Below are 71,129 nucleotides of genomic sequence, written 5' to 3'. Positions count from 1 at the left end.
TGGAACTGCATCATCAGGAAAACAGAAATAACGAACCCCAGGTACACGTATTTTTTAAAAGAAATAAGTAACTTTCTACGTAGTTTCTTTGTGTAATTTTTTTTGTTTAGTTTCGTTTCTTTGTAATACTTTTCTTCAGATGCTTAATTTTCTTAAGAAAAAACAACTCACTATGTAGAGAAACGGTAAAATAAGAGCATGGAGTATGTTGATATATTATACATTATATATTAAACATTTTCAAGTTTTGTTCTGGCTGTAGTATAATTAAGTCAGGTTGTATTGTTGCTATGGGCTATTTGTTTGGTAGATCTATCCTTTCCTCAGAGCAACTTGTGCAGAATTTGCTGGAACGTTAATTTTATAGCAGGACACTTAGTGAAAGAGTGCCACGGGCAACAGTACAACCATAAGAGAGCTGAACCCTCAAGCTTCTGGCTTCTGAGCCAAGTTCACTCACCATTAAAATAATTTCTATTCGCAGTGCATGAAATTTCACTCATGGGAGGATGTCAAGAATATGATTAATTCCAACGGAAGCCACCACAACCAGGTAAAAAATGTGTTCAGTAATGTTCACTGTTTTGTGGCCATCTTGTCTTTTTTTTGTGGTTTCTTTTTTTGTCTTTGGGAATGCACCTAAAATTCCAGCACAGGCCTATGTGTGGTGACTGCCGTCTCGTCTGTCTTGAGCAATGCGACAAGCTCTAAAAGTGGGAGTCGAGGCGGGCTGTGAGCCTGTCGCTTCAGGCATCCGTACGATTACCATTTTCCTTACGTGATGAAAATATTGTCACAGATTATGCATTGTGACATTAAGTTTTCCATTCTAAGTCAAGATTTTTTGTTGCAGTGGCCCTCCGAACCTTACTGGTTTACAGTAAGTGCGCTACAGTACGTGTGCTGTGTTCCAACCAGTGAAACAAAGCCATTTTTGTACCAACTAAAAAAGAAAGGATATGTAATATGAAAGGAGTCACGCCCATCCGTTCGCAGTGCAAGCAACGACACGTCTCTTTTGGGGTGCGATACAGTCGGCCATTTTATGAATCCTTAAAAATGTGCAAGGATTTGGCATTCCTCGATATCCTCCAGTGTCTGACTGAAGGGACGGGCATCTGACTGAGTTCTTGCATTTCATCATTATTTGCTCATGCTCTGTTTTCAAACCGCTTCTCTTTCAACTTTGGGTGTGGCTGCTAGGACCTCTTGTGTAATTTGTGTTGCTCTAGGTGTCACGTCAGATAGAGCAGATGTCTGCATTTCCTGTTTTGCCAGCAGCTTTGACTGTTAAATCTGCAGGCAATTTTTTGGGCACCCTTTTTCAGCCGAGTGGTGAAGGGGCCAAAAATGAGCAGGTCTCTCTTATGCTGCTGATGTTTTTCACAGGTTTTGAGAGATACAAAATCGTAAAATCCCCACTTAAGTCCGAGTCCACAACAGCCCATAGAAACCAGGCTTCCCATTGAAATCTATTAGAAAAGTGTCCACCCTCCTTTACAGTAGCTGCTACTGTGTAACTCAAACAGGCAAGACAATCTGTAAAACCTCAGGATTAAAACCTTATGTTCCCTTCTTGAACTTAAAACTAGTGATGTTAGATTCAGAAGTGATGTATCAAAACAGCTTTGACATTTTCAAGCAGGAGTGAATCAAGTAGTGGAGACAGGGGTTGGTTGGCACAGGGGCTGGTTGGCACACAGCTATTTTCTGGTCCTGTGATTGCCACAGACTCAAATGTCACATCAAAGTGGTTGTTTTCTTGAACTGCAGTTATGTATTGTGTCAAAACAGTAGTCTCCAACCCTGGTCCTAGAGAGCTACAGGGTCTGCTGGTTTTCATAGTGACTCTGCACTTCATGAATCAATTAGAGCAGTTGATTACACAGTTAACTCAACTCACCTGGTGTCTTGGGTCTCAATTGGGTGCTGATTAATGTGAAAACAAAAACCAGCAGACGCTGTAGCTCTCTAGGACCAGGGTTGGAGACCACTGTGTTAAAACATCTGGAAAATTCACTACTCTGTGACAAACATTTCAGTTTTGTAGTAGCAAAAGTAAAATAAATGCCCTTCACACTAAATGTATCAGAAAACTGTGTTAGATTGAAATATTGGAAATGTATTACTTCCAGTTAGCAGAAATAAGAATCAGTTACATTTTTACATGAGATTTGAATGTCTGTGAGTTAGCTGGGTAGCATCATATCAAAGATGGGTCCCACTGTGGGAGGGTTCAGTTGACACACTGATGTCTGAAGTCAAAAATGACTGCTACGTGAATGTTCCTTTTCGTCCCAAAATTGACAAGCAGAAACAGCTCTCAAAAAAGAAAGAAAAAAAGCACTTTCAACATCCATATCCCACCTTATATGGTACAATAAAACCATAAAGAGGAGTTGCAAAAAAAAAAAAAATTATATTGAAATGTCTGGGAATGTGTATGGCAAGTGAAAGTTCACTGTAGAATGGAACTATTTCAACCTTATTGAGCAAAACAAGGTCCAATGCCCCCAACAACTGCCATATTGCAATTGCGCTACTTCGGTGTTAAGGTACCGGAGGTCTGTACACAAAATGGCAGAATACCGCTCCTAGTGCTGCTGTAGGACCTCAACATTTTCAGTAGGCATTGTGGGTAAAGCAGTGTAAACTATTACAAAGCACCTAATTTCAGCATATTCTTAATAGGTTACTATTCTGCAATTCCCTTAATTGCTGATAAAGCAAAACTTTTTTTGCTGCATCAAATATTCAGTGACTCACGAGACACTATCTGCCATCCCTACTTAAAATGGAACTCAAGTTCACAAAGTAAGGATTTGTAAAATCAACCAAAAAGGTAGTTATCAAAAAAGCAAACAAACCCAGAAACCAGTTCCATAAGCTCACGCACCAGCCATGTTATACACCAGCCTGTTTTTCAGAGCTCAAGAGCCACGCCCTTATATAGGCCCTTAACTAGGCAGTTAGCTGCAGCTGCGTGATTGGCATTTGGCTGCAGCTGTGTGATTGGCAGTTAGCCGCGGCTGTGTGATCGTCAGTTAGTCACACTGTGTCTGAGGGAGGCTGGCACTGTGCTGAAGAGGCAGTGTCGCTTATCCAGTATGTAACCAGCCTATGCAGGGTTGGTTATTTTGACAAATATTTAAATCAATGTGTCAGTTGTAACCACATGGAGATACTGTTACCTTTTACAATTTCAATAATATAAGAAAAAGGTGGAAAAAATTATTTTGGTGTCTATGACTGTGTGTGTGTCTGTGTGTGCGTGCGTGTGTGTGTGTGAATCTGTGTGTGTGCATGAGTCTATGTGTGCGTGTGTGTGTGTGTGCATGCGTGTGTGCGTGTGTGCAAGAGTGAAGACTTTAAAATAAACATGAAATTTTCTGAAGTCTCACCAGATAACTGTCTGTCTCGTCTGAAGAGTGGCGGCAGAGTGGTGTCTTCTGTGTGTCCCGATGACTGGATTCTGGGGCTGCACCAAGCCCTGCTCATCCTGCTGATCCTGGGGAAGTGGGTGCTGCCACTAGGGGGCGGCATCACCAGGGACGAGCTCTCCCAGCTTCTGCTCATCTTCGTCGGCACAGCAGCGGACATCCTGGAGTTCAGCACCGAGACGCTCTCGGACGTCAAGTGAGTCACTTCCTCTGCAGAAAGAGAGGAACTCACATTTTAGCCTAATTTAACCTGGGCAGAGAAATCTTCCTCTCTTAAATGTCACAGTGGGATATTCCTGTGCCGTGCACCTCAGCTGGTGCCGCACTGCTTGCACAGTAGCCAAGTGTTCAAGACTCACATACTCCACCCATCACTGAGGTCTAGAAAAGCACTGGAGTACGGCAGGGTGTGAGGTGTAGTGTACAACAGAAGCAGATGTGTGCCACGCCTGGCGCCCACCCTGTGTTTTTTCACCTTTTATTTCCTATATTCATTTGAGTAGGTAATCTATGGACGTTATTCTTGGAAGCCAGCGATCACCTTTAATTGCTTAACCGTGGTCAGCTGGGATCATGCTTTTTAAAAAGGCTGCGAGTTCTACCAGCGGGAGCTCTCCCTTCTCATTTCCACCAGCTTGCCTTTTTGACTCACCTGCATAGTAGCTTGCTAGCTTGTCAATTTGCCAACTCACTGCACTGCACATTCTGGCATTCCCAGCCAGTTCTTTGTTGGTAACTTTCTGTTTTTGCGTAATAAATTCTTGTTATTCCTTCACTCGGTTGTCGCGTGATTTCATGTGTCGGACCTACGATCCGGTTCGTCACATGTGTCACTGAGGTCTAGCCAAAGTCATAGAGCAAGGCAGGAAGTGAAGTACGGCAGGGTGTGAGGTAAAGCAGGATGTGAGCTATGGCAGGGTGTGAGGTATTGTGCAATAGAAGCAGATGTGTGGGGGTGTAGCCCTAGAGTCTTCATCACTTTATGTAAGGTGCCCCCTCTTATTCTTATAATATAGAAGCATAGGTATATTATTTTTGTTTGTAATATTTATATAATAAACATAATATTACATTTTTACATTACAGGCATTTAGCAGACGCTCTTATCCAGAGCGACTTACACAACTTTTTACATAGCATTTTACATTGTATCCATTTATACAGCTGGATATATACTGAAGCAATGCAGGTTAAGTACCTTGCTCAAGGGTACAACGGCAGTGTCCTTACCCGGGAATCGAACCTGCGACCTTTCGGTTACAAGCACAGTTCCTTACCCACTGTGCCACACTCCGTCCTCCGATAATATTCTCATCATAATTGTCATTATTGTGCCATTTCACAATAAGTGAAAGTCTTCACAGGACTAATTAAAACAAAGTAAGAAAATAGACGTTACATCAAGGCAATAATGATACAAGTGGAAAACCATCGGGCAAGACCAGTGCACAGTTCCCATCACAAGAAAACGAAAAACAAAAACTCCTGAAGGGCCCTCCTGCAGCCACTCTTACAGTGGGAATGCAGCAATGCAGGCTAAGTACCCTTGCTCAAGGGTACAACGGCAGTGTCTTAGCCAGGAATCGAACCTGTAACCTTCCGGTTACAGGGCCAGTTCCTTACCCATTACACTACACTGTCGCCCTCCCCGTCTGCCTGCTGTCCTGTTGAATAGAACGCTGAACCTCAGCCGCCTTCGTTTGACGTGTCACGCGTCACATGGGCGCAGCGTGACGCGGTTTAACCAAGAGCGCCATGACCCTGACTGACCCCCCTCTGCTGCTTGCGCCCCTCGCAGGGAGAACAGCCCTGAGCTGGTGTACATCATCCTCGCAGTCTGGTCATGGAGCATGCTGCAGTTCCCTCCTCACCTGGCAGGTGAGTCTGACATTCCATGTGTCAAAAATCGATTTCATCTGCCCTTCTTCTACTTCTTCTGCTTCTTCCTTCGTCTCTTCCCTTGTAAGTTCTCAGTGCTGGTTATTAATGCATTAATGAAAATATACTTATACTGTTTAAACTCACGTGTTCCTCATTACACGTGTTTTAAATTCAGTTATTCATCTTTACAGCCTTCAAAAATGTTATGTAATTTCTAAACACTAGGAGAGTCAACCATATTCATATCTTCACAGAATGTCAAATATAGACATATCTTATGGAGATAAACATAGATAACTCATATCTTCACTAGGAGAGTCAAATATATTGAGAAAATAAATTATTTGTAGTGTGCGTTTTTGTTTTAAGTCAGTGTTCTAGAACTCATTGCTTCCAATCACCAGCAGTGATTGTTACATCATCGCTAGAATGTTCAGTTTAGAACACTCTGACGGGCTGTTTGTGACCTCGCGGAGGGTTTGAACTCCGGTGTGTGCGTGTGCTCCTCAGTGGTGAGCCCAGATGAGGACGCTGGGGACGCCAGCGACTCGCTGCTCTCCAGGCGCAGCACGGACATTTGGGTCATCATGGAGAGCCTCTTCATCCAGGACGGGCCCTTCCTCGTGGTGCGGCTCCTGGTCCTCATCCACTACCAGCTCTTCCACCTGATGCTCCTCTTCTTCACCTTCAAGAACTTCCTGGTGGTCATACTGAATTTGTACCGGCTGGCTGTTATATGCTACGATTACAGGAAGGGATCCAAAAATTATAGTTATTAGCTTGGTCCCACACTCTCCATCGCAAATTAAATTTGAAACCCATACCACAGATCAGACTTTCAAATGAAAGTAACTTATTAAGGCTCCTCCCTGTTTCCCTCACAGTATAGACCTGATACCTACTTTCATGAACAAGGTTGACCAATTAAAAATAAAAAAGGTGAAATCATCTAAATGATTTCTGCATGATAAATAATTCTAAGTGATAATGATGTTTCTTGAGTCCTTGTAGATGCAACAATTTGCAAAAGTTTTGAGTAGAAAAAAAAAGATTGTTAGTTGAATCAACTCATTTTTAATGATTCTTTAGGTTGGTATGTCAATGAATATCAACATGAATATTTAAGTGGATTCAAGATAAAAGACAAATCATCCGAAAATGTGCTGTAAATCGACAATTCCTGGGGATAGCCACACTGAAAAAATGAACTTATACCAGGGACACTCAAATCTGCTCCCCAAGGTCAGTAGTACTACTGGTTTTTTCTCTTCTGTGTGATATTGCATTATAGGCATTTAGCAGACGCTCTTATCCAGAGTGACGTGCACAACCTTTTGCACAGCATTTACATTGCATCCATTTGTACAGCTGGATGTATACTGAAGCAATGCAGGTTAAGTAGTGCCTAGCTCAAGGGTACAACGGCAGTGTCCTACTCGAGAACCAAACCCAGTATAATGGGTAAGGCCAGTTCCTCCTCCCTGGGGGGCATGTTTGACTAACCCCAGCTTACACACACATTTATCCAAGCTTTTGGGATCTGCTTCGGTGGTTTTTTTTTTGTTTTGTTGTGATACTGTGTTAACCACCCAAACCTCATACTTGCCTAATCGTCCAAGTACTTGAAAGAGTTTGAATAACACTGTATACGTACGTGTGTAACTGAAGTGGAAGTTTTATTTCCCTGGAGTGGTGTCACACGCTGTACATTCAGCTGCTGCACGAGCAGTGTGTTGAGTCGTGACGCACATATTTTGCCAGATGGGGGCGCTCTATACTGCTTAGTAGTGAATGTTTTTATATGTGAAATCCTGCACTGCTGACCGCAAAGAGGATTGTTTCTATGTAAGTGTCGAATGGGCGTAAGATTCTTATTTTGTCTATGGGCTGATGCAACGCTGTAACTGTTGCTATTGCCGTTGCCACTGCAGTAATACTGTAATGGGTGTTAAAATGTCATTTAATACCCTGTGGATCTAACAGCTTTGCTAAAATCTCTAACATCTCTGCTGTTGTGCTTTACCGCTTTGTAATTTTACATACTGAATATATTCTGCTCGAGTAAATCACTAAGTAAGCAACTGTTAGCATTTTTAGGGTGATAAACATTTTTTTGTGCTGTGCTGTTAATATGACAGTTTGTTGCTTTACAATAAAACTATGGAAATGTCTAATTCTGTCTTGTAAATTATATTTCATTTCTGCTGATGAACGACTGTACAGAGGCTAAACCCTCTGGTTGTGAGACGGCTTGGTTGAAGGCAGTGGTTCTCAAGCCTTTGAACGATATGAACCATACGTTCCAGCCAGAATGTCATTTGGACCATTGGACACCCCTGATTTAGATGGATTATTAGGCTGGTTTAAGAATGGTTCTCTCATTTCATTGAGGAACTGAATAAAAATGTCAGCATACGGAGGTTTGCATGTGCGCCTGGCCTTTTGTGTTCGTAGGACATTATCTTTCTGCCCTGCGTCTCACCTGCAGACTGCAGCCTGTTGAAGGAGCACCCGGTGATTATTTTTATTTGGGCAGTGCTCAGATTCATAGGAAGAAAGATGTCAGGCTTCGCACCAGAACAGCAGATCAGTTTGCAAGACAAACCTGGAAGAAGAGAATAATCTGCAGGAGGTGGCTGTCACTAGGGGCTTTTTTTTTTTTTTGAAAGAGGAGAAAATAATCGCTGGGAAGATAGTTAAACTAGCTTTTAAAAAAAAAATCAAGGCTCCCTGGTGTAATTGTTAGAGCAGAAGTGTCTGCATATACAGGCTGTCAGAACTCTCCTTTCTAATCACTGTACCTGTATTCAGAGGCTTTCTGAATGCCAGTGTTTGTATCGATTCAACTGCCTCGACCATAACAGAACTTAAATTTGATTCACAGGTTCTCCTCAGACACCCTATCGCAGAGCCACCTGCAGCACCAGTTCCAGCACAAAACCCCTAACAGCTGCATTCTTCGAACTTTGAGGGAAAAGGTCATTAAAAAAAATCTATTAATATGGCTTTGCACAGGTGTTAATTGAACCATACAGAGAGAACACGCCTGTGTGCTGCAGGTTAGCCAATGGAACAGACCGTGCTAATTGCACATTTCCCTTATTGGGACTATCGTAGTTTCACATTGCTCTTGCGCATTGTCGCCCCCTGCTGGTGGTATATCTGTGCTCATTGAGAATCTGGCCTTAGTTTTTTTTTTTTTTTTTTTGCTTCTTCCTCTCTTTGAGCTCCGTAATGCAAATTGATGCAATAACAGTGAAATTGAACTGACCTGAAATTTGGACAAGAACTGACTGGCGACCTGTTATAAATGGTAGACCTGTGCCTTACTGTGACATGGGGCTTTGACAAAATTCAGGTCACAGGATGTGGACATGTTTGCAATGAACCATTCTTACTTCATAATGCCACAGTGACTCACGGAATACTCACTGGTTACACATTTAGGCCACTTTTGTTTTAGAGACTTTGATACAAGGTAGAATGCAGTTTTTTTTCCATCTGGAATTCTCTGCAAAATACTGCTTTTTTTCCTTCTACAGAGCAATTACGTGATGATGGAGGGGTTTGAACCAACTTAGACAGCTGCAGGGTTTAAACAATTAGAGCATACTTTACAGAGAGCTGGATGAAAACTTGGATGTACAAGGTTTTTCATGAATATTGAACACTAAAGATTTGTAAGGCGAGTACCCACTTGGCATTGCTGTACATTGCACAGTATGTTTGATTTAATGACTTCTGAGTCCTCGGGACAGTGTTATCTACGGCTTTATTAAACCTTGATTCTCTGGTGTATTAAAACTTGAATTTCCCTGCCTATGAATCGCAGATGAATTCATCCAAGTTCATCCATGAAATTATGGTAATTAGAGAGGTGCCCTTATTAAAGTAACCCTCGTTTGAGAACAAATTCTTTTCCCCGTTATTTTATACTTGGACGAGTGAAGAATAGCCCGCACTGTGTGAATGTTAACTGTGAGAAATTGCTATTGATCGCTTATGTTCTGGGTGTGTAATGGCTGGAGTACAATAACCCTCGAGGGACACTTGACAAGCCTCCGCTTCTCTCTGGAGAAGATGCCGTGTGATGCGCTACTACTGCAGTTTTTTTGTTTTGTGTAGTCAACTGTGAAAACATGTGAGAAAACAAACCTCTCCTACCATTCAGCTCCTCACCGCAACACAACTTCTGAATTGTTAGGGTTGAGAGCGGGACTCACAAACTGCCAAAGTTTCCTGTGGAACTCCAAACTCATCAGGCTTCGCTCTGGAACTCCTGAAACGTCAAGGCGTGCTGTACATCTCCTGTGCTGCCATGCCCCTGAGGAGAAAGGGATTTGAGTGAAAGAAGAGGAGAGAAAACGGAACGGAGGAGGATGACTGGTGTGGGAGGGATACAAGTTGATAAAAAGAGTAGTTTCTGTAGCGCTGAAACTTTCACATTCACTCTCAACACACAGGCATGCATACACATACACACATTGTCACGCCCACTCTGTGCAATCACACAGATGCACACAGTCACACAATCTATCACACACCTTCACAAAAGCCACCCTTCCTCTGGCCAACATGCATGTGCACTCACACACACAAGTCCACTGGGAATACACTGCACATCTGCACAGAGACAAATACCTCTTTTAAAATTCTTGTTATAAAAATTCCCTACGCAGATTTGTGAGTGTGTGTGTGTGCGTGTGCTAGCACAGAGGGTAAAAGTTTTAATTTCATTCCAAAGAACCTCTTGAAATTTGGGGCATGCTTTATAATGAATGAGAACCACAAACTCTTCCCACAGAAATAGATCAAAGAAAGAGTGAGCAGGCAGTGTCAGAAATATAGCAGGATCACTGAGAAATTAATCCAGAGCCCTTCACGACAGAGCCGCCCAATTAAAGAGACAGCGCTCATATCTCAGTGCGTTGCATCTTTTCATTGCCTAGTGAATATGTGGAGTGCATTAACCACTGATTCTGCTCGTTTAAAGAAAAAAAAAAACTTCAACCTAAAATCCATATTAATGTGACAGTAAATAGATCTGTTCACTGATAATATATTTCTCTCCACTGAAATATAAGCAGGTAGATATGGTTGTTGGATACGGGAGAAGACATCAGTGTATTGTTCCTCGTTTATAAATGCAATACACTGTGATTGAACGCAATACTGTGTGACACCTTTCTGGGATAGTCACTGTATCCTGTGGTGAAGGAGCAAGATAAACTCAAGCGAAAGGGTTGGTAGTTAACTTTTTAGTGGCCCCTTTCAGGAAACCAGACAAAAATTCACAATACGAGAGCAGAACACAACTGGCGATGCGCGCAATGTGAAATAATAAAAAGGAACCAGAAGGGCACAACAAAGCACTCCTGTAGCAGCCAACCAACAAAACCGCTCTCCTCTTAGGGGCGGGAGCAGGGCCTTTTATGGAGTGATTTGGCAAAGGGCAACAGCTGTCCCGTCCGGTCGTGGGGCCAGCGCTGTCCATGGTCCTGCAGCACTCCTACAGCTGATACCCTGGCTGTGAGTGGGGCTGGTGCTGTCCATGGTCCTGCAGCTCTTCCAGGTTCACTGAAACACCTGAGGTGCTGAAGGGACAAACCAACAGAAGGGAGGAGGGAGGGGGGAGGGGCAGGAGCCTATCCCAACGTGCATTGGGTGAGAGGCAGGAATACATCCTGGACAGGTCACCAATCACTCATACCAACAGCTAATTTAGAGACTCCAGTGAGCCTAACCTAGATGTCTTTGGAGTGTGGAAGGAAACCAGAGTACCCAGAGGAAACCCACGAGAACTCCATTCGAACTCGGGACCTTACTGTGATAGTCCTACCCCACTGCACCACCACACCGCCCGCCTCTACACGTGTCCACATAATTATCCCTTACAGCCCCCCTGGGCTGCCACTGCCAAGTAGAACATAGCACTTGGTTGGCCTACCTGGTTAGTTAAAGGGGGGAAAAAGATCATTGTTCTCCGCAGAAAAAACAAAATGATTGGTCCAAATACATGTGTCCATGAGAGCATTTTATAGAGCTGCCATTTTGTTTTTTTTTTGTTTGCCTTGCTTTCCCGTCACTAGGGAAACCCACAACCTCAGTCACACTGAATATCAGCCCCACGTCAGATCGTGTCACAGCTCGGGCACTCAAAAAATATTCTCATTTGGTCTCCGGTTCCTTCCAGTTGAGGCCAGAACGTAAATCACTAGAAATGAAAACGACATCGGTCATGGATTACATCCCGTTTTGGAAAAAAAACACAAGAGTACAGCGCTGACTAAGATCAAGACAGAGAAGGAATTCATCTGTCAGCACCACCAGCTGTCAATCGCCTCCTTCAAAGACTTTCAACCCTCCTGTGAGGGAGGGAGTAACAGTGATTTTCAACCTTTCAAGCTTCCTGGCTCCTTCCATTGTATAAGCTTTTCAGATTATTTGCTTAGCAGACTGGAAGCAAATGAGAAGGCATTGGCCTTGTCAATCAGTCCTGTTAGAAGAGGAGGATCTCAAATGCTCAAGAATGTCTTCTGAAAGGGAGAAGTTTGAGGTCATTTTTCCAATTGATGCAATAAGAAGAAAGCAGGCCTTTATTTTGTAATGTGCAGCATGTAAACTTGAACTAAATTAGTTACGTAAGATCTGGACATATTTCTTGGATATTTGGTTTGACATGTGGTCTACCCATGCACATATTCCTTTCCAATGTCAATTTTAGATTCAGGAGCCAAAATCTAAAACTTCATAATCAAGTTTATATACTCATTTTCTGTATCATTTAAAAAGCTTGCTTATACATTATAAAACATGCAAAATGCACAAAGCAGGAAGTGAAAAGCACATCATAAGGTCACGTAAGGTAAGAAAAATGAGAATTTGAGTAATGAGCAAGAGCAGCATTCTAACTAATGAGGGCAAAATTGGCCTTTTGGGAAGAATTCCTACTTTAAAATTCAGTTTGTGTGACATGGTTTGCACTGATTTTGCTGAAAAGTAAAGTATAGCTATATGAATTATTGTACATTAATAATAAATTGAACTACAGTGAGACATTGCGGTTAAAGATCAAGGCCTATTACAAAGATTTAAAGCACAATTCCAGTGTGGCATCAATCAATAATGTGTGAGAAACTATGCAAAATACCCCATTAAAATAAAATAAAAATAAGATCTTCTGAGGGAATTAGTAATGAATCCTTTTAGATCAAACAGATGCTTGCAATTGTATAAGACAGTCATATCTGTGACAAACTCTCGGAGCAAACTCTAGCTAATGCAGTTCCTAAGTAGATATGTCTTTCTTTGGACCAAACCATTCTAAATAATTCAAGATGCCTGAAAGCTCCTATTGCAAAGAAATTCCAAAGAAACAGGTAACAATGCTCCATTACTTCTCATGTCGTTATCATAATTGTACTTAAACAGAACCAAAAGGTAAGTGACTAGAACCACAGTGTGTGGAGAGTCAAATGCAAACAAATAGTGGCTAGATTAAACAGAAACCCAAACATAACTTAACACTCACATTCCCTAAAGTGATTACTTAACACTCATGGGATTCCATTATCAAAGTAACTAATTTCAGTAGAGCCATTCCACACCCAATGAAAACATGTGAAGAATTTTAACAGAGACGGGAATTTCAGTTCTTGAATTTGAGCTGCGCAAATTCAACCAGTCTCCAGCTGAATTTATAAATTTCAGCACTGGACAGATTGTCCTGTTAGTAAGATACTTTCAAATGGCCACTTGGCTGCCTTTTGAAGAAAATCTATAAAGCCAAATAGGAAAAAGTGAACAAGATCTGCGCTGTCTCTCTAATCTCTGGGGTGGATTAGTCCAAATCTCAGGGACAGCTAAGCTATCAAACAAACAAACCTTCAAGCACAACCGCAAGAATGAATTTCAACCGGATTTATGTGGGTTTGGTTTGTTTTTTTAATAACACTAAGATAAAGGGTATTTGAACACACACAATAACAAAACGGACATCTGATGCGTACGAGCATTCATAACCTGTACAGTTTCCACACACGGTCGGCTCTGTATCCTCAGTGCACAGCGTTACACACAGGGCACCTGTCGCTCAGCACAGTAATATCCAAACAGGCTGAGATAAGGCTGTTTCACAGACAGAAAAGAATACAGAGTAAATGTATAGGCCCGTATACATTTACTCTGTATTAAAGGCCCGTTTTAGCAAGGCCTGTTTTAGGCCCGTTTCAGCAAGAGCTGTTCCCACAGCCATAAGAGTTCTGAACAAGCAACCTCCGCTCAAGTGACAGGAAACCCAGTCTGGGGTGTGTAGAACGTTAAGTCATGCCTTTGTCTCCGTTGTGTGACCCCCTGTAAGTAAGTGTTCTTTAAATCCTGTATTTTTTTTTTTCTGTACGTCTTACCTGTTGTGTTATGTAAGCACCTAATGTGAAAAAGAATTTCCTCCTTGAGGACGAGATAAACAATCTATCTATAGTCTAGGTATAACCAACCCCCTAAAGCCGGGAAGGTGGAGACGTGGGGCTCCAACAGAAACGCCAAGTCAAGCCGCTGATTTTTAGTGCGCTTACGCCCCCTTGTTCCACTCTCCGGCGTGACTAATATTATTTTGACAGGGTTCCACGGTTACCTTTTCCTTCTCTCTCAAACTGTAAACAAGAGGCACGTTTTTTTGCGGTAACCACAGGCACCGTAGCGGCATATTGGACAAATCGGCGAGAAGCCAGCGAGGCGAGAGGAAGTGGGGCTCTGGCGCCTTCCTGAAGCTTTAAAGCTGAGGACCCGCTCCGACCCTGCCTGATGGTCCTTTTCTCACCTGTGTCACGGTTGCGGGCCTGCAGGTGGTTCCACAACCCAACCCCCCCCCCCCCCGTTTCCAGGCCAACGCCCAGTACACACACCGCCACCCTTAAAAAGGACTTTCAAATAAAAACTTACCACCGACATCCGACATCAATTCCATTTCACGTCAGCCAGTCCGGGAAATGAATGAGAATTCAGTTCATTGGTTGCAAAAAAAAAAAGTGGCCAATATTGCTATGAGATTTTTCCCCCCCGAAATTAATTAAATGAATTCTGGTTAATCTCCTGGATTGAAATGGATCCGACCCACAACTCCAGGGCTCCTGCCATCTGCTAATCACATAAGCAGTGGTGGCAGGGGTAAGTATCCTCAACTTCAAGGGTAAAGCACAGGCCCCCTTATTCTCGAACAACACCCCCCCCCGCACCCCCCCAAGAAAAAAAAAAAACAAAACTGGGGAAACAGGAAGAACACCTTAATCTTAATTTTGCCATAATTTCAATGATGTAGCAGAGTGCAAGCCAGCCTTTTTTAATCACTAGAATCCCACTTTGAACAAAGGTATGAACTGTGTTAGCCATGGAACGTTAGCGCCATGCTCCACCCAGTTCTATATAGCGAAGCCCAGTACAGTAAGGGACGGAGTTACTGGACTTTACTCCGGAGACCACGCTGCAGACAGCAGAACCATTCAACAGCAGCGTGGGATCATCACAACCGCTCACGTCTGCAAAGGAAACGCACAGAGGTATTCCTGCTTGCAGAGGTACTCCAGAAATGAAACACTGATAGATGGGTACTGGAAAGGACTTGTAGCTTAATGAAGAGGTGTTCATAATAATAATAATAATAATAATAATAATATCCTTGCATTTATATAGCACCTTTCCGACTGCTTTACAGTCAGGGGGAACCCACCTCACCCACCAATGTGTAGCACCCACAGTGACCAGTCTCGCCTGAAACTGCCGGACGTAGACGACACTTCACATCCACACAACTCACTGAAATGTTTCACGCGGTCAATCGGTCTGCCCTGAACACAACGTGGGTTTCAAAGGACAGGAGAAGCCTCCTTTAGAAAAACACTGTGCACCATTTATTAAACATGGACATTGAAATGGCCAGCATCATGCACACGGCTCGGCTGTCTAAATGTAGTGTTAACATTACTGCAACACCCTTTTCCCTGCGGTTTCCTCTTATATTTTTTTATTATCTTTGAATAAAAAACAAAAAAAAAACAAAAACAAAAAATTAAAAAAAAAACATTGACAATTACATAGGACGCTGTTTTCTGCATATTTTCAACAGAATACACAGTGAAGGAATGGCAAATGCTCAGATGTCAAAGTCTATTCATAATAAACAGGACTGCGCAGCCCTGGCATGCAGTTCCCACTGCGCAGACGCCAGGTCATGTGACACAGCCCGCGAGAACAGCACGAGAAGCATTCACAGTAGGGACGGGGGAGGGGAAAGAGGGGGCGGGGCCGGGCACTGGTGGAGAAGGGGAGGGGCTTTGGAGCAGGTGGACAGGAAGCTGAGGAGGAAGAGGAGGAAGATACAGAAAAACAGACGAAAGCACTGGCCTTGGTTTACACAGGAGATGGAGCAGCGTGTTTATCTCTCACCCAGCCTCTCCTGCACCTCCCCACCCATCCCATCTCCTGATTGCTTTACTCTTTTATCCATTGTCTTTTTGACACAGACGGGTATATACATAACAGCTATGGAACCTCTTTCCACTGGGCAACACTGTCAACACCTGGTGGATGTACAGGGGAAAAACAAAGAAAGATTGGTCAGGAGAACGCTAGCTAGAATCGGTGGCATTAAACATGATGCAAATGTTCTATTGCCGTTTGGGGGAAAAAAGGTCTTTCTTTAAGTTCATAATATTCAAGTTTTGTCCTCGTTTGTTTTTTTTTTGTTTAAATTTCCTCTGGTGCAATTTCAGTTTTTTGTAATCTGTACGTGTTGCTCTTCGTCGAAAAGGTCAGTTCTCGGCGTCCGAGTCAGTCGTGTCCGAATATCGGTAATGATCCGGCTCGTTGTCGCTCACGTCCGGGGTGATGGAGGCCGAGGTGCTGGCGTCCGAGTTGGACAGCTCCTCCACCGTTTTCGTGAAGAACAGCTTAACCTGACGGGACAGAAGGGCACATTGTAGAAGCGTAGAGAACAGCAGCGCGACAGCAGGTCAAACTCAAAACGGCACGTCTTACTCCAGTGTTCCTGTCAGGGGTCACACTGGGCCAGTGTGGCAGGCTATGTCAGGGGTCACACTAGGCCAGTGTGGCAGGCTATGTCAGGGGTCACACTGGGCCAGTGTGGCAGGCTATGTCAGGGGTCACACTGGGCCAGTGTGGCAGGCTATGTCAGGGGTCACACTGGGCCAGTGTGGCAGGCTATGTCAGGGGTCACACTAGGCCAGTGTGGCAGGCTATGTCAGGGTCACACTGGGCCAGTGTGGCAGGCTATGTCAGGGGTCACACTGGGCCAGTGTGGCAGGCTATGTCAGGGGTCACACTGGGCCAGTGTGGCAGGCTATGTCAGGGGTCACACTGGGCCAGTGTGGCAGGCTATGTCAGGGGTCACACTGGGCCAGTGTGGCAGGCTATGTCAGGGTCACACTGGGCCAGTGTGGCAGGCTATGTCAGGGGTCACACTGGGCCAGTGTGGCAGGCTATGTCAGGGGTCACACTGGGCCAGTGTGGCAGGCTATGTCAGGGGTCACACTAGGCCAGTGTGGCAGGCTATGTCAGGGGTACACTGGGCCATGTGGCAGGCTATGTCAGGGGTCACACTGGGCCAGTGTGGCAGGCTATGTCAGGGGTCACGCTGGGCCAGTGTGGCAGGGTATGCTAGTCTAAATGTGAAGCACGAACGCCAGTTAAAAAGTAATTTACTATGTCGAGCGCAAGAAAATGTAATGACTTCATACGCTTCTCATTAATCTCAAAAGGAGGAGTGGTCTGTACATTACATTACAGGCATTTAGCAGACGCTCTTATTCAGAGCAACTAAGGCTTTTTTGTTTAGCATTTATACAGCTGGATATATAGTGAAGCAATGCAGGATAAGTACCTAGCTCAGGGGTACAACGGCAGTGTCCTACTGGGGAATCGAACCTGCGACCTTTAGGTTACAAGACATTATACTACACTGCCGCCTGTACAGGAGGGAATCCAGATTCTTTTCTGAACGACGCAGCAAAAGTCTGGACTGGCAGAGAAATTCTGAAACGTGCATTCTGTTAACACTAATATAATGGCTCCATGTGACTGTTTTGGCCTCTGCAGTTATCTGCTAATCTCAGTTTTAAAAGCCACCTACCGCTGAGTGCAAATAACTTTTGAAATATAATACAACACTCTTCATCAGTGGTAACCAACCCTGTTCCCAGAGCTCTACCATCCTGCAGGTTTTTTTCATTTATAATTTGGCACACCTGACTCCACTAATTATCAGATCTCTAGCTGTTGAATGCGGTGGCCTATGTTAGGGTTGCAGTGAAAACCTACAGGATGGTAGATCTCCAGGAACAGGGTTGCTCAGCCCTGCTCTAGCTGTTTAATAAGATGTGGCTTTGTTAGGGTTGGAGTGAAAAACCTACAGGATGGTAGATCTCCAGGAAGAACTGGTTACCACTACTCTACATACTGATACTACAACTGAAGAGCCTTTGAGCAATGCAGAGTGCAAGTGCAGAACTACTGCTGCAATACTCCTTTACAAGGCAGGGGGCGCTGATGCCCAAGATTAATAACCCAGATTTGGATTTTGTGCATAACTGCCAAACAAACAGTATGTGTGTCCACAGCGAGTCTGCACCGTGACACCAAAAGAGTCAGGGGACAAAGGCTTGTGACCAAGCCCGCCGCTTTGGCGAGGTGAACGCGGAGTAAGATTTAAAATGGCGCCCGCGTTCCAGCCCCTCGGGACGGCAGACCCACCTTGAAGTTTGGGGAGAAGTATCTGTTGGCTTTGTCCTTGTTCGCTTTGTCCAGGTCGTTCTTGGTGAGCGACAGGACGAGGTAATCCCTGTCGTCCGCTCGCTCGAGGGGAGGAAGCAGCCCCTCCATCTCCCTCAGCAAGCTCCCGTTCTCCATCCTCTCAAAGTTCTCCTCAGGCCCAGGGATAAAGAAGGTGTTCACCCAGAAGTGGAACATCTTATCCTGACAGAAAAAAATTAACGAGGTGATCTTCGGGAAAAGTTACACCATCACACAATCACAGGAAAAAACAAAAAAATAAAACACTATATTGCCAATACTAAAGTCCTAGTGTTTTAAATATTACATGAGTGCATTTCCATAAATATTTGTTGATTACGTTACTCTTCATCTCTTAAAATGCTATGATTGACATGAGTGACTGGACAGGTTGAAGATGACTCAGCATTCCAAATTGGGAGGAGAAGTTTTTTTTCCCTTTTGTGAAATAGAGGGAAGCAAACAGGTTTGTGAAATATAATAATCAAGTGAAAGCACAAATACTTCCAAAAAAAATTAAAAAATAAAAACTTTAACACACAAACCAAAAATATTTTTTGTTTGACGGTCTTGGTAGAGGCAGGACAAGTGAGATCACAGAACCACTACTTCATAGAAACTACAGGCGCTCTTATTTCAGTTTCATACTCAGGACTTTTCAAAATGAAATAAAATGGTTTGATCTCAAGTTGAACTCAAGAAACCCAAACAGCTCTCAAAAAGGAAAGTGGAGCATACAGTGGAGTCAGCCGTTGTAGCCGAGCCTTACACTGATGTGCGGTTAATTGACACCATTACTCCTGAAATAAACACGCTAGCCATACATTCTCAGCGACATTTCTGAAGCATCACAAAATAGACTTGACAGTGTGGGCTGTTATATTATTTTCTGTTTGCTCACGTAATTGAACTGCATGGAAAAAGCCTGATCCAATGAAAATGTGAAAAAGTAGTGTGACCTCACGCGGCATTTATGAAGCGGAATAGCACTGCTGTCGCACGGTTTGAAATGAAATATGACCGTGTGCACTGTCGATGGACCTCCCCAACTACTGGACTCTTATTTTGACAGCGAGGGGTGATGTGACCTCCTGTAGTGGACTCCCACAATGCTCCACTACACTCCCACCTCATCTCCTGTACCAGCCCTGAGAGCAGAACCTGAGTCACTGGCACCAGAGAGGGGGGAGTCCGCTAGAGGAGCTGATGTCACCCCCTAGGTGTCAGAATAAGAGTCCATTAATGGAGGCAGGTCTGCTGCATGTTTTGGTGGATTTCGGGTAATAGCTGAAGACAGGCTCCTGCTTTTATTTTGAAAACTGCGTATTAATTTGCCATTAATGTGAGACAGAGCAGCTGAAGCAATGCGTGCAGTGTGCATAACTATTGCATACGTGCACTGGCCTTGAAGGAGAGGACTTCAACTAATGTGCTCATCTACTGTACCAAAAAAAATAAATGAATAAAAATACTGTTGTAAAACTTGTGATGGACAACCATGGGCATTAGATGCTTAAGTGTACATTTGCATTAAAAGGATAGCATATGTAATACGGAACTAGCACCAGAAAAAAAATCATGTGCTGCAGTGACTTCTGAACCTTGGGGGGGGGGGGGGTCAAGAAGAGCATAATTAGCCAACTTTAATTAGAATGAATGAGGAAGCAGCCAAGTTAAAGACTGATCTAAATGAGAAGAACTCGATTTAATTTTGGATGTCGATCTAAATGCAGCATGCACAAACAACTGAGCGCAGGTGCTGCTAAAATTCACTCACAACGGACAGAGTTTGGGAATGTCAAGAATCGCTGTTCTCCTGGACCAAGTCCGACAAGGGTCCAGGAGAACGAGGAAAACGATTTTGTGATGAGTGCCAGCAAAATACATTCAGAATTTGCAGATTGGCACAATTCATTTCAAGCCATTTGGGAAAGAAGCACTAAAATGTATTTGGAGCCAGTTAATGCACAGCTGTGGAAAGAATCATGGTTTCACTTGGCAGAGTGTAGGTTGGTTGATAGATCGGTTCTACTTGGAAAAAAGACAGCAGTTTGGTGAGCAAGGACTACATAATCTGCTCCTGCAGCAAACAGCTAGAAGACTGGGTAATATTTAATTATTATTATTCACCTATTAAAATCTATTGTTATTATGCAGATTTTCCACTGGCCAGCTCAATGCCACATCCATGTCCACCCCGTGTGTTAAATATTTTAAACGGGTAAAACAAATCAGCGGTTAGGGTTTTGTGTCAACGCAAAAAAAGGGCCAGGCATAGCTGCTCCGCCTGCACATCGACAAACTGCAGTTACCGTTCCACCCAATAACGCTGGCGAGGCTGTATCGGTGTAATTTCATTGGCTCTTGCAGTCACCATTTAGTGGCAGTGCAAAATATGCAGGATTCACATTTTTGGAAGGGTAAGAGGACTCCTACCGACCAGCCATATTATGATGTCACCTTCTACCGGCAGAACAGTGCATGAGCTTCCTTCAACTGACTCCCACCCCCTGATCACATGACCAGATCACACTGCCACAGCATTTGCTTATAAATGAATAAATACATTTTCTGGATAAATAATTTATCCAAACAATGGAATCTTTGTAATGTAATATATTTTTTAATGTGCCAACCAAAATAAACCAAATGAAAGAAATTAAAATCAAAAAGGTAAATTTCATCAGAATTTCATGCATTTATTTTTTTAAAGTACCTTTTTCATCATTTTGTTTTGCTTGTGAAAGAACTCCACTTTGATGTCCCCGCACACGGGCAGGGGCTGCGGGAACTCGAAGAAGAGGTACTTGTCTTCGCGCCGGGTGTACATGGGGTTGGAGGTGTGGATCTTCACCTTCAGCTGGTACACCACAAACTGCGGATCTGCGCGGGAACAAGAGCGGCCGTTTCGTGACACAGGAAGTAGACTCAAATCTTTTTTTCTTTTTTTTTTTTTACAGTTTGATTTTTTTTAAACCTGTCCTTTCCATTTGTAAAAAGAACAGAAGAGGAAGTGAGAGGAAAAAAAAGAGAGCAGAATGCGAGAAGTGTAGCGAGACCACAAACCGCCAACAGACAAATCAAGTACAGGCTGCCAGCTGCGCCATCCCTTACACTGAAATACAGCACAGCGCACTAAAATACAGCACATCACTACAGCACAGCGCACTGAAATACAGCACACTGAAATACAGCACATCACTACAGCACAGCACACTATACAGTTGATTAAACACGTCCTTTCCAGTAAAAGAACAAAAGAGAAGCAGAGAAAAAAAGCACAGAATACAGAATGTACAGACAGCACACAAACCAACAGACAAATCAAATACAGCGCACAGCTACGCACACATCCCACACTGAAATACAGCACACACAGCCGCACTAAATACAGCACATCACTACAGCACAGCGCACTGAAATACAGCACACTGAAATACAGCACATCACTACAGCACAGCACACTAAAATACAGCACATCACTACAGCACAGCACACTAAAATACAACACAACGCACTAAAATACAGCACACTAAAATACAGCACATTGAAATACAGCACATCACTACAGCACAGCACACTGAAATACAGCACATCACTACAGCACAGCGCACTGAAATACAGCACATCACTACAGCACAGCACACTGAAATGCAGCACATCACTACAGCACAGCACACTGAAATGCAGCACAGACTGTGGACACAGCACACTGAAATGCAGCACAGACTGTGGACACAGCACAATGCTGTGTGGACTGTGGACTACACACTCCCCTGCACAGTACTGAAACCTTAAGTAAGAGGAACGAATATTAAAAGGTACGAAAGGAAACTACCTTTCCTGCAGGCTGGTGTTTAAATACGGTATAACCATAAGATCACGGGAGATTAAAGAGATACGAGTCCTGTCCAGCCTGAGATTCAGACATATGTAGTCATCTATGAAGCATACAGACATATGGAATGTATACATTTACACACAACTCACAAAAACTAGCGAGATATTTAGGTCCGATGACATCAACATACACGTTGTGATCGTGCCACGCGATTCAGTTGCAAACTGCAAAATGAGGAAGAACAACTTGAGCCTGGCATCAAATGAAAAAACCTGTGGTTCTCACAGCTCGGCCTAAAAAGAATCAAAGCCAAAAATAAATAAAAAAAATTCTTAAATTAATACTTGGTGTGCGAGTGTGTGTGTGTGTGTGTGTGTGTGGCGCGCGCACGCGCTTAGCTGCCTAGCGCTTAATAACTCCAGTATTTCAAAATGTCTCTGTACCCTGTGTGTGTGTGTGTGTGTGTGTGTGACTGCAGGGTCACCCTGTGACCAGTCTCCCTGCAGAAGAGACCTACTCACACTAATGTTCCAATGCGCACACAACGCAGAAAGAGCAGCACAAACCAACAGAACTACAACAGGCAAGCTCCACCTCTGAAAATAGATCAACAAGCACAACATACAGCGTGTGGAAGTGAAAATGGAAAACTCACAACAGGGCCCCAGGGAGATCAGATGGTTGTGCACAGAAAAGTACAGTAAGAGTCAGACGTAGGAGCCACCCTTACACAAGACACAGAGCTCACTCATAAACTTTCTGTGCTTCTCAGCCAGTCAGCCCGGCACTCCGGGAAAACCCGAATCGGCAAGAAGGAGAGCAGAGAACCAGAAAAGGACAGCACAGTGAGGCCCACGAGAAGGCGGATGGGAAATTCAACAGAAACGTTAGCGTTAGCTTCAGCCTCGCCAGAGAGGGACTGAGCGCGTGCGGCAGACCGGCAGCCGAGCTTCGCGGCACAGAGGAACGGGTCGGCTGCGTGACCCAGCGAAAAGCCACGAGCACCGCGTAGAGCAGCGGGGGGCGCGGCAGGCACTCACTGCACGTCCCGCCGCTGAACATGGGGACCGTCTCGAACATCATTTTGTGGAAAAGCAACGCCACCGGCTTGTAGTCCAGCTGGTTCTTGAGCAGGAAGCTGTAGTACAGCACGTATCGCCTCTGGCTGGGAATGGTCACGCCCTGTGGAGCAAACCCAGACACGTCATTGGATAACAGGAACCGGGTCGTCCCACGCCGCAATCGACGCCATTCAGATCCAAAAAGGACAAAGCACTACATGCACTGATGGCAGTGAAGTCAAGGCGGAAGGAGACATTTGAATTTAATGTTAAAAACTAAAAATAAATGCATACCACATTGAACTTGGTTACCATGCTTTTTTTTCTTTCTTTGTTAATCAGCCTTACAGCAAACCATTTCCTATAAATCTGAGCCAAAGTCTACAGTATATCAGAGACAAGCAGTCTACACTATGCTCAATACAGGGATGTGGCAAAGGAATGGAAACTTTTGTAGGGAGAGCATGTTCTCGTGCTTTGTACTCATTTAAACCAATGCTCAAGTGTTAGACATAAGTTCATCCATTCTTACCTTTAAACAAAAACGACATTTTGCCCAATATGTAATGTCCTCTTAACATAAAACAAACAACCTTAATAAAAGGTATTCGATACTGGCGGACACCATCAGGTACAACTAAACTGAACGCAAGGCGTAATATTAGCAAAGTGAGCTGGCAAAACTAAAGTTGGTTATGCAGGAGCCAGCGGCTCACCTTCTTATCCGTGGTCCTGACTTCGCCGTAGAAGTCGAGCGCGTCCTGCGCTGTGGGAAACTTCCCGCGGTGGAGCAGGTAGGCGCAGATCATGACGCCGGTCCGCCCCTTGCCCGCCTTGCAGTGGATGGCGGCCACGTGATTGGTGTCCTCGCTGAGCCAGTGATCCAGGTCTTCACAGAAGGGCTTGATCAGCTCCAGCTGCGGCGGGTTGTGGTCTTCAAACGGGAACTGTGCAACTGCCAAACACACACAACCACTGCCGTTAGACCACCTTTCACAGGAAACACGGCGGCCATTACGGCTCCAGTGCCACAGGAAACATGGCCATTACGGCTCTGGTGCCATAGGAAACATGGCCATTATGGCTCCGGTGCCACAGGAAACATGGCCATTATGGCTCTGATGCCACAGGAAACACGGCGGCCATTACAGCTCCAGTGTCACAGGAAACACGGCCATTATGGCTCCGGTGGCTTACCTCTGCAGTTAAATTTGGCAGCGTCATAGTGTCTTTCTGCACATCTAGAACGGAAAAAGGCAGCCATCACTTCCATGTCATTCATAGACTGTGTGTGTCATAGTCAAGTGTGGAGTCAGAAGTGTACTGAAGCAATTATGCACACACTGTATTTAGGGGAATGTAAGGGGGAAAGGTAAAAGAATACTTACAGATTATATATCTTGTAATGGTTTTTATGTTTAGAATCCAGAAACCTATCAGGGAAGAAACTATTATTATTTCCCAAACACTAGACACAGCCTCAAGTTCCTGTACCTGTGACCATCTCCTAAAATCCCATTTAATTCTTCCTTTCTGAATTCTGAATCTTAGGATAAACATTTTACTTTCATTTTCTAAACACTAAAAATAAACAAAATATACATTCAGTGCTTGCCTGAAGTATTTAATATTAGTACATTACCATTATATTGTATCATATACGGTTTGCTATCAATGTCACAACTGCTCCGACTATTTCAAATAAAACGCAAATAAAGCAAAATTACTTAAATGCTGGTGAAAGGCCACAGTGTTCAGGACAAACACATTTTTAATAAAATAGCGTGCTTTTAAAAAGGACAAAAAAAAATCTTTAAAAATGTTTTTATAAATACACTGAGCCGACACGGGAAGAAACTAAGACAGGAAGTGATCCTGGGAATGGCGGGATTCAGGAAAAGAACAGCTGAATGAGACGCTGGGGCAGCACTTACCGAACGACGTCATCGATGTTATTCCTGTAGACGCCCTCCAGCCTATCGGCGGGGAAGCCCATGGCGATGATGTTAGGGTAAATATCTGAGCGCGGTCGTCAAGGAAACCTGGAAAGGTTATCTTTAAGGCTAGTTCAGTGACGGGCACACGCGTTCAACGCAGCCTTTCACTGAACCTCGCAGAAAAAAAACCCCTTTATACACAAAAGAATAAACTGCAGTAAATTAAAATAAAGACTCTCAAACCCAGTTAAGCAGGGTTCAATAACACACACACATGCACGCACGCACACACACACAAACACGCACACACCTTTTTCAACCACCTTTCACAAAGAGTTAGGTTAGCGAAGTTCTTCACACATTTCCCCCAGTCTGAAAACAGTCACCCATTACTGCAGGAGTGCGGGTTCCTATTAGAGCTTCTGAAAGAACAGCACACGTGCACGCAGAACAGCACACGTGCACGCAGAACAGCACACGTGCACGCAGAACAGCACACGTGCACGCAGAACAGCACACGTGCACGCCCAAGGCTGCCGGTACAGCACCTCCAGTCCGTCTCTCACGCATGCAGATGCTAGCCTTGTTTTCTGAACCTTGAACCCTGAACCCTGACCCACCCACAACCACAGGTAGAGACCGTTACGAGCCACGGTCTGTGGGCACACCACGGGCCACAAACCCAGCCGAAGGGCATCTTTCCGTCTGTGGGGGCGGCGGGGGGGGGTATTAGAAACGATACCGAAACAGGAAGAGCGACCTATTAATGACTGCTGAAGTGTACAGGTCACATGAACGGAAAGAAATGCGCTGATAACGAGTGAAGCAAACTGAAACCCTACGACGGGGCAACAAGTAATATTCTAAAGGTTCTGCTGTAGCATCCATGCGCAGTTCCAGAATTGAGGAAGATGAGTGTGTTGCCAATCAAATCAAATGTGCACTCATAACATAATTGCATTACAGAAGCAAATTTGGTTCTCCATTTGAGAGCAGGAGATACTACTTCAATTTCAACTGGGACATTAAGGGGAATTTACCATGGAAATGTAGCAATACCCAATACTTTTATGCAATAGCAGTCTATAACCTACCACTGACTACCAAGCAAGAACACTGCTAGAGATCAGAGATCCATCTTAGTGATACAGATTGTAAAAAATCCTCTTAGTTGCTCCAGGAACACCACATTTAGGCACTATATCAGAACGACTTCAACTCAGAAACATTGCTTATCATGAAGATGGAAATGATCCAGATGGACTTGCTATTAGTCATACTCAACCAAGAACTTTGTTTCAATTTTGCCAAGCTTGAAGAATTCAGACTTGTCTCATATTAGGGACCTCTAAATGAAGATATTGAGAAAGGTCAGCAACATACAGCAAAATTCAGCTGATAAATTCTGACACAATTTTTATTTATTAATTTTTTTTAAGACACCAGCTCTCACAATTTCAGCCTGAGCGTGACTGTAGCCCACAGAACGATCACCTCGTTTAAGACATCTTCACATGCATAGGGGTGGGATGACCAAAAAAATCAAGTTTAAAAGCTGAAGCGTTCCAAAAGAATTTTCAGATTTTCATTTCTTACTTCATGGTCACAGAAAGGGAAAATAAAACTTAAAAAGGACTCATTTAATTTAATCTATTCCTAAACCAAAGTCGAGCACATCGTCATCTGAGAGGGGAAGCAAGACGAAGACATGGCACTGGCAGTACGCCACCCAACAACGTCTTCCTTTTCTCCGCAGAGAGAAAGTGTCTTCTCGCAGGAGTAAGTATCTGCCTGCAGTACACACCAGACCGCCAACCCAACGATGACTTCAACAAAGACTTTGTCTCCACTGCCACAGGAAGTGACACTTTCTGCTATTGCCACTGCTCTCCTAAAAAATGCCATTTTTGGAAGCGTAATGTACGCAAAGGCCATCTCAAACAGTCACTTCCTTGCTGTATAAACATATGATTGGGTGTTGGTATAGGCTAGCTTAAATTTCATCAACATAGCACTGTTACAGATCGGAAAGCCAGGAAAGACTGCCTAGGGACGACAGTCGTGTCTATCCTTGTAGGCAGTGCTTTGCCAAATGAACCTTTCTAAAATCCTGAAATCTCGCATTCTCCAGCACGAGCATAGCACACTCGAGTTAAATGCTGAACTTCACTTTATACTGCCCAGCACACTTCACACCTTCGCTTTCCAGGGCTTAAATACATAGGCAACATTACAACATCCAGAAAGTTTTTCCACATCTATTATTCGCACCTTGCTGACCAATGCAGAGAATTTGTATGAAAAAATTTCTACAATAAAAATACAGTGTTCAAGGTTTCAAATCACAGGGATCTGAGGCACCTATGTGAGCACGATCAGGGGTGCGGCTAACCGTAGCCACGGCCGCAGGAGGTGCGCTGAGAGCGGGAGAAACCCGCAGAAGCGCTAGCCTCAGCTCTCCACAGCGGCTGGCCTTTCTGCAACCTGCTGAATGCTGTTTATGAGCCTTGGGCCGATTGCACGGATGCAGCTAAAATGCTTCTGGTTACTGTACATGCGCTAACCTCTGTGCTAAAGGAGTATACTTCTCCCACCAGCCTCACCACCACATGCTCCCGATTGGATGAAGCCACAGCCAAAGCCAAAGCTATGGTTAGTACAGGTATGGGAGACCTCCAGGGAACTACGCTGCTGCTAGAGGTGGTGTTGGTGGAGCAGTCTTCACTCTGAATTAAAACAAACCCCAGCACAGGGGTGGGGGCTCTGTGCATGTAGGGGACGCCATCTTTAAACGAGAGGCCCCGGCTTGTCACGGTTATTAAAGATCCCGTGGTGCTTATCACCAAAGTGTGCCGGTTTCTCTATGTCCTGGCAAAAGTCTCAAACCAAGTTTAACTGGCTTGATTTTCCTCTCTGTCCACCTGAGCCAGTGTCTGACGACTGTTCAGGTGCAGAATGACTGCTGGACATCAAACAAGGTGAAGGTGATTGAGCTCAGTTTCCCCCCCTTTGAGATCATGTGGTTAAAAGCACAGTATAACACACTATATAATATATAACATTCTTCTTATCGTTATTACAACTTTTGGTTACATTTTTTACTGGAACTTTTTCCAGCAGGAGAAGGAAACGGCATGCCACACAAGCACCTTTCTCCATCATATCTTAAACACCAGCAATGCCATTTCTCCAAGCAGAGAGCAATCAGCCATCTTTACCTGTGCTGTAAATAAGCACACACTGAGAACTACGAAAGCACACACACAAATCTGCAGCTACCTTCTTATAGCTTGTGGGGAAGTGCGTGTTGCTTTGCTTTTGAGAACCGAATAAAACATGCACATTATCTCACTGTTTAAGAACAGATGTGTTCAGAGTGAGCAGACAAAAACAGAGAAAGCATGAACCCCTTTCAGAGGCTGGATTTAAGGGGCCATTAAAGTAGTGAAGTTGCCATGCACTCACAACATTTAGCATTAGATGTTCAGGGTCATGTTACATAGCCATGCTGAACTGGCCTAGATACATGGACCAAAGCATACATTAAAAAGGGATTTAATGCATCGAATGATTACATTTTTCACTTGCTACGATTCATAAACAAGCCACTAACAGGGAGCCGATTTCTTTCAGAAATAGCATCATTCTGAATTTCATAGATCATGCAAACTGTTAAAAACTAATTCAACTGAAAAAAAAAAAAACTGTCAAAATAATCTTGAAGGTCAAGTAAAGGTGCCAAACCACTGTGACGCTAAATGAATTTCACACCTTGCTATGTAGCCAAATGATTCATTGAGAGGTCACAGACTACAACTGAATGCCAAAGATGAAAGGGCTCTTTGTTTCTACAGTTTGAAAAACGTCAAAGCATAGAAAGTCTGAAAACGTAGTCGTATAACTGTATGATTCTCTGGGTTCCATCATTGTTTCTCTTAGCATCTCGCTGATAGTGCTGTGGCTAATATTCAGTAGCCACAGCACTGTCAGCGAGATGCTAAGAGAAACAATGATGGAACCCAGAGAATCATACAGTTATATGACTACAGCTATGGCATACAACAGCAATGTATGTGCCTTAAACTTCACTTCCCTGTTTTTAACTACTGCTACTCCAGTCTCAAATGCTACTGTGAGCATGTTCTACCAGCTTGATAGCAGTACAACGCTGCACAATCAACTAAGCAAGGCAAATACGGGCACAAACAAACCAACTGACAAAACGTTTAACATTTTTGCAACAAAACATTTACAATAGCTTTGCTGTTATTGATACAGCTGAAGTACACCGGTACGCAAAGCATCAGCGCAAATCAGCAATTTATCAAATTATTTTAAAAAAATGTAAAAAAATAAAATAAAATAAATAAAAACCCATCCTGGCACCAGGATGTGCTAGCCTGTCCATCCGGGCACTGCACAGTGTACGGTAAACAGACAAGAACGTGGCAGATTGAAGCTGGTACTGGTGCTGTTGTACCCGATCTAATTGGACGCTAACCTCTTCAGACGCACGATTGGCCGGAAGCACGATGGGCCAGACACACAGCGAAATTCACATTTACGGACACTGAGGCCTACTCTAAAGCGTTCCCTATTGCCATCACACTTCAGTCCTTTTATGGGCAGAACTGTATGTTCGCTGAACTCAGCAGATGCTGCCAAAATAAACTCAAATAAAATTCAAAATGGAAACCATATAATCCACAAGGGTCCGAAGCTTTGGGAACGTTTTAATGCTATGGGTAAGGGTTTTAAACATACGAGAGCAAAACTATCGCCCCATTCCAAAATATAGGCTAAAATTAGACAAAGATTACAAGATTATATTCCACAGTGGCATGACTGAGAAAAACACAAAAAAATCTAAGTAAATGACAATTATAAACATTACTGGGACGAAAACCATGTTGAGATAAATCCAACCCAGCCTCTTTTTGAAAACCCTGCTATTGCAATGCTGCAGCTCAACACAGACCCACCAACAGGACGGCACTATTTTAAGGCCAATTCTGAGAACCCTCATGGAGCATTACATAACTGCTTTACACAGCCATATTGTTTTACACAGCAGCCCAAAGGGATGAAAGACTCATTCTCATCCAGCAGCCCAGCCCGCACGCATTTAATTCAAATTAAACTGAACGCGTACAAAAACTTCCAGTGTTTCTTAGTCGAGTGGTGACAGAGGTTGAGCGGGGTGGGGGGTGGGAGGGCGGGCGGGGGGGTTGTTTGGGGGAACCCAATATTGTGACTCCATCAGACCTCATGTTATGCCTGTGAAATTAAAAAAAAAAAAAAAATCACAGCTTTTAAATCTGTAATGGCTTTAGATCTAGTAGTTTGATATGGCTGATAGCAGACTACAGTAGCTGGCTCTCATTCATTTTTACAGCTACTGTCTAAATTCAGCTGGAATACATCTGGGCCCACTTCTCAGTGATTACGGTACTTAACTGCTTACCAGCGTAAACGTGGACAATACGGGGAAAAATTAAACCAAATCATAATTACCATTATGCATCCTGTTTGTCCAGGATATTCCACTGCTTCTTCAGTAAGCATGGGGACATTCCGACTTCCACTTTCCAATGAAATTGTGTGTAGGAGTTACAAACGAGCCAGATAAAGCTCAGTCGGGTTCCTGGCATTAAGCAGCTTGTCCAATCACATTCATTCTTTCATTTAAAGTGGAAATTAAGCCACAAGATAAAGATGTACACTACCCCCCGCCATAATGTAAACAGGAAAAGCCTGAAATTTCCTTTTACTGCATGTCATTATCTAAAGGTTGAACATGGACATGTCCAATCTGTACGGATATTCATTTCAGCTCACTTCTGATGGGAAAAAACAATCCTGAAGTGAGCAGTACAAGCATTTTGTTTCTCTCAACTGGATAAAATAGGATAAAAATGATAGTATTTGTTTCTGTTGGTTATTTATGTAAAACCAGTACAAAATTATGAATTTGACCACACATTGTTTAAACTCATAGAATTTGAAATCCCCTTGTAACCGTGGAGACAAAGTCCAGGCAAAATCTCAACATATCTGAAATGATGAAACTCAGGAATCCAATGCATGTTCATGAATGCCTTTTGGATCGTCAGAGACTGCACCAACAAAACCATAAAAATTCAGCCGAAAGTACCAATATGTGCATTTGCAAACAAGCATGCAGACAGATCTAATGACTTTCCACCACATCTAGACTAACTGCAGTTTAACAAGGTGAACTGGCAAATTGTCTTTTGATGCATGTCCGAGCGACAGAGGTTTGTCACATAGCAGAGTGTCAACTGAGCGCTACCAAGTACAAGTACTTAAATACATACTCTGCACGTGCACGGTGCGTTTGAACGTACATGCACACACTTCAGCGACATGAATGGACACGTCATGTAACCTATTGAGCGCTATCCTAACACCACTTTGAGAAGCCTTCCCAATTACTATATTATTCATATGCGAGGAAGACACTCATCAAGGACTTTGTGAGACCTTCCATTTCACATATTATCCATTTACGGAGGTATATATTGGCTCCAGATTAGGTTAAGTGCCCTACTCAAGGGCACATGAGTAGAACTAGCCAATCAAAAACCTGCAGGTCACAAAACAGTGCCTTACTGACCATGCCACACCAAGCGAATTACTACAATAAGGCTTGCCCACAAGGTGGCCTTTCACAAACCTAGCTTCTTTCGAAGGTACCTACGGCACAAAAGCAAACTGCATGTTTACACCAGGCAATCTTTCAAAAGGCACTAGAAAACACATCAGGTAAAATACTGTGAACCAAATATTCAAACTGATAACTTATCAATATTTACCAAAGATTTACCAAATCCAAATTCCAATGGGAATTACCAGAACGAATTCAACAGTATACATGCAACTGAAACAAACCATTAGCTAGCCAGTACTTTCAGGAAACGATAGTGGGAAACATTTCGACAGTCCTCACACTAACTCCATCCACTAATTACTGAACAAGCTGAGCATGAACGGACACATTACAAGTGCAGGTCAAGTCTTGAAACAGCTTGCCTTTCGTTAACGCTACAAAATTTGAATTAGGCAGCCAACAGCTAGCTACATGTCGAACAATAATACATTGAAAACGAGCTAGCATGCTTTAACTGCAGCTATATCCGTTCTGTATGCAACTGTAATGGAATTAAAGATGTATTGGCCAAAACTGGCTTGAAGACAACATATTTTTGTTTTATTGGGCCATTGCCTACAGGCAGACGCCTATTTTTGTGCACTATTCTCCACCTCGGTCAGCCCATTGTTTCTTAGCTAGCTGATCGAGCTAGCAAAGTTAAAGAAAATCAAAATATTGTGCAGTTAAGGTGAATAACAGCATTGCTAGCAAGCTAGAATATTTTGGACCGTTATAAAAACATCAGTCAATGATTTTACCAGGTAACGGTGGGTAGGTTAACGTTACCTAGGAGGTTGATGGTATGATGGCACTGTGACCGTGCGTTAACTAGCCATCCTGACTGTGTTAGCTGGCGACTCGTTTTCTGACTTGCCACTAGCTGCTGATGCAATGGCTCTTTGTGTAGCGCTGCACTGACTGTGAACCCATTACCTAGCCACCTAGCTAACATTAGCTGGCTAACGGTTAGCTAACCCACCTTGCTGACATTTTTTTAATCTATAGCCCAGTACCTTGGCTATCAGGACCTGGACTGAACAACGCGGTGCATTTAGGCAACTTAGATAACGGATCCCATCTTCCGTAAAACATCGCTTAGACCACAAAGAGTTATCTAGCATTTCCTGTCGTGGCTAGCTATAACACTCAGTGCATCAACTATCGACAGCTAGCCATCGTACATTTCCCCCAAAGAAGTAAACTTGCTAGCACTAGCGTTAAAGGAAGGATGCTAGCTAGCAGTGCTGACTTATCACAGACGGACAGCAATAGCTCGCTAACTAGCTAACGACTAGCCAGTCAGTCAACGGTTGCAGTGCCAGTTACTTGGCCATCTAGCACCAGGTACCGCGGCGTAACAAATGTAACAGTTGGCAAGCTAGATCCTTACCATTGGAAACCAAGATATTTTGAGAAGTAAGAGGATACAGGTCAAGTCCAAATCGAACCCATCTTCCTGGTATCTCCTTTTGTTTCGGCTGACCATTTCCTTTATAATCCCAGCCATGTCGTGACAGTAGTCTTTGAGGTTTGAAAAAAAAAAATATATATCGTAATGTTATTGTTGCTTTTGTTTAAGATGCCTCAGTCCTCCTTTCGCTCTCTTGATTTCGCAGCACCTTCGGTGTAACAAGCTAGCTAGGTAGCTGTCGGTCCGAGCTGAATTAGAATGGCTTCTGCTGGATCATAAAGGAGGGCCGCAGTCTGCTCCTCCACAGGCCCTGCTGCCCCGATCCAGGAATTTGATTTGCAATCCCCCAAATAAAAAAAGCATACAATTTTCCACCTCCCGAAATTCAATGCATCAGTCGCGACCAATGTCTCTGAATCTTCTGCAGCCGTCGTTTTTAAGTCGATAAAGCGGAGAGAACCCTCTCCTGCTCTTCTAACCCAGAAAATTGACACTCACACATACGCGACACACTCGAACACACACACGTAGCTAGCTAGCTAGCTAGGCAGCTAGCTAGCTTGCTACACTAATATCTTTAAAAATCCAAGCCCTTTAGTCGGACATTCTCGGTTGTAAAAATACCAAATACAAAAACAATTTGACAGCCTCCACCTCAAAATGTAGAATTTATGTAAGAATACCATAACAAAATCTTTAAAATATTTTCCCACAAATTAGTCCGGTACATCTCATCCTTTCCTCGAACATCTCTAGCTGAACTCTAAAACTTCCATCATGGCTTCCAACAGAGAGGGAAAAAAAGACAAACTAGGCTTATACTGTACTGCATATCCTACCGCCATACATACATAGTTCCACAATAGTTACATCCTTGTAGTACAAACTTAAGTCTCTTAATTATAAAACAAAGGCATTTCGTTAAAGGCAACATAAACTGTGTTGAAATACAGTCAATGTAACAGTAAAAAAAGATAATGCTTAAATTCATGTCGTGGTGGCGCCGTTACTGAGGTCGGAAGGATACTAGCCGACCACAAGGAACTAGTTTTCTGTGGTAAGGTACCGTGGGTCACGTGTTACATTAATTGGGGGAATTTATCAGTATATTATATTTTTCATTTCACCTTACTGATTGCTTTTATATAATGCAAGGGCATCACATTTTACTCTGTCGACGTTAAATGTAAGTTGCGTTACTAGTGACCTGCGTTATAATTTGAGTGCCTTAAAGAATTAAAATAGGAGCGGGGAAAATGTGAAGAAAAAGAGAGTTATAAGCCAAAAGTTATAAGGTTCAAAGCAGGGAAAATATATTAACCACTCATACTGACAGAACTATTTGTCCACCAGATCAGCAGTATTGACCAGGCGTCTCACTTGACGTTCGTATATTATAACTGGATAGGCTCAATTAAACATGCTATCTATTTTGTGAGGTTAACCTAATTGTGTAACGGTGTCAATTTGTTCCATGGCGCCACCTGTCAACAGTGTGCCGCACGACAGTGTTTCACTTTGTGCTTGACATGTCAAAATGTTGTCACTGTTATCAGTCTATTATTAATGTATTTAGGAATACATTAATAGGAATCTATACCTGGGTGCCAGCACAATTGTTACACAGACGATAGTTGCAAGTCTCAGTAACTGTAATGCAGGTTATACAACTGAACATTAGTAGGCCTATTAGAATTAGGCTATTCCGTTTAAAATAGTTTGACAACCACAAGGAAAAGGGAGCTTCATGGAGCCTAGGAGATTGCTCACCGAAGTGTAAAATCTTGCAATTCATCCTCAGAATGTAGCTTGTGTGGAAGGGCCAATCGTTTTAAAGGAATAAAATGCATGTAATCATTACAGTTGTCTACCATAATTTACATAAACAGGTATTTTTAATTGTACCTGATGACAAATGGGTTACAGTTTGTGTCGTCAAGGAGAGTTGTAGTTATCTGAAGACTTCACTGTCTGTATAAATGTGAATTTCCCATTGTGCAAGATCAGGACCGCTCTTAATGAAACCAAATTGCTGTTTTAATATATTGCACACAACACCTTATATTTGTGAGTCTCTTGATGACAGCATGCCACTCCAGTATGAAGACCCCGTATGCAGGCCAATACATAGACTGGGGACGAGATCAAGAGAAATAACTTTCATATGGCTTTCAAATAATTTCCACAGATGGTCACTTATGCATGCAAACCAGCCAGTTGTTTGTAGTGTATTTTAATTAAACCAAATCTGTATCACATTATTTGCTTTCTTTCAAAATGCGGAGCTTGCGGGAATGAAATGCCGGGAGAAATTACTGAAACAGAGGAGTTCACATTTGCAATGCGGAATATGACCGACAAATCACACTGCCCAGCCAATATGAAGTTGCATAAAAATGTGTTCATTAGAATCCATAATCAACACTGTTGTGATAGTTAACCGGGCTCTGTGCAACAGATGGTAGCGATGGAACCCATATTCCCGTGGACTATAATGACGTGTAGTGGTGAAATGTCCACAGGCAGACCAGCCTAGCAGGATCTGACTCACTGACCGGCACTGTTGTAATATAGTTGTAATATAAATGCAGATATTGGAAATTTTGCCTCGTACCATTGTTTGATATGATACAAAATTTGATCAGTACAGGGGGAAAAACAACCAATTTGACACACATTTGGGTCAACTGTCCCAACAATTTGGCATTTAACTGTAGATCTGTTAGGAAAGAATAACATACTTGAAGTTACCGACAGTTCCTCTCAACACCTTGGAGAGCACAGGCAAACAATTTTTTTTGCTGAAAAAACAGACATATATCCATTGATGGTGCACAATAGGCTTATATTCAAATATAGAAATCAAATTTAAATATAGATATTTAAAATACAGAATTTAAATATCAGAGAAAATAGGCTTGGAGCTCGAAGGGTGAAACTCACTTGGTTGGCTGGGTTACGAGGCTAATTCAAGCCACGATGATCAAAGTCAAAGCCCAAAAACAATATTTGTTTTAGAAAAAGGCTAACTGGCTATTTTCATTCATGTAGTCAGAGCAGAAACACAAATATGACTACAACCTTGTTGTTCAACCAAACGGTTCTGTTCAAATTTGCTCAGTACAGACATAGACTTTGATCCCTGGCCAAACGCAGTCACACATCCACACCAGTCACCAATAAAAGCAGATGGTTTGCAGCAGGTACATTTTTTTTTGAAGTGGAAATCCTATGACCTCAAATATGCACAGAATTGAAATCTTAACTTAATTACCCTGTCTTAACCCTCAATTGACTTATGGATATCTCAAAGATACAGTCTATTATTCATCCTATTGTTCTCTAGCTTTCCTTTTAAAATGTCTTGTTTTAGTATATGTAAAGTTTAACTATGGCTTATTGCGTTATTACAAAGCACTTTGATCCTGTGGTCTGAAAATCACTCAAGAGAAACTATTATTATTATTATTATTATTATTATTATTATTATTACTCCTCCTCCTCCTCAGGTGTGTGAGGGCAGCTCACATTCCTTCTTGAAGCTGCAGCCCTGCAGAAGCTGCTGGTAGGCCTGTTTGACCGTGTGGTACAGCGGGGCAGGGTGGGGGATGTTGGGGAAGGGCAGGGGCCTCTCGTTGAGCAGGGCCTGCAGCCGGAGCCCCGCCTGGCAGTCGTACAGCACCAGGACCAGGTTGGCGGCGTAGGGCACGACGAGGCCGCTGCGGAACGCGCGGCTGCGCTGCGCCGCGTAGTTGCTGGAGTTGAGCGGCAGCTCGTCCTGGAACAAGCCCAAGAGAGTGAGGAGAGGCAGGAGGGTCTCCGCGTGGCCCATCTGGACCGTGACAGCCTCTGTCACCTCACCAAACCTGAAAGAACCAATCAGGAAGCAGCGGTGAGACAAACCACAAAGGGAAACACAGGTCTAAGAGGAGACCGGTTTCAACCAATGAAGTAATTCCCTCACAGTGAACATCTTTCTTATCTACATTATTAATTACTTTTGGAAACATTAGAATTTCATAATTCAGAAATGTGCCTATGGATACCATTTATTTATTAGGCAGACTAACAATCAGGTATTTTCTTTAATGACCGGCAGAAGCAACAGAGATATTCAGAAACCACACCAAACATTTGCTGGAGTAAGACCAGTGAAGGTGTTCAGTTTTCAAACTTTCATCAACTCAGCTCTTTGGTTCAAGGTCTCCAGTGTAACTGCTCTTCAGACATATGGTATCTTTCCACCAATGACACATGATTGATGATACAGCATGATACAGCAGCTAAATAAACACATCGGTTACCCACAGTCATCTCAAACCTACCTGCTTTCATTGGCAACCCTATCAAGACGACTGAACATGTCATGAAAAAGAGAGCAGCTGGACTTGCGATTGATATCATGACCATATCCCCTTTTCCAGAACTGTTTTAGGTCACTCATATATTCCAACACCTGTCAATCAAATAATAGTTACTCATTAAGTCAGTGTGTAAAAGTCTTATTGACAATTTTACTAAATCCTACTAGTCATGGCACTGCAAAAAAAATTTAAATAAAATGTCAAATAATACTGGCAAATAACTTCCAACCATAACGCACACACACAAAACATATATATTAATATATTATGTATGGTTATATAACTTTATGTTTTATGACTACTAACTGCTCAACACAATACCCTGTTCCATGCTGTATTTTGAATACCTGGGCATCCTCTTCATCAAACAATATGCACCACGGTGAATTCTCAGTTTTGATAGCAAAATCATAAGCACACAGGAGGAATGCAGCCTCCACCAAATCTGTGGAGAAAATGGCAGCATACTTCAGACAGTTTTAATATTGAATTCACCACCAGAATGCAATTTTCCCACTTATAACTGTGTATTTTCTTCTTGCTGACTTGTTAAAACATTTCTTCTCATGTGCTTTTTATTTGAGACTACCAAGCATACTTCCATTACAGTGTAAATCTGTGCAGGTACCACTTTAAGGTCAATAAATGATCCTGCTTCATTCCTAATTTGTACATATCGCATCTGATCACGATTGGATCGGCCCGTCACATGACCGCAGCTTCTTGTGACAAACAGGGAGCGCTCAGACTGTCCTGCACGTCTGCAGTATGTGCAGTCAATCGCTGCCTCTTTCCTGTCCGCTGAGCCTCCAGGGCACTGGAAGACTGAACACCCTGTGCATCTGGCACAGGCAGACTGAAAGGATCCTGTCCACCAGAGGAGGCGCTACTGCCTGGCGAGGTGGGGAAAACCCAGCGGGCAAAAACTGGACGATGCTAATGCACTACTGCCCTCTGTGGTACTGCCAGGCACTGCCACGGCACGGGTTTGGCATACAGTAAAATGGCCAGTGTTAATTCAACTCAAACAGAGTACATACAAGTCCAACTGGGACCATATGTACTCAGTGAGAGTTGATTTAACACTGTATATGTGACGGCGTACTGTAAGAGCTGTGTAGCATATCCCTGTAGTAGCTATAACAGGGCCTCAATGCAAAGCCCCACAATATTAATCAAATAAAAGGATGACTAAAGCAGGCAGTGTGAGCACATTCATACAGGTTCCAACCTGCAACTGTCATCAAGTATTCCTATGAAGAGCATTGCAGCACAAAGCCGTATTTGTGCTATTAGGCACTACTGTGCAGGTATCTATTTTACCCATCAGATCCAATGTGTGATCACTTCACTTTCTTCTATATTGGAGTGTGTTCATCTGAAGGCATTTCTGCTTATACTTTCATATCTTAAAATGAATATTATCAGGTTCCCTGACCCCATTTATTCTGTTTTTTAAACTATTTGAAAACATTTTCCCATCTAGCATACAAAGTAAAATTATTTCAAATATACTTCAAGTTAGTTAAAAAATTTTTTTTTACAAATGCTGATCTGAAAAAATGTAATGTGATAAATATAAAAATGGTATTGTGTGAGAAATAACATGGAAATTCCTTTGATGCATTTTAAGTTCAGGAATTTTCTGTCAGATTCTGTTGAAATCTTGCCTCTAAAGTATAAAATCTTGCCTTCAAAATATAAGCAATTGTTTGTTTTTCTGTGATAATCAGCTAATTTTTCATTCACTACACTATGCACTCCTTAAAATTGATGTCAGTGTGATTAGTTGCTCTACCGAAAGGACACTCATCAGAAATACCTGAATATATAATTCAAAATTAGAGGATACCAAATGACAGATTCTTATAAATTTCAGTTGGTATCTATCCAAACACGTGTTGGTTCTAACAATTACATACAGTATGTGAGCCCTACAAATCCATATGCTCGCATTTCGTTGATTCGTTGTAACAGTTTCAGAATAGTTTTTTACTGGAAAAGTTAAGCAATAGCATCATCTGCTGGGAAAGTATGTGTAACAGTCGATCGATATCGTTACACTTGTTTGGAAGAATTGTTTCCTCGCTGTTTGATACGGGTCAATCAAAAAAAAAAATTCTTAAATCAACATTGGCAGACACAAAAGGCTAATCAGAAATAAAAATATTAATGTAAAAGGCGCGAGAACCTGTCGTGATATCACTGTATGGAACTTGCAGGCGATCTGCCACTTTCTCCTGGACTCGTCTCATCTCTGGCCTTGACCTGAACAAATCCACCTCCGCGAGAGCGGTTCTGTTATTGGCCACATCGTGGATATATCTTCTGCACTGGTCAAAGAATCGCATTAACTCGTCGTTTTCTTCATGTTTAAACTGAGACTCTGTATAAAAAAAAAGAAAAGAAAAAAGAGCCATTTACAGATGCTTCGTTTACATTTAGCTACATTAATGAAGCTACACATAATCAACAAATGAGAAACGTTAGTAGGCTATAATGCATTAGTTTAACAGCCTACCTTCAGTTTTCCAGAAAGTCGCTAGTCCTTCTTCGAATGCTTTAATGCTGGCAACACACCTATGTTTGGAGCTGGTGAAAAACTGAAAGCGGTTATTTCGTAAATTTTCCGCAGAGATCAACGTTGGGAATGATGTGGCCAGTCGGACAGCCAAATGTCTGTGATCGTCCCGGCCTTTATCCACGATATGGCCGTCCATTTCCTCGGTATACCACATCTTCCACTGAGTCTTAAGATCCCTCAGCCAGCTTTCCGTGCCATTCGCCTTAGTTAACACAAGACCGTAAATATTTTTCATATCTTTAATATATTTTGAGGAGGGGTATCTTGTGCCATGCCTTAGGACAGCAGTAATATGAACTGCCTTGCAATCGGGCGATGGAGGCTCCACATTTGATTTGTTCACGGAGAGTATGTCATCTACCAGGTGCGGATTCACTTCTTCATATCTGCCTTTTGTACCGAAATATTTAGCAATTGTAGGTATGTTCGGATTAGCATACTGGGCATTCCCAGCCGAGCAAATAGCAAAACGACCGATAATTACATTTAAAGATGCTAACACCAAACTCAGTTTGTTTAACATTGTATTATTTAAAAATAACAACTGGGTGTAATTACCTTATTGAAACAACTAGCCTACCTTCCGTTCCACTCTAATACATATATTTAAGCCTATGCAGCTATTTGATCTGTTTGAGTGGTCCGACAAAAATTGTATTTGGTTTCAAAGTCCACTCAGCGAAATTATGGGATGTTTGTGTTTGACATTAGGCCAGAAGTCACTGCAAAAAGAATACAGTCCATTGTATTTAAAGTTTACTGTTTTGCATTAATTGCAATATTTATTATATGTAGCTGTGTAGTTTAATCATGTTAACATGTTAACAAAAGTTTAGAAATCACATCAGTGACGCACATGCCCAAATGACACTGATTATGTGCAAAGATAATGATTGTATGCTCACTGAATTTGGCCACTAGAGAGTGCTCGTTAGTCGTGGCCTACCATATGACGACATGCCTATCGAGTACCAACTAGAACCAACTTAAGCCTCCGGAACAGCCTCGATTCTCCACGACATGGATTCAACGAGGTGCTGGAAACATTCCTTAGGGATTTTAGTCCATGCTTACTTGATAGCATCACACGGTTCCTGCAAACCTCAACCTCATCCCAAAGGTGCTCTACCCGGAACTGTGCAGGCTATTGGCATGATGGCTTATTTTACCTCTTGATAAACTCGCTGTCAGGCACACAACCCCCCCCCCCCCCTTCCCTCCCAACAAACAGCTCATACAGATAGACATCCGATTAATTACTGGCTCATGATTTACTAGTGATAAAAAGGTTATGTAATCTTGGAAATCCCATTTAAAACTTCAATAATTAGTCATGGAAAATGCACTGCTAATATTGTGCAAGCTTCCACACACAGGTTGACTTTCAGTTAAAACGGCCACACAGACATGATTACCGACCAGCAAATGATTTACCAGTTACATAATAAGGTAATGTAGGCAAAAATTCAACTGAATTTAAATAAATGGTAACGGAAAAACATTGTGAAAGCTTTCACACATACCATAGGTTGGATTTCAGTCTGTATGGTCACCCATAATATCAAGATAACCAATACCCACATAAACAATATACATATAATTTCTAGTAAAATCTGTAAGATTTATCATTTCTCAATATAATAATATTTTTTTAATTATCAGGTTGAAATTCATTTTTATTCTATATATCTTAGCTAAAAAAAACACACAAATAACAACTTTCATCAATTCTTCAAGAAGTATATGTTGATCATAAGCACACAAAAAATAAAAAAGAAAACCGAACGGACAGTATAATAATTTCTGATCTATAAATAATGCCTGAACAGCAAACGATAGTTATTCAACACAGGCTCAAAATAAGATATTCTTCTGGGAACTATACGACGGGGTGCTGGTACAGGCACAATAGCCAGCTCTGTAAATGGGCTTCTGCGCGCTCTCGATTGGGAATTTGAGTTGTAAAGCATTCCAGAATAAATGATTAACCCACATATACGACAATGTCCTTCCTTGCAGAAATGAAGGCTCCTGACTATGGATGTGACTTTGACGAAATGTATCCATTACATTGCCAATACTTGTTGGACCGTCGGAGTCTACGTAAGAACATGACGCTGTGGATTGTGGGGAAAGAAAGGAACCCACCTCCACGCGCATCAATATGAGAAAACGTGCCCGCCCACGTACAGTACGGGCAGTTACGCTACAATTATGTTTATATCCTCGTTGATGGCTAACGTTAGCATGTCGCCAGTAATATTACACCAGTCAACGAATGTGAAGTAAGATCTATTCGTAAGCGAAAGCAACTAACGTTAGAGGGAAACGTACAGACAACTACACTTTCAGCTATCTTCAGTCAGACCCAGAAGGAAATGTTCGCTGTTTACTGCTATTTTTCCAGTGGTGTCAAGATGCTGTAACGTTTAGCTAACGTTAACTGGCCAAAGCAAAAACGTGGTGAGTAACGCTTTACAAGTACATACAGCTACCTGGCAAGCAAACTAACCTTTGCTTCTATGTTAGCAAGCAAGCTGAGTAAGCTAGACTATATAATCACTTTATATGTCTAATCAACCAGCTTGCTACCTAATCCCAATAAATTGCTTCAATGTGTATTTAGCCACGTTGGTGAAAAGTAATTTGCTAACACTAGCTAGCTAATGAAAAAAGCTAGCTAACTAGTCTGACTTACCTGGCTAGATAGATCGATTAGTCAACGCTTACTGGCTGTGTTAGTTGCCAAATTGTTGCCATACTCGGTTATCCATATATCCATTAAACTATACAGGACTTTTAATTTACGAAATGCCCATCTCATGTAGTTAACTGCCTGGAAATTTGCTGATGTATTGGTAGACTATTTCTCTAGGTTACTAAAGTTAGCAAACACATTAGCTAGGCTAGATAAGTTAGGTTTGATTATTGTTCACATTAGATAAATTGTCTATCCATAAACTAGTTGTCTGTTTTGGGGAAAAAAACTAACATTTTCTAACGTTCTACTGAGCTATAATGTTTTACTTCTGACTACAGTCTGTTTTGTCTGACATTAAGCTGACTGGCTACTAAGCTAGCTTTAGGATGTAGCCGAAACTTACCATTGGTGTCTGTTGGCTACTCTTACAGGTATCGATATGTATTTTATTGAAGTGGTTGCAAAGACGAAACTGGTTTTCCATTAAACTAGTTTGTCTAATGGAGTATTTTAAGTTTCAGTTTAAGGTATTGCAACTATGTGCTGCCATTATAGCAGGGGAAATGTTTTGCAGGTAACGCCAGGTAAATTAATGTTAATGCGCTAGCGTTGTGTCGCTCCTCACGTAAATTGTGTTTTACTGCAGCAGCCAACGTTTAACCTTAGACTAGCTAACACATGAATGCATGCTAAATGGTCAGTTGGTTAGGTAAATTGCTAAGCACACACGATATCAAGGTGATTTATGACTTAGCTAACGCTAGTGCTAAATTGTTTGCAACAGTAGCTTCTCGCTGTGGCTATGCATAGACTAGGGAACTAACTTTAAAACAGTCAAGGCAGCTGGTTTGTGAAACAATAGCCTAACTTCAGGCCAGCGAACTACACGGTGGCAGTAGTTTACGGCCGCAGTTCGGAAAAGGTATCCTGTTCTCAGATCAGACTATTACACTAGCCACACAGCTATCACAATAGATAAGTCAGATACATGGTAAGACTGTTATCGCTGAAATGGTCCACATTTCAAGGTCTTCACCACGTTCCATTGCAATTTATGATAAGAGAATTTTTCAACACTCCTAATTTGCGCAATCCGGTGTGCGAAGCCGACAATGGTCTCACCTTTGTTAAAGTAGTTTTTCCAGATGCTTTTTACATTCTGCAGTGTAATAGTATTTACATGCTCAAGTAGGCCTATGTTTTTTATCATAGGAATATTAAAGCGATAGTTCATTATCTGGAGTTTTCCTTCTTTTTAATGGTTAAAACACGAACCCCTTAATCTACTATGTCTCCTTGAAAAGCCTGAAAGAACGTCAGAAACTCCTCAAAATATCTAAACTGGGGGCTTAACTATTCCTTTAAATTGTTTTCCGCGTGGAAAAATACTTCAACATTCTCAAGGTCTTCCAAGGTCTGTATGGCCTGTATTGTAACAAAGTGCCCGGCGGGGTGTGATGCACGAGGACAGGAGTTGAAACACGTCACACAAGTGTGTTCAGATGGCAGAACGTCGCAAATAGCTAGCATTGCTTAGCTGCTTTGTGGTCTGGCCTGACGGCATGTTTGGTAACCACCTTTGAGAAACGAGATGTGCGCTTACATTTTTTTTTACTGCCGTTTATAAATAATGAGAACCTATAACGTACTGTGTTGCGTGATTAGATTTATTGGTTTACATGTAATAATATATGTGTCCTTGTACTCACATATGTAATTTAGTGTTAAAACAAACCCTTATTTGGACATGTACATTTTCACTTTTGGTTTGATGTGTGCCAGCACTTTACTCAAAAGAGACTGTGAAATGAAATGATGGTGCGTTTAGATAAAGTGGCAGAATACTGTGCAGTGTGGCAGGCTGAAGGTAGACTGGGCCTGCACACTGTGGATATCTGCGGTCTGATGTTACAGAAGAGCGTCTGTGTTTTAAGCAGTCGGGCTGTGGAGAACATGTGGTTTTCAGTGTGACTGGCTGCTCGCTCCCCCCCCCCCCCGCCTGTTTGTTGAAGTGAGCCGTTTGCACGGATTCGCAAGCCTGTACTCTGGCTTCATACGTCCTGATATTGTTTCAGAAATTATATTGAGAAGTCTGGCACATAGGCAGTCGCTGTTCAGAGTGCGGCTGAATCGGTTGCTTTCAGTCTCAGGAACTGAAGCTATAGATTTTCCTGTTTACTTGCCACATTAGCAGACCTAACGACGCTGGACTATCAGATTTGAATTCTTGGAGCTTTTTGCCCTGGTTGTAGTTTGGCCTAGTTTATCACATTGGTTTCTAAATACAGTGTTATGCCTGGGGATTGGGTGGAATACTGTGGCACGGTTTTTTGTTTTATTTCTAATTTTTGTTTTTTTAAGCTTGTGCTTTCGAGGTTAGCAAATTATGTGCTACATAAATTCAGACCTGAGGTAAATATCAATTGAAATATTAATTGGGAAAAGTAACCATCAAAAATAATTGCGTGTAAATATAAAATAACTGAAACATATTTAAATGCAATTATTAAGTAGTCTAATTAGTCATATTTGAATTCCAATCCCAGAGAGTAGCTTTGCAAAATATTTAAAATACATTGGACTTCCATAAACGGAATCATAGCATATGTCTGCTTAATTATTATCCTGAATTCAAGAGGTTTAAAAAAAAGTCAGTGTTGCTCCTAAGGTGAAATCCTCAAGTGATATCATGTGATATCATCACACTTAACTGATTAGAAACCACTGAGTATCTGTACATTTAAAAAATACAGGCTATATTTTCACATTTTAGGTTATCTATATTTCAGTGCTTCAAAATAAAATCAGTTTCACAGGACTTGTTTTAAATGCTTTCAAGTAAAATTAGTTTTTTTATGATAAATAACTATATCAGTTATAGTATAGTATAGCATAGTATACTTATTTGAATACCTCACCTATTTGGAAAAGGCTGGCATTCCGAAATACAATTTTTGGCCCCATTCCGATGTCATTTTGGTGTAATTTTGCTGACACTCTTATCCAGAGCAACTTGCAAGAGGAAACATTCACCTGTAAAACATTCACCTGTAGAAAAAAAAAAAAAAAAAGGATTTTCGAATGATTATACAAGAAAATGAGTATGTGACGAGTGGTAGAGAAAGCTTCCATCATGGTATGGTTGCTGAAGTTGTGGCTGGGCTGCATAGTCTTATGGCTGGAAACATTTAGCGTGCCTGTTGTGTCCACAGATGACATCACATGAGCACAGTGCTCGGTCTCTGTGACTCTTGGAATCTGTGCGGACTGGCGGCGTGCCACTGATGGTCTTGGCAGAGCCAATCAGGAGGGAGTAGAGCCTGGGCAAGCCCTTCCTGAAAACATTTATCTCCGTTATTTTCAAGGTGGTGGAGTTTGGCTGTTGGGACGCCGCCGTCTTTAACCGACGCGCTGGAGACGGGACCCCCCTGCTTCCTCTCCGAGCACATGCGCGCACTGCTGTTAGATTGAAAGGCTCCTTCAGCGGTTTGTAGGTGCCCACACATGGTTTTTCCCCCTCGTACATCGTGGCTTGTCTGAGGTGGCGCTTTCATGAAATGGCTTGCAGCGCAGTTCGGCCAAAAATAAAATTAAATGCATTAAAAAAAAAAATTTTTTTTTTAAATGAACTGGACTAAAATCAGAATGTAAGTTTTAAGCTTTGTGGCTGAGTGTAATCATGGTCAGTGTTTTGACAGTATCCTCTCATAGCATGGAGATGAATGGATTGAGCTGGTTGTAAGGAACAAGTATTGTTTTGCTTCCTGCGCAATATTTGGAAAGATTTTTGCCTGTGTCCCAGATCTCCCCCAGGGCCATTGCAGCGCGGTTTTGTTGTGCAAATAGATCTGTAATTGGTGAGTTTGGAAGAGCAGTTATGGTCAAATCCTAGGATTGAGTGCAGAGGGCGTTTGGGTCAAGTAAGTGAGACTTTTTTGAGGTGAAAAATCCTCGAGGAATCTGTGCACGGGATGAAAGAAGTGTGATTTCTTTGAGTGCATTTTGGGTTCTGATTTGTTGGCAATTTCTTTGCACCTTCTGAATGTTTTGACTCATTGGCTATTTTGACTGCGGTGCATGTCTGCTGAGCCCCCATTTGGTGTTTGTTTTTTGGTTGTTAAGGCTCATCTAAATATTCATGCATCAGACAGGAGTTTTATTGGCTGGCCCGTCTCATTATGCGTAGCTCAGTGTTCAGGCAGGAGTTTTATTGGCTGGCCTGTCTCATTATGCATGTCTCCTGGAGTTTTATTGGCAGCTGTGAACTGTGCTCCTTTCTGGTGTTACTTGGACGGTTTGTGAAGTGTTCTGCTTGGCCAGCACTTGAAAATGCCTGTGAGCTCTTCAGCTTTGGGGAAATGGCCTGTCTGACTCACTTCTGACCACAGGCCTCAGCTGACGTGTTACCTCTCTCTGTCGATATGTAATTTCTTTGCGCAACAGCCTGTGGCCCATCCTGCAGTGTAAAACCAGCAGTTCTGCAGAGGGCAATGCCCTGCGGTGGGTTGCATGCATCCGGAGAAATGCGTGTCATTTGAGGTTACCCAGGTTTTCTAGTGTTTTTGCTCTGAACAATGCATAGCTATGTTCTGCCATGCAGGTCTCTCTTGTGCCCTGCTGACAAATGTTGTTGCAAAATGCCTCACAAGTCTGTAGTTGCTTTTTGTTGTAAATATAGATCTATTTTGTTTGGTCGGGCCATCTGAATGGATTTGCCCCCACCCAAAAAGATTTTTTGGTATTTAGGTGCTTATTTCTGTAAAGAACACACTATCCTTTTGTATTTCTTTTTTTAAATGTGAAAGTGAAATACTCGTTTCGCTGGGTGGCCTCCCCCCTTCGGCCTCCCCCCTCCCTCTCTTCTCTCTTAACCGGCACAAGCTTGATTTTTAAATCAAGCTTGTGGTTTTGAAACCATAAGCTTGAAGGCTGCGTATGTAGGCCTGTCATTTGTGAAAAGCGCAGGTGCGTGCAGCCGTTTGGGTAACTCTCACATCGATACGCAGGGGCCGGAAATGCACATCCAACACACATCCAACAACGCTTCGGTACTGGAGAGGTCCTGGGATGCTGGGACGGTGGAATTTGGTGACAGCAAAATGGGGGGGGAGTGAGTGTAAAAAAACACGCTGAGCTATGAATAAACGAGAGCCCACCTTCAGTTTTATATTATTGAACTTCGGCTCTGGTGCCTGAATTTGTCAAGTGCAGAAGTGCATTGTGGGTGGTGGAGTGGTTTGCTTGTGCTCAGGAGGGCAGAAGTGCATTGTGGGTGGTGGAGGGTTTTGCTTGTGATGAGGAGGGCAGAAGTGCATCGTGGGTGCTGGAGGGTTTTGCTTGTGATGAGGAGAGGCAGTTGCTCTGGCGGCAGACGCATTCCTTCCCCCCCCCCCCCAGCCCCGGGCCTGCCCCCCCCCCCCAGCCCCAGCCACTGGTTACATTTAAGGCATCATGCTGTGTATGTTTTGCACAGACTCAGTGAGACCGAACTTTACGGCTATTCAGCTGATCTAAGTGGGTCTGAACAGGTCAGCCAACCTTTTTTAAAGTCCTATCTATCTGTTAATGTAAACCTTATGCTGTCCTAAAACACAGACACAGGGAAATGCTACCCAGTGAAATCTCTTTTATACATTGAGCTTTGTATCTTTTCTCCTGTACAGTGTCTAGGAAAAATGTAAGGATGTCTAATGTCTATAAGAGCATGTGTGCTCTTTTACAGCAGCGCCTAGTTAACACCCCACAATTACCCTAACCTGAATGGTTTTGGATTTGGACTGTGGGAGGAAACAGTAGTACCCAGAGGAAACCCACACGGACACGGGGAGAACGTACACACTCAGAAAGGCCTGGAAAAATCCGATGCTGTACCAGCCTGAACCCTGAGCACTGTGTTGTCATTTGAATGCACTGTAATTAAACTCCGTGTGTGCCCAAGTCTGTGCTGCAGTCCACACTGCACACCTTAGTTACAGTAAGTCAGCCGGATGTAAAAGAAGTCTTGTGACGTTTGTGCAGCTAGGACTCTCATTCTCCAGCGTGACTGGTTGTTTCGCATACTTGTGGTTACGTGCACCCCCAGTGGTACGGCAAGACCTGTGGTACGCCAAAAAATGAGTTTCACCCATACGTTGTTTCCAGCCAGCCATCCTGTGTACCTGCGGGTGCTTTAGTGTAGTGAGCCTGATCACCGATCTTCCCTCTGCTCCATTCCCCGGCCTAGTGGCTGAGGGTGGTCTGACTGCGGCCAAGTAGGACAGTCTGGCCTCTTTGGGGGGGTTCGCGCGTAGCACATGATAAAACGGGCTCACTTAGCATCTCTCTCTCTCTCTCTCTCTCTCTCTTTCTTTTCTGCCTGTGGTTAGTTTTTTGATAGTCTTTCTCTTTATGTTCTTTGTCTATTGTTTTTTATTTTTGAAGTATAGCAATTTTCTGTGTTGGAAAATGTCCCATCAGGAGCCAGCGTCTCCATGGGAGACGAAGGACGTGCTGCTCTGGGGTAGTATTCCGCTCTGACTGACTGGCAGAGCGACTGAGTCCCTCCAGATACCACGAGTACCGTCGTACCGCCAGCACGTCCACCCGCCTGCGTCGTGGCTGCTGCCAGACGGAGCCGCTTCTGTGTTTTCCCCCGTTGCTCGCAGTTCCAGCCGTACTTTGGTTCTTCTGACCTGATTTAATTTGCCCTACTGAAAATTAAATGCCAGACGACTCCCGACTACAGGAAAGTGGTTTGCTGTTACCGTAGTCTGATGATCTGCCTTAGACTGAGATCTGTGGGACATTTCTTTGAGCTGTTGGCGACATTGCGTGCGCATCTGAAGCGCTACAGAAATGAGTGTGTGATGGGGACTAAATCTTTGCTGCCATGTTTAGTCTTTGTTTGGCTCCATATTGGCTCTAGTCTGTCAACTCTCTTTGCACTGAAAGGTGATGAATTCCTTTCCTCAAAACCAAATGCAGGCTATTTTACGAGAAGTTTTAATATCCTGCTGTTAACCTGAATATTCAAGAGCTCGGGCTACACCGGGGGACATGAGTGTTGATGTTGATGATGCTGGGTGACTGGAAGAGTAAATAGAGTATAGAGTAAATGAGAGATAGAACTGTACTTCGACTGCCTGTGTGTACAACATGAGCCAAAAGAACAATAAGCAAAGCCCAGACAGGGAAGTAGTGAAATTAGCGTTACTTCTCATTCCTGGTCCGACGGTTCCTCTGGAGAGGAGCTTAAAAAAGCAGCTGCTGCTGGGGGAAACCCTCGAGACGCTGCTTCATTAACGAGTCGCGTCGGATTTGAGAGTGAGCAGACATGCTCACAGTCTTACTGGGCTTGGGAAGAACTTAGCCTCATCAAGGTCTACGCAGTGTGTAGAGTACAGTATAGAGCAAATGATTACAGCTGATATTTCAAGCTGCGTTTAGGTCATTACTACATACAAGAGCTGGGACCCTTGGAAGAGTAGGAATGTTTTTTCAACATTCTAAGTCAGTATTCTAGAACTCCGCTGCTTTCAGTTACCAGTAGTGATTGTTACATCATCAGTAGAATGTTCAGCTAAGAACATTCTAATCACGTATCTGATCTTACACCTTAAAGGGTTAATATCCCGGAAATAATAACTTGATCCTGCCACAGCGCATTCTGAGTGGCGATCTCTCTTATACTGCTCTCTCCCTGTTGGAATTAAGTAAAAAAAAAAAAGAAGAAAAACACAAACAAAACTCAGCCTGGTCATGTATATATGTCGTGTATATTCAATGTCTAGTATCATCCTCTGGTGTCTGGAGCTCTGTGTGTGTGTATGTATGTGTGTGTTTATCTGTGTGTATGTATGTGTGTGCGTGTGCGTTTTGATAGTTGCTGTATCACAGATGCACATATGGTGCAGGTACATCAGTGTTTCACAGATACTAGTGTTGACAGTTCATCATGCGTTTCAGAGAACAACCTGATTAGTTAAATGAGAACAGGGCATGTTCCAGAAATGTCTGTTCCAAAGCATGCTAAGCCAGCTAAGCAAAGAATATACTTTTATACATCTTATGTCATCCATGGAGATGGTGACATTATTTTTAAAGTTTGAAAACTTATTCTGACATCAGACTTCTTCCCCCCTTTCTTGCTCAGTTATCAGAAATGTTTTGCTCATTTTCAGTTGGCAGTACTTGTCAGCCGTTCTGATTATCGGTTCAGAGTGGCTGTCATAGTTCATCCACGTGTACCTGCGATCGTAAGGGTTATCAGCAGGGTTTAAAAAAATAAAAAAACTGATCAAAGCCTCTTACGGCCTGGTTGCGTGTCGTGTTGTGAAACAAACATGAAACTGGCTGTCTTTTAAAGGTTAACATATAGGCCTATTTTAAAATGAGTGTCAGCAAACCTGTCTCAGCCACAATCACGCTGGGTAATATGGTCAGTCTCAGCAGACGAATCGAATTGCAGCATGAAATATTCCAACTAGAGTTGTGTGCAAGGGAAAAGATAGTGGCTACTTATGCATTTTGAGCAAGATGACTTCATTTTAATACGGTCAGTTGCCATATGCTTGAGATATACAATGCCTACACTGTATAAACTAAACTGCATACTATTTAATAGAAACGATGTCTTTACCTTATGAGTTGTACAGTGAATTAAGTTAAAATAAACCTGTTTGTTCAGCAGACAACACAGACTCTGAGCTTTAAACTTGGTTGTCCAAAGCACAAAACAAAATATTTGCTTTAAATATTCTTGGAAATTTTTTTTAATGGAAACCTTTTTGGTGTGTGTATTCTTTTTTTTTTTTTGAAAAACGGCTAATTTTTTGGAAAAAAATGTCAAAATAGAATTTGGTGCCACTCCTTACCATTAAAACTGGATCAGAATGCTGTTGCATTAGGCTGATCATACATAATCCTTCTACAGCCATGACATACAGATGGGTGCAGGTGGGAGGCAGTTTATTTTAACGGTTAGGGAAATGGGCCTGTAATTCACAGGTTGCAGGTTTGAGTCTCAGGTGGGGCAAAGCCATTGCACCCTTGAGCAAGGTGCATAGTTGCTTCAGTAAACGTGTGGATTGTCTGTAAAAATGAGGCCGTCTCTAAGACGATAATGTGCGGCGGCTAGGTGCTAGTCAGGCCTTAATGCGCTGGGCAGGACCTGCCGTTGTGCAAAGTCAGCAGTAATTGTGGGTGTGCTTTCTTTGCACAAGCCCTTATGCATACCTACATCTGTCTGAAACGCTTTATTTTGTTGACCTGATGAAGTGTTTGTCAGTGACGAAAATGAGATGACCAAAACCCCCACCTTCATTGACAAAACTCAGACTCCGAAGCACTGACATGAGCATCGATAAAAAAGGATGGAAATGTCAGACAGTTGGCCAGTTAAGTGGTGTGACACTACAATTTTACAGCACAGATTCTGTACAATGGACCATAAAGATATGATGGAGGACCCTGTCAGAATGTACAAAGGTGACGTTTGGCTCATCATATCATCGACATCTTTCATCCAATCATTAACACGCATGCATGGTGCAGAGTTTGCAAGGTTGGTACACGCACGTGATTGGATGTTTTTTTTTTTACCCACGGAAAACATGGTGATCAGCGAGGTTGCCAAGTCTATGGTTTCATGCCAAATTTGGCTACGTTTTACTAGGCCTAGTCGCTTGTAGGAAATAACTGCAAGTCGCTGTCTTTTTGGTCTATTTAGCAAATGTGCAACCGTGGAGAACGTGAGCACTCTTGGGCAACTGCTAAGGAGCGGTTTTATGCATTTTGTCCTGCTACTTACACCATTATGACATTTTCTGTTAAGGAATAAATGCCTCTTAAGTATGCGTTGATGAACAAGTGCCTCTTGAGCTTAGAAGATTTTAGTTTTTCCCTTTGTAATTTACCATTTCTTCTCTACTCGAAAGAAAATGACAGAAGGAATTGTAAAATCTCAAAAGAAAGAATAAAATAAAGCCTGAAAGGCTAGGCAGTCATTTAGGCAAGCCATATGGACTTGCTGGATGGCCAAAGCCAGCTCTGTTAGCCATCTTAGCACAGCCCACCTAACAAAGGTGTTTTTTTAAAATACCACACATGAAAATAACTAGACTTCCCAAAATTCTTACTACTACTGCCCCATGACATGTCAGCTAAAACAAAGAAAAGAAACTCTCAAATGAAGGTTTTTGTAAAGTTTTGCACAAGAGAGGGCCCCTGACATGAGGAGAAATGGCAGGACTAGAAATAAACAGAGATACACGATTTCCTGCCTTTTATAATCCCAACAAGAAGGGTGTTGTCACGCCCTGATTGGTTAAGAGAAGAATGCATAACAGCTGTTCTTATTGATCAGTTAACAGCCAGTCTGCAAGGCACTGATCAGCCACTGAGCCACAGGAATCTCGAACTGAGTGAATACGAGATCGAGAAGAAAGAAATCAAACTAAACGAAAATGAAAGAACACACTGAAGGAAGCGAGTGCTGTAGGATATGGGTGACTGCTACACTAGGTTTGATAGGGCAGAGTGCATTTTAAACGAGTCATTTATTTTGATGAAGTCACACTAGAAGTCTCCTACCTGTGAGATATGTCTTTAACACTGTCAGAGTTTCATTTAGCTTGTCTTTTTACAGAAGACGCCATTTTAAGTTAGTCAGTCAGATTTTCTGTGTGGAGCTAGAGCGTGAAGTAATTTCTGGCTCTTCGTGTCACTTCCTGTGGTGGACCGGGGTGAGGATGCAAATAAAGAGATTGACGGTCAGTGATTAGGTTCTCTTAACAACTTTGAAACTAAAAAGTCTTGCATCCTTATTGCAAGTTTGATGCATCAAAGCAGGCTGTTTTTTCTGGATTTGCACCGTGTGAAAGTTAGCCATTTTGTGATCGTGACTTGACTAAGTATTATGACTCCAAACATGTACTGTTTTATACTCTTGTTGAAGCGAACTGGCCAGGCGTGTACAGGTGCAGGGAAGGGTGATCTCTGTGCAGTAACTGGGGTTGTGGACTGAAGACAGTGAAACTCCAGTTGATGCAGTTGTGGTAATAGTGTGCTAACGTTCCTGGCTAGCCTCAGTCACATGTCAGCCAGGGGAAGTGGCTGCCGTTCTCATTGGCTCCCCTTCTCCTGTACTGTGATGTGATTGGGCTGTGGTCCCTGCCAGAGTGAGCTCAGTAACGTGGGCCATGGTCACGGCCATCGCTGGTGAGCAGGTCTGTGCAGAGTAGGGCTGCTCGTCTGATTAAAATGGCTGGCAAAACTGGCCCTTCAGTGAAACTCAGCAGCAGGGTGTCCTTGGCCAAGATTTTTCTTGCTGATTAGCTCGTTGGGGTTTTTTTTATTTTATTTTTTATTTAAATGTTTTTAGAATGGTAAAAAGCAGCCAGCCCTGGACAGATCTAAGCACGCCACCTTACTACACACTAGCTTTATATCTGGCGTTGACAAGCTCTAAGGAAGTACTAGACAGAACACGCAGTCAATGCTGAGGTTCAACGATACGGACGATAGGATAAATAATATAAGGAAGAAAACAACTGCATGAGATAAGGCCTGGGCCTTCCACACACACGCAGATCCCCCTTCAGTACGGCCGCTGCAGGTCACGTCTCTCTGCCTGCTACGTGCACTCTAAATCTACGTGCACTCTAAATCTACGTGCACTCTCAGTGGGGTGGGATATTTATTTAAGTGCTGTGTTTGCCGTCCTCAACTGACACGGATTTTTAAGAGTGAATGATCGTGTTTACAGTACATGCGAGTACACAGTCTTTTTTTCTGCCTGAGTGAACATGTTTGTCACGCGGCTGTGGGTTTTATTTAGAGGACTCTCTCGTTCTCAGAAGTCGTGCCCGTGCCGACCTTCAACAGGAACCATTTTTAAACTCACACCTTTTATCTTGAACGAATGTTTCCTGTCCCCAGCACATTAAGACTGCACCTACACGCTCAGTTCAACAGGACTACCATCATACCTAATGGCATTGTATTTGTTTTGCAAGAGAGAAGAACTTTTGAACCACTGTTTTACAGATGATACTTTTTAGTTTGCAAAAGGAAGATAAATGAAAAGTAATTGCTTCAAAAAAAATTGTCTTTATACATTTATAAACACAAAATTGTACCAAAGACTATTTCTGGCTGATGAAAACCTGTGTTCAATGAATTTAGGAATAAGAAACAAGACAAGCATTCGTATAGGCCTAAATAACACCAGTGCTGGCATAGGGAGATTTCAACCCCTGAATGGGAGGAGCTACAGTGCACTGTCAATCACCGACTTGTTTGAACCAATCGGAATCAGATTGGTTTTGCTCTCCACAGAATAAAGGGATTGGCTTAACTTAGTCTCTCACTGACAGAATATTGTAGCTCTGCCTATTTTTGGCTCCATGAAACATCTGCCGTGGCTATATTAAACTGGAGTACTGCAGGCTATTTTTAGCTCGGCGTCTAAGAGGAGGAGAACACCTGGTCTTAATGTAGAGGTTGTTTAAATTTTTTGTTTTTTTAAAAAAAACACGTGGCGAGGTGGAGCCTGGGAACCTATGACCTGCTGACGCATGAGACTGCAGGTATGTTTCCACCGGAGAAACCGGTCTAGCGGGTTCAGATTGGGGTGGATTGTGTGAAATGTGTCTTTGAGCCTTTGTACAAAAAAACGCCTTTGTGTCGGACACAATGACTCTATATATAGCTGAGAATTTGTAGGTTTCTAATTAGCCCCACGGGTGAGACTGCAGACGGTACCACGGTGAACACGTGGGTGCTGTTCCACAGCATGCAGTCGCACCTTCAGCAGATAATAAAAAACACAGCGAGTCTGTGTTAGCCTACAGCGTGAGAACACTGGGAATCACTACACTGCGCTACGTAGCTGTGTCTGCCAGTGAATGCTACCGACGGCTAATGAGGTTCGTTTGGGGGCAGACGGGTATAATGGACTGGCTTTTCGGTCCCTGAGAGATTAGCCTGGCAGAGCGTCTTGTTGACTTGAGGTGCCAGGTGTGCTACCCGTCCTGCATTTCTAACGGTGTGCTCACAGGGGTACTTAGAATTACCAAGTCCCCCCACATGGGGGCATTTTGGAGCCCTGCTCGAATCTCGGAAATATTCTAACGTGTAATCTAATAAATCACGATCTAGCTCACTAGATGCGGACGTGCCTCTGCCTTGTGTAGCCTGCATAGGTGTAATTGTATGTTCTGCTACGACACCAGCGTATAGGCGAGTGACTACGGGGTGCAGATATACACAGTTCAGTGTATGTTAGGACCTTAGAACTGCTAGGTGTGCAGTGTTACTAGTCTTAAGAGGATTGTCAGGTTAAAGTGAATTCAGTTTATTTTACAGTACGCCAATAATGGCAATATACAATGGTGCGAAATGTGAGCGGTGAAATGGCTATACGCGTAAACGAGCCTCCAGAACCACTGCACTGTTTCCCCTTACAGACAAAACGATCAAAGCAAAATGCCAAGTCACCAAATATAGACAAAATCATGGCAAAACAGTATGGATTAATGATCCTGCTTGCACTACCTCTGTGAAGATATCACACCTTTGGTTAACCTTTGTATCTGGCTGGGCGCTGACCCATAGGTATCAAGATCTTCAGTCAGCACCCCACCACCAAAGACATCGACTTGTTCCCCGTGACATCAGTTTTCCAACAATACAAAACATGGTTGCATTGCATTATGGGGAACCTAAAGTTCTCACAATGCTGATCCAATCAGATGTTTTGCAGCTGAGCAGAGTCTCGTCATCACACCTGCTGACTCCCTGTGAGCACAGTGAACAGTCCGTTTTCAGTCAGGGTCTGATAAGAGGCAGACTTCAGGAGGAAAACGTTATGGCTTCAGTCACTCTTTATGTTACTGTGTGATCCTTCGTATTGTGTTATGAGCAGCTTGTATATTTCCTAGTATACCTTTGCTAAGAGGGCATTATGAACAGTTTAGTTTATGACTTACATTTATATTTGTGTTATTGGGATACAGTCCTGAAACTTTGAAAATGGCCCTCTAGAGTTTTACCTGTTGATTGTATCATCCCATTGTGTTCAGACCTTTTTCTGATGCAGAATTAACTCATTCAATGTGTGTCCATATGTTGGACAAAGCTTATGAAATTGGCCTGTAGCAATAAGTGAACCAGAATTCAGTCATTAAATGCCATTGAGCGTAGAAAAATGAATTGTAACAGCGTAATTTCCCCTTTTTTGAATGGGGAGGACTTGACGTGTCACTGAAAGAAACATAAAAACAGTCAGTGTGGCAAACTCCTTAAATCAAGCTTGTGCTGAAATTGCCATTACACGTATGTACACCTCCATTGCGTGCACAAAATAAGATTCGCGGTGTGCGGTTTTAAACAAGTACTACTATGTACACATTGGGTGTGTCAGAATTGTAAATCCAAGATGGGGCTCATGAGGACACTTTATATGCAGCAGGGGGGTGGGGGTGAGGGCGGCGGCCTGGGCCTGGGGGTTGTTTTTCCTCCCAAGTGCAGGTATCTTTCTAGTAACTGCCATAGTGATGTTCTGGACGGTAAAATGAGGAAGTGCCTTGCAGTCCAGACGAGCTGTGTGTGTGTCCTGAGGCTGTTGTAGCTGTAGAGGCCTGGCAGTTTAGCGGCTCCTTGGACAGCTGAGTCCTCTCCAACGGCTTGGGCTGCCATCTGTTCCGTTTTATTTATTTGAACAGGTGTGGAGTCGGCGTCCCTCCCCACAGACCTTACCCACAACGTCAGCGCGCGTGCCTGACCCCTGATTCCGTCACGGTATGAGATGTGTTCTTTTCCTTTACAGAAACCAGCTCTTTCCTTACAGAGTCCAGTTCTGGGTTAAATTGGTGTGTGTCCTGTACGCTTTCTGTCAGTCAGTCAGTTGTGGATTCGTGAGACAGCTTTGTTTTGAGGCTTAGTGTAAAGCAGGGAGTCTTGTTCTGCGGTGCTGTACCCAAGTCATCCGTGTCTGTGTTTGTGAAAGAGATGAGTGCAATTGTGCAGTTCTGCAGTAGTGTTCTGAAGCAGTGGTCGGGCATTAATTAAAGCGCATGACCTACATACAAGACCTAAATCCAGTGTGATATTTATTTTCTCCTCACTGCTAGCAGAGCAAATTTATGTGTTGGTTTTGTATCGGTTGAACCAGGTGACAAGCCACACCTTTTTTATTGGTGGGGGGGGGGGTGCTCTGTTAATTACCTAAAATGTTAATGTCACTGGAATACTCTCTGGCGTGAATCGACTTAAGGGAATTTCAGGTAAGGAAACAACTGAATTGAAGAAATAGTGTGCGGGAATATTGAGTTGGATTTGAGTTTGCTGAATTGATAAGCATTTGGAATTGAGATTTGGAAATGAGCATTGAGAATTGGTTTGGAAGTTGAATTGATTTAGGCATAGTTTAAAAGGGATAAGGAATCGAAATGGTGGAATTTACAACATCCCTGACACCTATCAAAAATGTGCATTGTTTTTGAAGCGCTGCGATATCTGCGGTAAAGGATAATAAACAGGCAGGTGATGTTACTAAACCATATGAAGAAGCAGTACCGTAACTTGTGGATTTTTGTCGGAGTGCGCAACCTTGAGCAATCGTTGAAAACCAAAGCAAGCGGGTCACTCGCGCCGTTTCTCCAGTTTAAGCGATCTCGCCGGACCTGTTTGGCGGAACTTGAAGGGGTCGCGAACGAGGCTGTCCCAGATACGGTCCTCCTGACGCGGTGCGCTGAATTCCCGTTTGTTTCGTTTCCTCGTTCCTGTAAGCGCTGTCGCGTGGCGCTGCCCGCGCAGTGCATTTCGAAACGGAGGACAAAGTTCGCAAGCCCTTCAGCTGACACGGCCTGTTACTCTTTCTCCGTCGCCGCGCTGCGAGCGCTTGGGCTCTTTCGTTGAAACCTCGCGACAGAAATCCTGTCACATATTTCATGGGGGGAAAACGTCATCGCGACCTATCACAAGGCATCAAAGGACTTTGCGTTTGAGACATTCTGATGCTCTGCGAAGAAGTACGAGACGTTTTGAAAGGTTTTAATGCTCTCTGCAGCGGAAGCACGGGATTACCCGTAACCACTGGCCACAGGCAAGTGAAACTTCTCTCTCAGCAGAAATTATGTATGTCCCTTTTTCTTTATTGAAATGTAACACAAGACATTGAAAATGAGATAACTAATCAAAAAATGAAGGGTGTCACATTCATTAGAAGGACAATATCAGTCATGAGAAGCAGAAGTGTTATTAAGTGAAATTCCCCTTTAAGAAGGGGATGCTTAAAAAAACATGTAGTAGGCCTACTTGATCTGTTTCCACTTACTGTCGTTATGTGGTTTTTTACTTAAATGTATTTTTTCCTCATTTGTACTTTAAACAATATGGTTAAGAGATTGTCATAGTGATGCTGTGGTTTGTACTGTCAGTTATGCAGTTCCATAATTTGTTGTGGTCGCGCAGAAGGCAGAGCAAACTGCCGTTCTCTCTGCTCTTTATTATTCCACATTAGATTTTAGAGACCTGACTCCTGCAGTTTTTCAGCTAGTTTTAATCAGTGGAGCCTAAAAATACCATTACATTACATTACAGGCATTTGGCAGACGCTCTTATCCAGAGCGACGTACAAGGTGTTTCAGATGGAAAAAAGAGGAAGGGGGGGGGGGGGCGATTAAAAAAGTAGAGGGAAAAAGACCCCCCTTTTGTTGTCACAGTTCTTGGAATGCCAGGATGACCTGATAGTTCCAGAATTCTGAAACATGCCTGTCTCAGGAGTGGGCGTGTCCCGCAGTCAGGACTGTCCAATCAGCATACAGAGGGCACCCGGCTCCTGAAAGCAAAGTTACGCAAGGGTTGGGGCCCGACCGGGCGCTGGACTCCTGAGTAGGCGGGGCGGCATGGGGCGGCGCAGCGCGTGCCTGGCGGAATGGCGGAAGGGGTGGGGGGTGGGGGGGGTGGCGTATCGAAGGCCGCTGAGCAGGAAGCCGGCTGTCGTCCTGAGAACAGAACATCCTCAGGAAGTGACAGGAAAGGGAAAAAGTAAGATGGCGCTCAGCCAGGGGACAGAGCGCATCCTCATTGAAAGTTAAACGCGGTCGGCCATCTGCGACCGTTTGACCGCAGAAAGCGTTTGGTTCCCGTTTCGCTTGCTGGTGCGCACAAACGGCCACCTGTGACCCGGAAAATTCAATTCAGTCCCCTGTAGGGGACACAAGTCTGTGGTCTTAATCTCAACAGCCATATATTCTGCTGTGCTGAAGCTTACACTACAAGCGAGACGGTCAATAAAAAACAACATACAGTATATGGTACTTTTGAAAATATTTTTACTGCAATGCTTTTGTCATCAAAGACTAAAATACTGAAAGTCTTGGGTTTAACTCCTGTCTAAATAAATGTTTAAATACTGATTGATAGTTAAGAATTAGCTTAAGATTGAGCTCAAATGGTGAAGATTTATTCTCACCAGTCTGTTGGGGAAACAGCTAGCCTGACTCACTGAAGGATTGTGTGGGTACACCCCACTGAGTCAGCATGAGATCATGTGCTTAATGTGTCACATTGGCCATTCTGAGTGCTGCTGGTGCATAATGACTTAACGGCCTTTGTGTCTCCTCTGATTAACAAACTGCTCTGGTAGTGCAGTATAGTGAAACACATGTGATGTGCACACTTCACGTTTGTGTGGAAACCTGTGTTGTGACCTTTGAAAACTAGCTGCTAAAAGCTAGCCCTCGTTTGGGGTTGGGAGAACCAAGTGCCACGAAGAAGTCTCGTAAATCTTCAGTTCGGGAGACTCGTGTTGCTATTGTACAGACCCCTATCCTGCATGTATTTTGTGTAAACTTTCTCCGGGGTCACCTTACAGATTTTTAGTTATACATGTATCTAACGATTATATAGGCCTAATCTTGTACGCAACTGTATCATTTTACATATAGATACTACTCCGATGTTTGATTAGCCTACTTGAAGTATTCATTTAGCCTTATTTGATGACTAAATATTGACCTGGATTTCATATTTACCATGCAGCTTTCCAAAAGTAACCACAGAAAGGCGCATTGCGGTTCATAGGCGTGGACTGTGCCACGTGTTTTCCCTCCAAACTGTCCACGGGGTGTCTGATTTTCAGGATACACCCACATTCTCTGTCTGTCATTCACCTGCTGGATTAGTGACGGAGTTAGTGCTATTTTCACTTTTTGTTGTTGTCATTGTCCTGCCCCATGTTTGCTGGGCGACATTTTCTCACCTGTGACGTTTTTCTCTGGCATTCATCTCTGACACCTTCCCCTCGAGCTGTTCACACGCTCTCTCACACACACACACACACACATACACACACACACACACACACACACACACACACACGTTCCCCTCCCCTGAAGCTGCGCTCGTGTACAGGTGTGTCGTGGAGCTGAGCTGGTGCTGAACCTTGCAGCCTTGATGCAGGTGCATCTTTGAAACCCAGCAGGCTCTCCTGTCCTTCTGATTGGCTCGGCCTGGAGAGTGCCGCTCTCCTGTCCTTCTGATTGGCTCGGCCTGGAGAGTGCCGCTCTCCTGTCCTTCTGATTGGCTCGGCCTGGAGAGTGCCGCTCTCCTGTCCTCCTGATTGGCTCGGCCTGGAGAGGAGGCAGAGAGGGAAGGAAAGGAGTTCCTATAGGCTATCTGCTGGCTCACGGTCGCCATGGTGACTAGTTAGAGGGTGGGTCTGTTGGTGGTAAACTGCTGCTTGCGGGCACTTTTTTCCCCACAGACCTACGTGAGACGTGGAGGGCGGTGAAAGGTTGAGAAGCCTTGTTAATGTTCAACTTCACCCAAAGGCCAAAGCGTCCGTCTTTTCCCAGTCTGCGCGCGACAAAGTCATTGGTGTTGCAGTCACAGTACAGCGAGGGCCGAGGGCAACGCGTGGGGCAATGACAGTTATTTACAAATAATTTACACATCGCTTCATTGTTACCCTCGCTACACGCTACGCGCAGAACAGGCGCATTCATGGCGGAGAGAAGGTGCAGGAGCAGAATTCGGACTGCCCACTCGTGACCTCTCCCAGAAAGTCGGAGTAGATCTAGTGCGGATCTAGCGGCGCTGCCGTTCTGCGCTAGCTCTCTTAGTGCACCTTCTCCCCCTTTCCACAGCCCATGAGCATCGGAAAACACACCCCCTTATTTATCGAAAGGGACTTAGCCACAGGGTTAGCCTACGTGACATTTTGTGGCTAACCATTCAGTCTATTGCCATTGTACGTAGACAGCTTTAAACTTGGGTAGATTTCACCTGATTCTCATTGTGACCTGAGGGGTGTTTCATTTCACTTTTTCATGAAAGTATAATTCTGTATGTTGACTTGTGTCCCCCCTGCAGGAAAAGAATTTGTCCTGAAACACCATGAAGTAGTCTGCAGAGGCCTTCACGCGAGACCGCGTCGGATCATTCACGGCTGTCACTCGAACCCGGACCAGTTTCTCCCGGGGCGGTGTTACTGAGCCGAGCCCCGCCCGCCCCCCCCGGCCCGCGGCCGCGCCCGATGTGCTTGCCCGGGGCCTGTGAGGACCCGGGGAGTGCCCTGCGTTCCGTCGCCCCCCCACGTGCCCCCTCGCCGGCGCACAGATGAAGGAGGTGGCGCAGTGGACGGCGGAGGAGGTGGCGCACTGGCTGGCGGAGCAGGGCATGCAGGAGTACAGCGGCCCCAGGGCCCGCATGACCGGCCGCCAGCTCCTGGGCCTGGGCCCCGCCGACTTCCTGCGGCCCCCGCTGTCCCTGCTGTCCTCGGACGGGGGCCGGCAGCTGCTGGAGCGGGTGGAGACGCTGCGGGTGGAGGGCCACATGGAGGCGCACAAGAACGGGCACGCCGCCAACGGGCACGCGCCCAACGGCGTCCGGCGGGACATGGTGCGCATCGCCGTGCCCGAGCCCCCCCCGCCCCCCTACCCCACCGAGTGGGCCAAGACGGGCGCCGCCTTCGCCTACGCCCTCTGCTGCTTCGTCTCCACCACCATCGTCATCTCCGTGGTGCACGAGCGCGTGCCCGACAAGGAGGCCTCGCCGCCGCTGCCCGACAAGTTCTTCGACGTCTTCAACCGGGTGGAGTGGGCCTTCTCCATCTGCGAGATCAACGGCATGCTGCTGGTCAGCCTGTGGCTGCTGCAGTGGATCCTGCTCAAGTACAGGTAAACCCCCTCCTGTCTGACCCCCCCGGCCAAACGTGCAGCTCGCTCATCTGGAATGTTTTTACACTTGTGTGTACGCCCTGGGGCGTGCTGGTTTTTTGCTACAGCTCATATTTTTATTAGGGTTACGATAGTTCATACTTATTCCCCCCCCACGTTATAGCTATTTTAACGCAACACACGTTTGGCCTCTTTGTGATTTGCTTTGTTTTTCCAGCTTTGCTTTTGCATGTCCACACCTTCAGCAGTGATTACGCCTTTCCCCCCAAAGGAATCACCTTCCACGCGGCACATAACTTCAGAATGATGGCATTTGTTGATCCGTGTGGATTAAATTCCTGTGATGTGGGTGTGCGACATTTGTTCTTTCTGGCGTGCGTTTCTAACATTCCTGTGACCTGTGACCTTACGAGGCATGTAATGTGTCTAGGAAGAGTTACCCTTCAGGGTTGCAGTTAGCAGTGGCTGGAGTGAAAGCCAGCGTGCACGGGGTCTCCCGGGCCCAGTTTGAGGGGCTCCGTGGTATTATATTACATTTAGCAGACACTTATCAAGACTGAATTACTGAATTAATGGTAACAGCCTAGGAATCGAACCTGTGGCCTTGAGGTTACAAGCCCGGTCCCTTTGCTAGTATAGACTGCTACAGTACTGGACTGTACTGGATTACTGGGCTGTGCTGGATTGTACTGGACGGTGCTGGGTTGTACTGGACTGTACTGGATTGTGTTGTGTGGGTTTGTTCTCACCACACCCTGTCTTTCAGGTCTATCATTGGGCGAAGGTTTTTCTTCATCGTGGGGACGCTCTACCTGTACAGGTGTGTCACCATGTACATCACAACCCTCCCTGTACCCGGAATGCACTTCAAGTGCTCTCCAAAGGTAAGCCCCCGAACGCACACAAAAAATCCACTCTTGAGACACCAAAGAGTCTCATCATAGGTAGGAAAACTGACTGCATTTGGACACTTAGTCACTCAGCTTGGTAGATCTAATGACGAAACCAGGTGAACGTGTGTAAAACTAGGTTGCTTGAACACAAGTTCTTTTTGTGGAGGATTTTCTTTTCATTTTGGCTTTGTTTTATTAAAAGCACATTGCATATATAAACAAACAAAATCACGTGCAATCAATATGCCAGTATGAATAACGGCTGAATATTTTATTCATGGAATAATCTCCTTCAAGCGAATGCTTTTCAATTTCGCTTTCACTTTGGCCTGGTTTGATCTGAGCTTAAAGCTTAAAGTAAACTTTAAAAACTGAGGTACAGCGAAGCTTTCGAACGCTGTAATTAAGTTTTTATTTTACAGGCAGCAGGGGATAAGCCTTGCGTCAGCTTTCCTACCCTCCTTTGTGTCAGTGAAAGTATTTACGGTCGTTTCAGTCTGTGTGTCTGTAACCGTGAATGCGGGGGTTTGAAATAAGTGCTAAAGAGACAGAAAATGTAGCATTGGATGATGAAACGACAAAATGTATCACCACCCTTTCCTGTGAGCACTGTGTATGCATGTTCCCATGGAACCCATCCCCCGGAGAGTTGGTTTTGGGCGTTGTGCACTGTGTGGGGGGTTGCCAAGTAGTTCAGAGGAAGCAGTTACTCAGCGCAGACACATGGAAATCTTACGTTTCCTGTCTTACGCAACCATTATCACTCTCCACCTTCCTGCTTTCCCGTCCGCCTCGGACACGCCCCCCAACTCCACAGCGATTGGTTACCGGCTTGGAAAACAGGACAGTGTGTATTATGTTGTGGGATTGGACAGTGTCATTACACGGATTTCGGGAATGTTACTTTGCAGAAACATTTAATTCCACCAGCGTTGCTCTCTGTGAAACTGTATCCGTTATTCCCAAAATGAGTGCATTCGATCACATTCCCAGGTCTGATATGAGCTATCTGTCAGTGCTGCGTTCCTTTGGCTTGTCACTGGTTTCTCGCGGTTGGCTGTGTGTATGGAAATCACATCTACACTTAAACTGGCTCGTTTGCATTGGACTTGTCTGTAACCGGTTTTCTCCTGAGGAATCCAAACGGGCCTTTTCTTTCTCTTTGGGCCGGACATTTTGAGTAAGGTGCATACCGTTTGTTTGTTTCTTCGGTCATATACCATTCTTAAAGGCGTAACGCCTTTATCGTGACCCATTCGGCATGTTCACTATTTTCGTTATCATATTTTTTAAACTAATTTCAAAAAGTTGAGCAATGAGGTGACTTAGAGCTTTGACCTGCCTTATCCGCGTGAGCGAAAGCCGCTGCAGAAGTAAAAGCGCTGAATGTTTTTGTCGCTCTTTTTACCGTTTTAGCTTTTTGGGGACTGGGAGGCGCAGATGCGCCGGGTGGTGAAGATGATCGCTGGAGGAGGCCTGTCGATCACCGGCTCCCACAGCATGTGTGGGGACTACCTGTACAGCGGCCACACCGTGATGCTCACGCTCACTTACCTCTTTATCAAAGAGTGCTCTGCTAACCTACATAGAGTACTTATCAAGGTACCTCTCTCTCCTAGCCTTAACCCCCACTTACCTCTTTATCAAAGAGTGTGACACCTCTCTCTGCCCTACTACTCTCTCTCCTGCCCTAACCCTCACTTACCTCTTTATCAAAGAGTGTGAGTACCTCTCTCCTGCCCTAACCCTCTAACCCTCACTTACCTCTTTATCAAAGAGTGTGACTACCTCTCTCCTGCTCTAACCCTCACTTACCTCTTTATCAAAGAGTGTGAGTACCTCTCTCCTGCCCCCTCAACCTCACTTACCTTTTATCAAAGAGTGTGACTACCTCTCTCCTGCCCTAACCCTCACTTACCTCTTTATCAAAGAGTGTGACTACCTCTCTCCTGTCCTAACCCTCACTTACCTCTTTGTCAAAGTGTGACTACCTCTCTCCTGCCCTAACCCTCACTTACCTCTTTATCAAAGAGTGTGACTACCTCTCTCCTGCTCTAACCCTCACTTACCTCTTTATCAAAGAGTGTGAGTACCTCTCTCCTGCCCTAACCCTCACTTACCTCTTTATCAAAGAGTGTGAGTACCTCTCTCCTGCCCTAACCCACTACCTTATCAAAGTGTGTACCTCTCTGTACTCACTACTTCAAAGAGTGTGAGTACTCTCTCCTGCTCTAACCCTCACTTACCTCTTTATCAAAGAGTGTGAGTACCTCTCTCCTGCCCTAACCCTCACTTACCTCTTTATCAAAGAGTGTGAGTACCTCTCTCCTGCCCTAACCCTCACTTACCTCTTTATCAAAGAGTGTGACTACCTCTCTCCAGGTAAAAAGAAAAAAAAAATCTGAATTATACCGAGCCTGCAGTAATTATAATTTGCTGGGAAATTTGTTGGCGCAGTAGTGACACCTGGTGGATATTCCATATAGTAATATTATTATTATTATCCTTATAATAATAATAATAATAATAATAATAATAATAATAATGATTATTATTATACGTATTATTAGAAGTATTATTGTTAAAATCATACACAGTATCACATCCACAGTAATCTGTTATTCTGATTTTATTTGCCAAGTGCTTTCCCTGTTGGTTAACAAGTTAGAAGTAAACTTGCATGCAACTCAAAAACGTTCTTTAGACTGCATCAATGTGCGGGTTATACAGGATAGTTTCAGTGTTGAGAAACTGAGTGGAGAAGCTTGAGCTGTAAAACTGCAGCTACAGGACAGACATAAAGGTCTGTAAAGGCTACATCGCCTGGATCAGACACCTGCTAGTCTGATTATGCAGTAGAAACTGCCAATAAGAATGAGACCATTGAACAGGAGCAGTGAAGATGATGTGGTCACAACTCATTAGTGCCGGTGCAGAAACATTAATGTTAATGTTAATGTTTCATACATATAATATTTGTAATTTTTCCTGATTTGATTTTCGATCCTTCCCAGATTCTCCGAAGCGATTCTGGCTGTACCACTGGTTCTGCTGGACGTTGAGCGCGGTGGGAATCTTCTGCATCCTGCTGGCCCACGACCACTACACTGTGGACGTGGTGGTGGCCTACTACATCACTACCCGGCTGTTCTGGTGGTACCACACCTTGGCCAACCAGCAGGTAAGTCTCAGTCTGCCGGGTACTTCTTAATGCTGGGTCACAACAGGAAGTCTTGGGCCCACGAGAACCACTTCAGAACGCCTGTAGACCTCTTTTCAGCCAAGAGCGTCCCTGTCAGCCCCTCATGTGCAGTTTGTGGTTCCCAGGCTCAGACGCCTCCTACTGTAAAAAGAAGCACGCTTTAAAATCCTGGAGCTGGGGCAGGTTATGCAACCCAGGTGCTCACTGAAGCACAGGGCGTGTCCTCAGTTTGCCTTTCCCAGACCCCGCCCCTGCCGCGGACAATTAAGGGATTAGTTCACGGCTTCCGGAAACTTCCATAAAAATGAGATTCTCCTTGTTTTTAACGGGCGCACTCCAGGTTTGTTGTGTTTGGCGATAATCTGGTGAAATCCGTCTGATTTTTAATGAGCACTGCCTCATGTTTGCCTTCACCCTTTCAGATTAAGTACTGTCCCATAAACCCTGAGCGCTGCCGCGTATCCGCGGTGACGCCTGAATGTGTGACTCTGAGATGGAACCCGTTGGCTCTGTCGGATTAAGTGTGGCTGAAAGCGATTCGGGTCGTCTCTCTCTCCGTCCAGGTGCTGAAGGAGACGTCTCAGACCAACCCGGTCTCCAGGGTGTGGTGGTACAGGCTGTTCCAGTACTTCGAGGAGAACGTGCAGGGCGTGGTGCCTCGGAACTTCCAGCTGCCGTTCTCCTGGCGCGCGGTGCCGGGGAGCAGGCTGGGATTCGTCAGGATGGACTCCTCGGAGTGACCGGGAAAAACGGGGAAAAAACGGGAAAGCGTTCCCCAAGAGCCATGTGACCCGGCCACGTCTTAAAGCTCCTCCCTCTTCTTTTTTCGGGCACGTCCCCGTTATGGCTGGTCTTCACTGTGACTTCTGTTTTCTGAAACATTTCATTTTTTCTCGATTTGTCTGACCATCGGTAAGTGCTTCATGGTTCACCCTGCGAGCATTTCAACTTTTTCCACCCAAGTAAGATTTGTTGCCTCCGAAATGTCTGGATTTACAACAAGGTGTTTTCTGTGGACTCGTGACTCCCTGTTCATGTGAAAATGTCTCATTTTGGTCGCATTGTTAAAATGATTATGACCAGTCCAGAGCAGTTTTAAATGCAGAAAGTGTTTTTCCCCCAGTTTTAATGGTCATCATTTTTATAACTTCTCACTGAACATGGCAGAGGAGCAAAAAGATTTTTCTAAGTATTTCACAGGTTTATTTTTCAAGCGAATGATGATCAAGAAGAACCTTTTAGATTTTTACATTTTGAAAAGAAAGAAAACAGAAAATCAAAACAAGTTTTGGTTTTTTCCAGTGCCTTCCTGGTCTTGGACAGTGTGTACGTGTCTGTAGGTGTTCATTTGTATTCTTCTTGTATTTTAATTGCAATGCAAAAGTGCATCTTGATCATGGCTTGAACAGATCAAAGTGAAAGCAGTCTCGTGAAGCAGATTTCAGGTTGTGTCAACCAACGTTCTCTCTGTCCATGTTTTTGAATGTACGTGTTGTTGGCCTTACTAGGTGTTGGTCCTCTCGAGGCACAAACCTAGAAAAATCTAATCATTTGTGCATTATTTTGTCCATTACATGTATTTATTGTAGCATTTACCAGAACGATATCCCAATTATGAGATGTAATGGCATATGGTAAGTAGCTGTGTTTTGACATTGCCGGGTCAGCGCGGCACACGGTGGATCAGCTGACGGCACCATTGTGAGGTCACAGAGGGATAGTGAAAAGGTTAAGATGTTCACCCTGCCATTTTCTGACAGAAAACGGAAAGCTACACCAAACTTGGAGTATCTCCAAAACAACGCCAACGGTGATTGGTAGATATTTTCTGACTATGCTTCCACGCCATTTGCCATTAAAGTAGTATCCACCAGTCGGCATTGGTCTACTGGTTATTGCCAAGGAACTCCGTGATTGGTGGAGCTCCTCCCTGATTTCTACCAGTAAGGTGACATCACCGGCTGTCTTCTCTGTTTTATTGTCCCTGGATCATGGTGGTGGTCTCTCTCGTTTCCTGTCATGGAGTTTGACCCTCTGCTCTCCTCGAGTGTCATACCTCGAGACCCCTGTGGGTCTTGCGGATGGCTGTTTCTGCATCGGCGTTGTTGCCGGTTTTTCAGGATGTGCGCAGGCAATCGTTTCATCTTGAGGTGGCCCCCGTTAGCCGTCGAGGTGCAGTGGTGGGGGTTGCACGCCGCCATCGTAACAGTCTTGGAATGTGACCCCCCTTTTTTGACCGTCTTGGTCAGACCACTCCTGTCTGTCTGTCGCACTGCTCGTAGACAGTTTTATGACACAAAGCGTTAGTAAACCCACCCACCTAACCATCATTTCCCCCCCCCTCCACCGTGGAGTAACCTCACCCCGCACAGTGTCCCACTCATGTACTCCCTGAAGAGAACACACTTATTTGAGATTTATTTTAATGGTGCCAGCAGTCATGGTCCCTAAATCTTAATCAACACTATGATAGTGAGTAAGAGCTCAGCCAAACTGACGTCTGTTCAGCAGGACTTTACATTTGGTCACCATGACTACATTACTGTACTTACCGAGTGCAATTGGCCAGGGCAATCATGAAATAAAACCAACAGATTTTCCAACTCTAGACAGTTTACATAGCTACATTACTGCTGCTTTTTTTGGCTGTTTGTTACTGTGGTCTTAAAAAAAAAACACTATTATTGACAAAGTAGTTCTGCTGTTGTCACAGTGTTGTCCAAAGAAAAGCAATACAGAAATGTACTTGTGTAACAAGAATGATAAATTGTACAATTTGGCACACAACCATAAAATCAACCTGTGTATCTTAATGTGTCATTGGATAATTATATCACAAGGCATAACCAAATATTATAATAAATGCTTTGAAGCAATGAACCACTGAATTTTGTGGAATGGTTAAGTCTTTTCAAAAACATTTTTGTGATTTGAGAGTAGGGTGCCTGTGGGGTTTGGATACAGGAGCAGAGAACCATTTCAATCTTCGAGTTTAGTTAATATTGTAAATTTGATGCATGAAGGTTTACATGTTTTGATCTTGCCAATGATATAACTTAAGGCTGTCCATTATTGCCAATTTATCTATGTATGAAAAGTTTGTTTTCAATTATGGAAGTATTTATAATTGTTTTTTTATGTAAATCAATGTTCCATTTCTTGTAGATTTTTTTTGTGTGTGCACGCACACACCAGGTGATATTTGTACGGTAAATATATGGGATGAATAGGGGCGAGATTGAGAGGCTTTTGAATAAAGCATTTTTATTATTCCATGTCTGGATGCTGGTGTTGTTGAAGGAGGTCCCAGCTGGTCTGTGTGAAGCACAAAACCCTGAGAGAACTTGGGTTGTTTAATGGCGGCTAACGCAGGGTTACATTGTTTTAGTGACAAACTGTGTGTGTGTGTGCGCGCGCGTGCGTGTGCGTGCGTGCGTGCGTGTGAGTGTGCATAAGTAATGAGATAACCCAGCATTTCATCAGCACGCTCAGCATAGACCCCCTGCTCGTATTAGCACGTCAGAGACCTCACACAGAGAGCGATCCGCACCTAATTAACCCCTCCATCAACGTACTGCCCAACACCTTTCACTGAGCAAGTCAAACGGGTGTGGGGAATGGCAGGGGGTGGTGTTTGATAGTTTTTCCTGGATAGTTTAATTTGTTGCTGTGGGATTAAATTGGGGTGAATGGTGTGTTACACGGTTACCGTTACCGTTGTTGCGGTCATCGTTAGTTTTGCTCATCGCGTTTCGTTTCGTCATATAGGTGATGTTCTTATCCAGAGAGGTAGATTACACTGCTGGATATTTACTAAAGCAGCTCAGGTTAATTGCCTTGTTTATTAAGTACCTTCAATCGAACCCACAACCTGTCAGTTACTGGCCCAGTTTCCTAACAGTGCACTACTACTCTGCTACCCCAGCATGTGCAACCAGTCTTTGTTAATACTGTAAAACATAAGGCATAAAACTGGTAATATCTGCATTATGACACGGAAACATGAAAAGATTTAGATTTTGGTAACCCTGGTAACCCCTCATCTTCCTGTCTTTAGATATATATCCCAGTAATAAATTCAACAGAATCAAAAGTTTACATTAAAATGTAAACTGACACGCACGTATACTGTGTGTAATGTAATACGAAGCTCTTGGGCGTTCGCAAGAACAACCCCG

The 71,129-nt window shown here is 43.6% G+C and overlaps 4 protein-coding genes across 7 annotated transcripts in view; 2 read left to right on the top strand and 2 right to left on the bottom strand.

The window, feature by feature from the left end:
* The window catches only part of LOC135244864 (transmembrane protein 26-like), an 8,335-nt gene extending 840 nt beyond the window's left edge, over window positions 1–7,495 (top strand). Inside the window, exons 2-6 of the mRNA XM_064317503.1 lie at window positions 1–41; window positions 485–553; window positions 3,428–3,636; window positions 5,239–5,318; window positions 5,832–7,495. The exon at window positions 1–41 is cut by the window's left edge and continues 56 nt beyond it. Of these exons, the coding sequence (XP_064173573.1) occupies window positions 1–41; window positions 485–553; window positions 3,428–3,636; window positions 5,239–5,318; window positions 5,832–6,100 (668 nt within the window). The 3' untranslated portion in view covers window positions 6,101–7,495. The remainder of the gene's footprint in view (window positions 42–484; window positions 554–3,427; window positions 3,637–5,238; window positions 5,319–5,831) is intronic.
* Window positions 7,496–16,045: 8,550 nt separating this feature from the next.
* Window positions 16,046–33,205, bottom strand: LOC135245003 (phosphatidylinositol 3,4,5-trisphosphate 3-phosphatase and dual-specificity protein phosphatase PTEN-like). Its single transcript, XM_064317744.1, has 9 exons — window positions 33,063–33,205; window positions 24,959–25,043; window positions 24,413–24,457; window positions 24,222–24,265; window positions 23,741–23,979; window positions 23,004–23,145; window positions 20,839–21,005; window positions 18,084–18,305; window positions 16,046–16,270 (listed from the first exon to the last, which is right to left on the bottom strand). Exons 1-9 carry the CDS (start codon window positions 33,139–33,141, stop codon window positions 16,127–16,129), a joined length of 1,167 nt encoding a protein of 388 aa, XP_064173814.1. The 5' UTR covers window positions 33,142–33,205; the 3' UTR covers window positions 16,046–16,126.
* On the bottom strand, window positions 33,171–40,657 carry LOC135244999 (multiple inositol polyphosphate phosphatase 1-like). The gene is made up of 5 exons (XM_064317739.1): window positions 39,931–40,657; window positions 39,601–39,795; window positions 37,757–37,854; window positions 37,371–37,501; window positions 33,171–36,911 (listed from the first exon to the last, which is right to left on the bottom strand). The coding sequence occupies exons 1-5, from the start codon at window positions 40,514–40,516 to the stop codon at window positions 36,551–36,553; spliced, it is 1,371 nt and encodes a 456-aa protein (XP_064173809.1). The 5' UTR covers window positions 40,517–40,657; the 3' UTR covers window positions 33,171–36,550.
* A 1,342-nt stretch (window positions 40,658–41,999) lies between these two features.
* Window positions 42,000–70,226, top strand: LOC135245001 (phosphatidylcholine:ceramide cholinephosphotransferase 1-like). 4 transcript variants are annotated; one of them, XM_064317740.1, is made up of 6 exons: window positions 42,000–42,456; window positions 62,051–62,856; window positions 63,623–63,740; window positions 65,166–65,319; window positions 66,764–66,930; window positions 67,515–70,226. In XM_064317740.1, exons 2-6 carry the CDS (start codon window positions 62,297–62,299, stop codon window positions 67,689–67,691), a joined length of 1,176 nt encoding a protein of 391 aa, XP_064173810.1. In that variant the 5' UTR covers window positions 42,000–42,456; window positions 62,051–62,296; the 3' UTR covers window positions 67,692–70,226. The 4 variants fall into 4 exon arrangements, with proteins under 4 accessions (XP_064173810.1, XP_064173812.1, XP_064173813.1 ...); XM_064317742.1 differs by lacking the exon at window positions 42,000–42,456 and adding an exon at window positions 54,266–55,260; XM_064317743.1 differs by lacking the exon at window positions 42,000–42,456 and adding an exon at window positions 57,223–57,472.
* Window positions 70,227–71,129: the final 903 nt, after the last annotated feature.

The sequence above is a fragment of the Anguilla rostrata genome, chromosome 18, assembly GCF_018555375.3.
Source record: "Anguilla rostrata isolate EN2019 chromosome 18, ASM1855537v3, whole genome shotgun sequence".
NCBI lineage: Eukaryota > Metazoa > Chordata > Actinopteri > Anguilliformes > Anguillidae > Anguilla > Anguilla rostrata.
This window is presented reverse-complemented; position numbering and strand designations above follow the sequence as displayed.

Coding starts and splice junctions, on each gene's coding strand:
- LOC135245003 (XM_064317744.1), bottom strand. CDS start 33,141: ATGGCTGGGATTATAAAGGAAATGGTCAGCCGAAACAAAAGGAGATAC. Junction 23,146..23,740: donor TCAGGACCACGGATAAGAAG/GTGAGCCGCTGG, acceptor TTTGCTCCACAG/GGCGTGACCATTCCCAGCCA. Junction 18,306..20,838: donor AAAACAAAATGATGAAAAAG/GTACTTTAAAAA, acceptor TTTTTCTGTCAG/GATAAGATGTTCCACTTCTG.
- LOC135244999 (XM_064317739.1), bottom strand. CDS start 40,516: ATGTTAAACAAACTGAGTTTGGTGTTAGCATCTTTAAATGTAATTATC. Junction 37,855..39,600: donor ATACAGTGATATCACGACAG/GTTCTCGCGCCT, acceptor TTTTCTCCACAG/ATTTGGTGGAGGCTGCATTC. Junction 36,912..37,370: donor AGGGTTGCCAATGAAAGCAG/GTAGGTTTGAGA, acceptor TGGTTCTTTCAG/GTTTGGTGAGGTGACAGAGG.
- LOC135245001 (XM_064317740.1), top strand. CDS start 62,297: ATGAAGGAGGTGGCGCAGTGGACGGCGGAGGAGGTGGCGCACTGGCTG. Junction 62,857..63,622: donor TGGATCCTGCTCAAGTACAG/GTAAACCCCCTC, acceptor CCTGTCTTTCAG/GTCTATCATTGGGCGAAGGT. Junction 66,931..67,514: donor ACACCTTGGCCAACCAGCAG/GTAAGTCTCAGT, acceptor CTCTCCGTCCAG/GTGCTGAAGGAGACGTCTCA.